The 72,089-nt window shown below is 40.1% G+C and overlaps 2 protein-coding genes across 4 annotated transcripts; both read right to left on the bottom strand.

Moving 5' to 3' along the window:
• Positions 1-4,960: 4,960 nt before the first annotated feature.
• Positions 4,961-23,028, bottom strand: COQ2 (coenzyme Q2, polyprenyltransferase). The gene is made up of 7 exons (XM_082391176.1): positions 22,692-23,028; positions 18,198-18,364; positions 13,768-13,889; positions 12,380-12,465; positions 10,605-10,738; positions 7,472-7,660; positions 4,961-5,627 (listed from the first exon to the last, which is right to left on the bottom strand). Exons 1-7 carry the CDS (start codon positions 23,011-23,013, stop codon positions 5,463-5,465), a joined length of 1,185 nt encoding a protein of 394 aa, XP_082247302.1. The 5' UTR covers positions 23,014-23,028; the 3' UTR covers positions 4,961-5,462.
• Positions 23,029-37,769: 14,741 nt separating this feature from the next.
• HPSE (heparanase) lies at positions 37,770-71,619 on the bottom strand. 3 transcript variants are annotated; one of them, XM_082391144.1, is made up of 12 exons: positions 71,254-71,619; positions 60,326-60,471; positions 58,465-58,590; positions 53,890-54,063; positions 51,237-51,405; positions 50,873-50,920; positions 50,267-50,360; positions 49,371-49,477; positions 48,125-48,239; positions 44,999-45,117; positions 43,673-43,819; positions 37,770-39,230 (listed from the first exon to the last, which is right to left on the bottom strand). In XM_082391144.1, the coding sequence occupies exons 1-12, from the start codon at positions 71,475-71,477 to the stop codon at positions 39,071-39,073; spliced, it is 1,629 nt and encodes a 542-aa protein (XP_082247270.1). In that variant the 5' UTR covers positions 71,478-71,619; the 3' UTR covers positions 37,770-39,070. The 3 variants fall into 3 exon arrangements, with proteins under 3 accessions (XP_082247270.1, XP_082247271.1, XP_082247272.1); XM_082391145.1 differs by lacking the exon at positions 53,890-54,063; XM_082391146.1 differs by lacking the exons at positions 48,125-48,239; positions 49,371-49,477.
• Positions 71,620-72,089: the final 470 nt, after the last annotated feature.

The following is a 72,089-nucleotide window of genomic DNA, read 5'->3' as shown; positions in this document are numbered from 1 at the left end:
CAGTCCCGTGGGTAAGACTCTGCGCTTCCAACGCAGGGGGTGCAGGTTCAATCTCTGGTTGGGGAACTGAGATCCCAAATGCCACGTGGTGTGGTCAAAAAATATACATATATATAATGTTGTATGTCAATTGTACCTGAATAAAAAAAAATTAAAAAAAAAAAAGAATGCAGTAAATATTATTTTAAAAAGACAGAAGAAAGCTATGGGCAACTTTTAATTTCCCGCTCCTTATCAATTAGCCCTGGGGACAAGCAAGGTGGCATTACTCTTCCCAGTCTTCTATTTCTGATAATGAGCAAGGGGTGCAGCTCACTGCCCAACATTACGAGGCCTTTGGACATCATTGGTTAAGAACTATGTTGGCTCCACAGTGACATGGGGATATGCCTGCTTTACAGTGTAGCCAAAGTGTTGTCTCCACTTTGGTGCTCTGTTGGGGTTTACTTTCTTTCTCAGAACTAGAATTCTTTTTCAGATTATTGCTTAAAAGAAGACATGGAAGTCTGAGGCTGCAGTTACAGGCCTTCCTTTAGTACTCAATCCTATGCTTTATTTTGGAAAGAACTTATTAAGATAATAATAACCTTCTTTCTTTTGTTTTTGTAGGGGCTAAATATAGGTGATCTTGAGGTCTATTTTTTAAATGCAAATATTAAAAAGTGAAAATAACATGGGAAGAACTAAAGGTTACATTCATATATTAGTTTGAAATATGAAATTTAGGACCAGCACCTGTCTAGTGCTATTATAAAGCAGTATTACAATAACCTATTACCCATGACATATTTTTTTTTTTGTTTCTTTAGTCTTCATTATATATATATATTTTTTACATATATATTAATCATGTGTACATGGAAATCTTTATTTTTATTAGGGTGCCTCACATTGTGAATTTTTTACTATGTTGTTGAGCACCATTCATGATTTCTAACGGTGACACCTAACCCTGGGTCTGGCAAGTGACTCAACTGTCAGCTCACTCACTGATGGATGATAAATGACAAATATTTATTGAATACCTACAGTGTGCTGTATTGGGGCTATTTTAGTGAATAAGACCAAGTCCCAGTTATTACGGAATCTGCTTTCTAGCAGAGGGAGACAGGTAATTTTTAAATCCACGAGAAGTGTACTATTATTAGCCCCATTTGAGAAACAGAACCACAGGGAGATCAGGTAACTGGCAGGTGTTAAAGGAGAGATTCAGACCCAGGCAAGCTGTCACCTGGACATGCATTCTTAGCCACTGCCCTACTGGTGCCAACAAAGAGCTCTGGCAGTTCAGAGGACAGCTCAATAGAGCTCAAATAGTTGTTGTCTTAGTTTACTTGCTGATGCTGCAACAAATTACCACAAATTTACTGGCTTAAAACCACACAAGTTTATGATCTTGCAATTCTGGAGGTCAGAAGTCCAAACTCAGACTCACTGGGCTGAAGTCAAGGTGTCAGCAGGGCTGGTTCCCTCTAGGGGCTCAGAGGGGAGAATCTGTGTCCTTGTCTTTTTCAGCTTCTAAAGGCCACCTGCATTTCTTGGCTTGCAAACCCTTTCTTGCCTCACTCTAACCTCTTGCTTCTGTCATCACATCTGCTACTACTGACTTTGACCTTCTTGCCTCCCTCTTGTAAAGATCCTTGTGATTACAGTGCACCCACCCAGATAAACCAGGATAATCTCCCTATCTCAAGGTCCTCCTCAGTTACATCTGCAAAGCCCCTTTATCATATAAGGAAATATATTTGCTGGCTCTGGCATTAGGACATGGACATCTTTGGAAGGTTGTATTCAGTCTACCACTGTTATGAACACTATAACAGCTAAAACTTGTGCTTTGAGACAAAAAAGCAGAGTTGGGGTGGCAAAGGGAGCACTTTCTAGTAAACCGCATTGGTAGAGTATCTTTTCTGTGCAGTTCAGTACTACAGTACAGCTTCATATTAAGTTTGCTTGGGCTGCCATAACAAAACACCACAGACAGAGTGGTTAAAAAACACATTCATTTTCTCACAGTTCTGTAGGCCAGAAGTCTGAGATCAAGGTGTTGGAAGGGTCGGTTTCTTCTGAAGCCTCTCTCCTTGGCTTGTAGATGGCAATAGTCTCCCTGTGCATTCACACAGTCATCTCTCTGTGTACACGTGTCTCTTTGTGTGTCCAAATTTCCTCTTATAAGGACACCAGTCATAATGGTTTCGGGCCCACCCTAATGACCTCATTTTAACTTAATAACCTCTTCAAAGACCTTATCACCAAATATGGTTACATTCTGAGTTACTGGGAGCTAGGACTTCACTATATGAATTTTAGGGCAGTACAATTCAGCCCATAACAGGCTTTAACATACACCAACTCTGTTTAATGCTCACAACAGCTCAGGCTTGGCAGATGAGGTGGTGGCTGAGGGAGGTTCATCACTGGTCTGAGGTCTCCCGGCTGCCAAGTATTACAGGGAGAATTCACACACAGGCCTGTTTGCCCCGAAGGCCAGGTCCTAATCATCCTACCAGCTGCTAGCTGGGATGGCAGAAGACGTGTTGACAGTGAAGAGACCAGCCCAAGGGCGAGAGTGTATCTTGATTTGGGGAAAATGGTAGGGCCTAACTGTGGAGGCCTTTACAATCTGCAAGAGGTATAAAGCAATTCAGCAAAGTTCAGGAAGCAGGAGAGGCAGCGCTTGTGATGCAATTTTCAGACAGCAAGCCAAATTTCCCATAGCTTCCACCCCACCTCCACCCTCACCATAAACTTATATTAGATAAGTGTTCAGCTTACAAAGTTCTTTCACATGTTTGCACTTTGCAACCTCACGGTGACTCTACAGCAGAAAACTAGGGCAAGGGCCCTCTCCATTGATCAAATTTCCCAAGACAAGACTGGTAGTTTCACTTATCTTAAGTTATAATACCCGTCATGGCTTGGCAGGAGATAGACAACCCTGATACCAGACAGATGACAGATGTACTTCTTCCCAACCCTGGATTGCTTAAAGTCTAGGATTTTAGAAGCAAATAATCTATTTCATTTTTTCCCCCTTAACTGCCCCTTACCCATTTATATTACTTTCTCAGCCTTTCTACCTGGGGGGAGAAATGAAAAGGAACTAAAATAATTCAATTAAGCTTAAGCAGCTTTTTGAGAGCAAGAGAATTTTTTTTAACATCTTTATTGGAGTATAATTGCTTTACAATCTTGTGTTGGTTTCTGCTGTATAAGGGAAAAACAGATTCCTTTTGGCTCTGCTCCCCTGCCACTTATCCTGGCCAACATTCTTCCAGAGCTTACACCTGCAAAAAAGGCATTTAGAGATCAACATTTTTCTGCTATGAGAAGTGGTATATTTTTAAGAGGCATAACTCTTTTCTAAGCTCAATTTTTTTTCCTGGTTCTCACTTCATTCATTGTTGAAGATATCCCCCATCTGTTTAAACTCCCTATTTTTTATTATTACTATATTTTCTAGAAAAATTGTGTAAATTTTGCTAAGTAAATCTTTTCGGGGGCGGTGGGGTTGGATGATATTTGTAAGAAAACAGAAATCAACAAAGAGTTAAATTTTATCTATCCTGGTACAGTGTCAGGATTCGATAAAATAGTAACCAACTGTATTTCCCTAAAAATAGGGTACAAAGTTTCTATTTCTTCTCCTCTTCAACTCATTGCTGCTATAGCAAGAGTACAATTACAGCTGCTATTGCTGTCTGAAGTCTGAACACTCACACTCGGTGGTTTAGTATTTGCCGAGTAAGCAGTTAAATGCATTTTCCTATGCTCATTTACCCGTGCCTGGCATGTGTAAGTGCTCTGAGTCAGCTGTATCATCATCCTATCATTACCATCATTAAGCAATTTTGCGTTTACTGCTGCCCATAACCCATCTCCACTGTGGGCAGCAGTAAACGCACTACACCCCACTTAAATCAAGTAAAACATATTTTAGGTTGAGAGTGGTTAAGTTGTGAAGAGAAAAAAAACCCAATAATATAGGTAGTGTAGGTAGTATCTGTAAATGAATTTTTTTTAATATACTTTATTTATTTTTTAAAATTTATTTATTTTTGGCTGCGTTGGGTCTTCGTTATTGCACGCAGGCTTTCTCCAGCTGCGGCGAGCGGGGGCTACTCTTTGTGACAGTGCGTGGGCTTCTCATTGCGGTGGCTTCTCTTGTTGCGGAGCACGGGCTCTAGGCACGCGGGCTTCAGTAGTTGTGGCACGTGGGCTCAGTAGTTGTGGCTCCCGGGCTCTAGAGCGCAGGCTCAGTAGTTGAGGCGCACGGGCTTAGCTGCTCTGCGGCATGTGGGATCTTCCCGGACCAGGGCTGGAACCCGTGTCCCCTGCACTGGCAGGCGGATTCTTAACCACTGCGCCACCAGGGAAGCCCCTGTAAATGTAATTTTAGAAACAACGGCTAAGAAAAGCCTCTTTGAGAAGGTGACATTTAGGAAAAGACCTGCAGTGAAGGACTAAGACATAATCCAAGGACAGCACTGTAGGCAAAGGAAATTGTACATGTAAAGGCCCTGGGTCGAGTCTGTCCAGCCTGTTGAGGAGCAGTGTGGAGGCCAGGAGGGCTGCAGAGGGGTGTGAGTGGAGGAGCCACAGACAAGGTCAGATCATGGTGGGCCTAGCAGGTGACAAGACTTTTAGTTTGTACTGAGTGACCTGGGAAGATCCTGGAGGGTTCTGAGAAGAAGAATGACATGGCCTTATAGAGGTTTTAAGAAAATCGTTGTGGCTGTTGTGTTGAGAATATTCTGAAGGGGGTAAGGAAAGAAATAGTTACTACACCTAACCAATATACCACTATCCTATCAATTACAATCACCTGAGATAGAAAATAAATAAATAGAAATTAAAGTCATCATTAGTGACTGCCAGCCCATTCTGGTCACTATGGCTGTACACAGAGACCTCTCAAATAAATGTCAGGGTTGGTAACAAACAGCAGTATGTACAGGTATAACAGGTAAAAAATTTTATTTACTGATTTAAATTCTCCTAAAATATAAAAAACAGAACAGTTTCCTGAATTACAGCTTTTGGCAGTAAGTAAAGGTCAACGCAAAGAACAATAAGCCTCAACTTTCTGTAGCAGCCTTTATTTTGCCCTAAAAAGAGAGTCCATTTTCCTACAGAGACATTCATTTAGATGAGACACACATCAAGTTTTTTTCTAAAGTGCCGAAACTCATATAATCCCTGTAACTGCAGATGAGAATTATAACTTAAATACTCCAGGTGATCGCAAATCCTGAAGAGTTCCTGGTTTTTGTGACGGGGAAGAATTTGACTAGTACATAGTTGAACTAAAATCCAGGCAAAAATGCTCTAAAACTTCATCTACTGGTTTGTAATTCATTAACATATTGTAAGATTGTTATTCAAATCTAATTATGTGGTAATAAGACCTGAGAGTATTTTGTAAAAGTTTGTTTTAAAAATCCCCAGATAAACTTAATTTGCTAATTTTCTATTCTATTATCTATATTTTTCTTTGTTTTATCTGTCTCCTTTTCTTTCCACAAATTCCCAAGGACAATTCCTAAAAAAATTATTAGTCCTGTTGTTCGGTTGGAGGTGAATTTATCCCAACAATCCTCAGGTCTGTGGATGTCCAGAGTGTAAATCTATAAGAAAAGAATACATGCCATGTTAGAACTCAGTATGGACTTTTAGGCATCACAAATAAACACATCAATATGAAGAAGATAACAGCACTTTGTTATAGAATTTTAAGCAATGGGAAGCCTTTAATGTACCCCAGATTGTTTTCCAATGTAGAAAAAATCTACCATATCTCTCAGTGGATATCATCTAAGCTAAAGACTTACACTTGACGGGTGCAGGAACACTCTGAGAGGCAACACATGCTATTTTTAATTCTATTTAGAAAATTCTTCCTTAAACTGATCGATCTAAAATCTGCTCTCTACAACTCCTACCCTCCAGTTTAGCTTTATTCTTCGGAGCAATGTTTCTCAACAGAGGAACAAGTTACATTTGGGCAGGACAACTCTCTACTGTGCAGGGCTGTCTACTGCATCAAGAGATATTTAATGTGCCTGGCCCTCGCTCACTAAATGCCTGTAGTGGTCCCTCCCCAGTTTATTTATGATACCCCAAAGTACCCCCATACATGTTAAAATCTCCCTCCCATCCCCACATAGAGAAGGGCACCTAAAATCCTAGATCTGCAGGTAGGGACCAAACATACTCTCTTTTCTCCACAGTTGTCCTGCAAATATATTGAGAAAGTCTCATGTCCCTATTTTACGCTTCCCTGGACTTAAGCATCAGAAGCCCTCAACTATTCTTTATTATGTGACCTGCAGACTTAAAATCATCATGATTTCCTTTCTCCAAATACTAGAAGACTATGTCCATCTTAAAGTATTGTGTCAAGGACTAGGCAGAGGACCACAAAGGCAATTCAGAATATAAAGTGGGTTCCAAATATTTCCTATAATATTTGTGATTATCCCCATAATTTTTGCCTTCCTCTGCTAGTATCCAGGTGCTTAAATATTGCTAAACATCCATTATCCTAATCAGACAATCAACTGATGATAACAACTCCCATGGAGCTGAGTAATGACCAAAAGGAGATGCTGAGAAATTCTGAAGAGGAAAATGCTGAAATGTGGAGAATCACTCATTCATACCTTTTAGCTTTCCTGGTGAGGAAAACAATGAAGGTGATATAGTATGTGGTTTACTTTATGCACATCAGATTTTAGTTTCCTTCATACCATGTTATGCAAGTCCTGCTTACACATGCACCAATCTGTATAAAATAGATCATCTAAATACAGGCTTACTAACATCTTTCCGATTCTGTTCAAAGAAAATAACAGTAATACTGATGCAAAAATACAGTCCATTTACAAGCAACCTATTTAATTAAATTCTACTTAGTTCATTCATTTTACAGAAGTCAGTGATGTAGACCTGCCATATAAACATGTGGGGCTGAGGTGCTGGGTGAACATCCTGGCAGTTTCCTACTGTGTAGGCAGAACTCTGACATCTTCGCATTTTGTGTCTTATCTTGCCTTGGTCCCTGTGCCAGTGTGACCCAAACAAATGAATGATTAGTTTGCTAACCATCAATAGATGCCCACATTTAAACAATACAGTTGTGTTGATCAGTTTGCTTTCAGAGTAATTCAACTCAACCCACAACCTTAAGACATTGCTCAAATTTTTCTAGACACACATCAGAAATAATTCTAGGAAAATTAGAAGGAAAAAAAAAAAATCTAGGTTTAGGTTTACATTATTTCCCTAGAATAATACAGCTAGCTTTCTTATATGACATATTGGGGCAGGGAAGGGGCAGTTCAAGGCAGTACAAGCCAAGTAGTTGTTAAAGGAAGTAACTTGCTTGGTAAACACAGAGGGCATTTTGTTTAAATAATTTTAATAATTTACACCAAAGAAAAAAGAGGGAAAGATAAGGAAAAGATCAAACCTGGTGAGCCAGATGGGCTCCGACAGCAGCCAGAGCGGTGTAGTAGGGCACAGTCTGACCGATGTTCACTCCCACCAGGCTCAGTGCCCCCAGCATTGCCACAGTGAAGCCACTGAGCCACTGCTTGGTATCTTCACGGAACAGCAGTGCCGTGGACTTAAGCCCGATCAGAGCATCATCTCTCTTGTCCTAACATTAGAAAGTAGTAAGAAATTGCCTGGATTTTACTGAGATTTAATTCACATATCATAAAGTTCACCATTTTGAAGTATGTAATTCAGTGGTTTTAGTATCTTCACAAGGTCGTGCAACCATCACTACCATCTAATTCCAGAAGAAACTGTCTTTTAAAGAACATGACAGTAACTCAGAAACAGTTGATCAAAAATGAAGGTGCAGGCCAAATCAAAGTTAAATGTTATTGCTAAAATTATCTTCCAGACCTATTTCTACATATCATCGTACTTTTATGACCCTATACTGACTTTCAACTATAATTTTACTAATAAATTAGAAGTCAAACTCAACTCTAATTCTTCACATAGCTCTTCTTTACTTCAGAGTTTTCACATCTCAATAATTTCCTACACATTTTAGTTGCAATCGTGCTAAAATCACACATGTGGAAAAATGTTCACTTGCCACCTAATCACATCCATTCAGATTTCACTTCTGGCTCAGTTTATTCCTTGCCTCTCCCAACAAATCCTTCCTGTTTAAGTAGAGCTAGGTCTTGATGATACACTCACATCTGGCTGACTGGTCTCCTCCAGCAACTTTATTTGTAAGCATTTCCATATAGTGTTGTAACCACGGTCATGTGACATCAGAGGCTTCATGCAAAGTGGGTACAGAGGGAATGTACCTCAACATAATAAAGGCCATATATGACAAACCCAAAGCAAACATACTCAATGGTGAAAAACTGAAAGCTGTCCTTCTAAGATCAGAAACAAGATGAGGATGCCCACTCTTGCCACTTTCATTCAACATAGTATTGGAATTCCCAGCTAGAGCAATTAGGCAAGAAAAAGAAATAAAAGACACCCAAATTGGAAAGGAAGAAGAAAAACAATCACTATTTGCAGGTGACATGGTTTTATATATCGAAAACCCTAAAGTTGCTACCAAAAACCTATTAGAAATTATAAACACATACAGTAAAGCTGTAGGGTACAAAATCAATATACAAAAATCTGTTGTGTTTTATATACTAACAGTGAGCTCGAAGAGAGAGAAATTAAGAAAATAATCTCATTTACAATCGCAACAACAACAACAGCAAAATACCTAGGGATAAATTTAACCATGGAGGTGAAAGACCTGTACTCTGAAAACTATGAGACATTGTTAAAAGAAATGAAGAAGACACAGAGAAATGGAAAGATATTCTGTGCTCATGGACTTGAAGAATTAAAATTATTAAAATATCCATACTGCCTAAAGCAATCTACAGATTCAATGCAATCCCTACTAAAATACCAACAACATTTTTCACAGGAATAGAACAAAAAATCCTAAAATTTGTATGGAACCACAAAAGACCCTGAAAAGCCAAAGCAATCTTGAGAAAAAACAACAAAGCTGGAGGTATCATACTTCCTGATTTCAAATTATACTACAAAGCTATCGTTATCAAAACACCATGGTATTGGCAGAAAAACAGACACACACAGATCATTGGAAACAGAACTGAGAGCCCAGAAATAAGCCCATCCATATACGAAAAATTAATTTACAACAAAGGAGCAAAGAACATAAAATGGAAAAAGGACAGTCTCTTCAACAAATGGCGCTGGGAAAACTGGACAGCCACATGGAAAAAATGAAACTAGACCATTATCTTATACCATACATAAAAATTAACTCAAAATGGATTAAAGACTTGAAACCACAAAATTCCTAGAAGAAAACATAGGCAGTACACTCCCTGACATCAGTCTTAGCAATATCTTTCTGGATATGTCTCCGCAGGTAAGGGAAACAAAAGCAGAAATAAATAAATGAGTCTACATCAAACTGAAAAGCTTCTGCACAGCAAAGGAAACCATCAACAAAATGAAAAGACAATCTACCACATGGGAGAAGATATTGGCAAATCATATATCCGGTAAGGTGTTAATATCCAAAATATATAAAGAACTCAACAACAAAAAAACAAATAACCCAATCAAAAAATGGGCAGAGGATCTGAATAGACATTGCCCTGAAGAAATTTTCTAAGGAAGACATACAGATGGCCAATAGGCATGTGAGAAGATGTTCAGCATCTCTAATTAATAGGGAAATGTGAACCAAAACCACAATGAGATATCACCTCATGCTTGTTAGCACGGCTATCAAAAAGACAGGAAGTAACTAGTGTTGACAAGGATGTGGAGAAAGAGGAGCCCTTGTGCACTGTTGGTGGGAATATAAATATGGCAAAACAGTAAGGAGGTTCCTCAAAAAGTTAAGAATAGAACTACCATATGATCCAGCTATTCCACTTCTGGATATTTACCTGAAGAAAACAAAGACACTAATTCAAAAAGATATATATGTACCCCAGTGTTCATCACAGTGTTATGTGCAAGCCAAGATATGGAAACAATGTGAGTGCCCATCAACAGATGAATGGATAAAGACGTGGTATATACATACAGTGGAATATTACTCAGCCATAAGAAGATAAAATCTTGCCAACTGCAACAACATAGATGGATCTTGAGGGTATTATGCTAAGTAAAGTAAGTCAGACAGAAAAAGACAAATACCACTATGATTTCACTCATGTGTGGAATATTAAAAGAAAGAAAGAAATGAACAAACAAAATAAAACTAAACACATAGATACACAGAATAAATTAGTGGTAACCAGAGGGGAAAGGGGAAAGGGGAAGGGGGAGGGCAAAATGGGTAAAGGGGGTCAATGGTATGGTGATGGACGGAAGCTAAACTTTTGATGCTGAGTATGCGGTAGTGTATACAGAAGTCGAAATATAACGTTGCACACGTGACACATACAATGTGATCTCAATTGTTTTAAAAAGCCTAAAGAAAAAACACTTTCCTTTTAATTTAGTTCTTATTTTAAAGTTCTTAAAAAATGATAACAGTTAAACCAAAGTTACGAAAAAGAATATTTCTTTACCTGATGAGCATAGATAGTATCGTATATTAGAGTCCACATAATTCCGGAAAAGTACAGAGGAAGGCAAACAGATGGATCACAGGAGCCCTTGACAGCAGACCATCCAAGTAATGCTCCCCAGTTAAAAGTCAACCCTATAATTAGCGAAACAGAAAGAGGAGAAAAGTCTAAACGTACTTTAGAATTCCAAACAGAAGGAGAGAGGCATCAGCATGTATTAAATGCTTCTATGTACTAGGCTCTGTGTATGCTGTTTTCTCAGATATGTTTCTTCCTTAAATTTTCTCAAGTCTCTCATGTGGTAGTAATTAGCTACATTTTACCAAAAAGGAAAACAGAACCAGAAAGGTTAATTAACGATTAAAATAACATAGCTAACACAAAGAATAATATCCCGCTGATAAATAGGAGGTTTCATGAGAACAACATTTATCCTACCTAGTATGACGACTGGCACCAATGATAAATAGTATTAGATGCTAGGGTTTGAACTTAAGACCTATCTGAGTCAAACTCCTGTGTTTTTTCCATTACTGCTCTACTTCCCCTTTAAGTTACAGAAACAAGAGTTAGACAGGAACACTTGTTCTTCAAGCCCACCCTCTCTGAGGACTGTAAACAAACATCCACATGGTGACAACTCCTAAATATCTATGTGTAAGCCTAATCACCTCCCTCAGCTTCAGACGAGATACTGAATTGCCTGCTGGACATCTCCACCTGCAAGTCCCTCAGGTACACTGACATGCATGCTCTGTGGGACCACAGACGAGAGCTACTTCATCAACTGAGGAGGAGGGATTCTAAGTGGAAATAGGCAATGTGGAGGAGAAAAAGGGTTTCTGAGAAGATGTTTGGGACCCACTGACTTTGAGGTACCTGAGGGACTTGCTCCTTCAAGATGATGAATGTGTTTCAGTCATGTTTATTTTCCTAGTACCTGGTGTGATTCCTGGCACAAAGTACAAGTCAGGGTGTCAATAAATATTTAAAGTAAAAATACTAGTTTTCTTAATACTCTAGACTATTCTAGGAATAGAACAGAAAAGTCTAGGAGTAGACATTTTTGCAATAGATTTTGACTCACCTACCTATCTTCCTCTATCTGCCAACAAATATTTATTGAATACCTGTGATGTGCCAAGCGCCATGTTAGATGCCGCACCATCCATACGTAAAGAATGCTTATCTTCTAGGTGTTTACAAGTTATTAACGGGAAGAGAGGGTAGGCTCTCAATATCTTCCTGTTGAATTAGTGCTGTTGAAATGAGTAAGTGTCACATTAGAGTGCTATGGGAGCCCAGGAGAGACTGGCTAACTTTCTTCTGCTAAGTCTAAGGAAGGCTTCCCAGAAAGGGAGCTAAGCTATCACACACTTCAACTCTTGTTCTCCTGCCTCAGAGTGCTTTCTATTCCAATCCCCAGAATCTTCAGGGCATCTAGATCAACTACCTAAAGAGAGCGGTAAAGTCAAGGCGGCTAATTTTTTTTCTTCATGACATACCTAGATTTTTAAGAGCATTTCAGAAAATAATAATGACGATAATCTTAGTAGATGTCCAAGATTTTTTAGCCAATAAAAATGGCTAATTGCCCTCCATTAAAACATGAAAATCTATTTTTGGTTTGGAAAATTTCATGACTGACTTAACATTTTATCTCTGCCACATTACACACACACACCATACACACACCACACACACGCACTGATATTAGATATAAAAGTATAGCTTGAGGGTACTGAAGGAAATACTTATAGTTATTTCAAGCTCACCCAAGGCTAATTGAGGCCAGTATGTAATTCTCTTCATTAGCGGGTAGGTGATGACAAGAAGTAGGGATGCTGCTCCAAGAGCTATACTGAAATCAAGAAAAAACATTAAAAAGATTAATATCACCATCTCTTAAAAATCGGTAAATAAGACAATAGCAACACTAATGAGGAAATGATTTATCTAATTTGTATTTTTTGTTATGTAAAATTCTCTTCCTCGACCTTGATTCCTGGACTTCAATTAACATAAAGGGTAATTAGAAAATATCTTAAGTGTTACAAACAATGAAACAAAATAAGAATAGCTAACACATATATTGCTTTGATGTATTAGGACTATTTTAACTGCTCTACATATGTTAACTCATTATAACTTTCACCACAACCTTACGAGGCAGGTAGTTTTATTCTACTTGTTTTTTTGCAGATGAAAAAACTAAAGTCAAAGAGAGAAAGTAATTTGCCAATTGTTATGCAGCTAGTCAGTAGCAGGGCCAGGAGGCAAACCTAAGGCATCTGGCCCCAGTATCCAACACAATACTCCCCATGTGCTACTGCCTAAATTTTGCTTTCAAACATTAAGATAGCTAGTAAACTGAGATGTCCTAACAGAGAATTAGAGTCAAGATATCCCTCCCTATATGCACAAGGGGTTACTTCTCTAGAAGAGGATAAGGTCACAAAGTACCTATGAAAGGATGACAGTCAGATAAGATGTTTTTAGGAAGCTCACAGCTCACTTAACACTACCCCTCCAGGAATAACCTTTCAAAGTGTTCTCACTTGACTGAAGCTATCAGAACAAGATACGCAATTAAGTCTAGTCTCTATAAAATATGCTTATTTGCTGAACTCCTCCTCTTTTTTGTCTTATTGAAGCACTATGTAAGCAGCCATCTGGTGCACAAAAGTCTAATTTTGTCTCTGTTTCAGAGGTATAAGAATGAGTTCTTTTTTCTTCTGTCATTGATTAGGAATACGACTCTGGGAAAGACCCAGTTCCTCTTTTTGCAAAGTGTGCATAATCACTTCTGCCTCTAACGCTTCAGAGATACTACCAGGATAAATAAAATTATACAAATGGGTATATACACACACTCCCACGCATGCACCTAGAAAACCTAGGAGAAGTGTCTTGAGTCCTTTAGGGAACACATAGTGCAAGTACTGGAGGTGGTGCAGAATAAACGAAACGCTGAGCTCTTCATTCCTGTGGCTGAAAGCATTCTTGACTTTACAATGTGTGGTGACTTACATTGCTAACTTTACAGATGCCTGATTAGGTAATAAACAACTTTGTAATACAGATATTTCTGTTTTATTTTATACGTACTTCTATGTCAAAGGAAAGATTTTTTACATGATTATGAAAAACACATATACTGTACCTGTAGTAATTCAGACACAGAAGAACACCCAGTGCCAAGGTCAACTGTCCCCCAAGAAAAACAAAGGATTGAAAAGTTGAAATGTCTCCAGCAGCTATTGGGCGACTTGCTGTTCTTGTAACCTTAACAACATAAAAACAGATACCTTAGCGTCCGGGAATAGCTCAATCATTTACTTAAACATTTACGCCAGAGACTGGCCCATGGTACGTACTAAGGCAGAAATATGAATAAAAGGTGAACATTGGAAGTACTACCAAGAATCAAAACTTCCTATTTAAAATAGCTTTGAAAAGAACTAAAAATTCCCACCATTCATTCCTTTCTTTCCTTCTCCCATCCCCATCTCCAAACAAACAAAACAAAGCAACTTCCCAATCTAACTATTTACCTACCCAACTTAGCAAGTATATGTTCAATTTCCATGGAGCAAAGAGGGACAAAAATAAAGAATTCTCAGGAAAGAGGAAAGTGCAGAGCATGTTAGATAAGGCTGATATCATGTAAATGCTTTGAGTATGGGAAGCATTGCAATCAGGCATCAGACATGAAGAAAGAAGACAGATTATCTGAGTCTGAAAGTGGGAGTGTTTTTGCCAGTCTGTGTAGGAATGGGGCTGTAATCTTATATTAACTGCACCCATATATAAAGGGCAAACTCACTGTAAGAATATGAACAGGTAGAGCAATTATGTGAACAAATAATATATATTATTCTTTTCCTTCCAAGAAATCATGAAATGTGATTATTCTAAATTCAACCACAAATAAAGTGCATAAACAAAATTTTCAGCATTGCTGGAAGTTAAGAACTCAGGATCTGGGATTAGAGAGCCTAGCATTCCATCACTTATTGGCTGTGTGAATTCTGGCAAGTTACTTGACCTCCCTCAGGCTTAGGTTATTTACCTATTTAAGGAAAAACAGAAAGAGAGGGAGAGGTAATAATAGCACCTACCTCACAGAGTGAATGCAATGCCTGATGCAATAAATGTTAACTATAATTAATATAACATATTTTTGTATAATTTATAGCGAGGGTTTAGCAAACTATGGCCTGTGAGCCAAATCCAGCCTTCTGTCTGTTTTTGTATGGAACCATGAGCTAACAATGGTTTTTACTTTTTTTGGTGGCTGAAAATAAACAAAGAAAGAGTAATGTATTGTACCACATGAAAATACGAAATTCAAATTTCAGTGTCCACAAATAAAATTTTATTGAAACAGAGACACACCCATTTTTTTACATATTGTATGTGGCTGCTTTCACGCTGTAACAGAGTGCAGTAGTTGCAACAAAGACTGTGTGGCCCACAAAGCCTAAAATATTTACTATCTGGTCCTTTACAGAAGAAATTTGCTGACCCAATTTATAGCATGCTTCACTGTGCAATAAAACAGTTTGTCAAAAACTGTAATGACTCATCTTGCTTAGTGCCAGAACTGGATATCTTATCCTTGATTTGGTCCCTGTAGTTTCAAGTGGGAATAATATTTATGTTCTTTTTTTTTTTTTTTTAATTATTTATTTATTTGTTTTTGGCTGTGTTGGGTCTTCGTTTCTGTGCGAGGGCTTTCTCTAGTTGCGGCGAGCAGGGGCCACTCTTCATCGCGGTGCGCGGGCCTCTCACTATCGCAGCCTCTCTTGTTGCGGAGCACAGGCTCCAGACGCGCAGGCTCAGTAGTTGTGGCTCACGGGCCTAGTTGCTCCGCGGCATGTGGGATCTTCCCAGACCAGGGCTCGAACCCGTGTCCCCTGCATTGGCAGGCGGATTCTCAACCACTGCGCCACCAGGGAAGCCCAATATTTATGTTCTTATATTTGATTTAGGATATTATGATTATTCCTGCCAGTATTTGAATGCTAATAATCTAAGAGCTATATATGCATCACATCATTGAAGCCTTGTAACAACTCTCTTTTAGCCACTCACAAGTTCTTGCCATTTCTAAGTTTTAGGAAACGGAGGCAGAGAGGCTCAGTAACTTTCCAAGGTCACAGATACTAAGGTAGCACAGTCAGTCCAGTCGCACCAACCACAGTACTAACCACAAAATTACACTGCCCCTTCAGTACAATGGTAATTGCCTGGCCAAACTCGAGAGGTGAAAATAAACAAGCACTCCATCAAAAGAATAAAAATGATGCAATATGATGATCAAAAAACATATTCTATGTGGTTTTTATGAAACTAGAATGCTCACAGCTTACTAAATCATATCATTAACACCTGTGTATTGATATTATTTCAATGTTTATTGGACCTAATGTTTATCGCATGACTAGCAGATTACATACATCATCAATAAAACACATTTAACCCAAATAACCTAATAGTAATTCACTTATCATTTAATGTATTAGCAATTTACTTAGTCATCTAACATGTTAAGCAAAACCCTCAGCCATAAACATACTGTCTTTAAGAAACTGTAAGGTAAGCGTTACAATTTGACCAAGCTTTTAAACCCATTCTGTAAAAGAGATGCTCATAACATTTTAAAATTCATGTTAGCAAAACCATAGCTACAAAATACTCATTTAAGTGCTTTGTTGTATGTCAACATAGACTCTGGAGTCCTCTAATCAGAGAAAAATGGCACGGGGGAGATGTAAGATATCTAATCAGTTCCCTTTTATCTAGTGAGAATAAAAATCACTTAAGACAAAACTAAATGGCTCTATTTCGTTAATTAAAAAAGTAGAAAATGTTGGTTGGTTTGATTATGTTATTTTTAAATTAAACTTCTTTTGAGATAATTGTAGATTCACATGCAATTTAAAAAAAAAAAATCTCTGTATTATAAGAAATATAGAGATCCTATGTATCCTTTATCTAGTTTTCCTCAAGGGTAACATCTTGCAAAACTTTACAGTACAATATCACAACCAGGATTTTGACATTAGGCTGCTCTAAATGTGTTCAATAATTATTTTGAAGTGATACTGGCCAGAAGCCTCATTCATATGGTTATGCAGATGAAAAACTGACGAGGATGTGCAAACCCCCAAAACAAGAAAGTACGCATCTCCTGGCATAGATCAAAGCATCCCAACGGTCAGCGAGACATAGAGATGCCTTTACCATGCATCAGCTGCCACTCTGCCACTATCCTACCCTCCAGCCACACACAAACCACATAGTTGCAGTTGTCAAGCATAATATACTTTGTCTCACAGCGATGCCTCTGTGTCTGCTGTTCCCTCTGCCTAGAGTGGCCTTCACCCTCCTGCCCGGGCTTTTTTTGCCATTTTAGTCTGTCATAGTTCCAAAGTCACCCTACCCCACCTCACCCCATCAAAACTTCTCTCTAACCCCTGCATTATGCTAAGGTAAGGTAGGTGGTCTGCAGTAAGCGCCCTTGTGGACACCATCTCTTGATAGCTACTAAACTGAAGTCAGCAATGTTGTCTTTCATCCACACAATCCTAGAACCTGTCACTGTGTCTCATAGACAGTAGGTATTCAATAAATGTTTTTCAATTTAAAAATTATTAATGTGACACTGTTCCATAAGCTAAAAATCATTATAGGTGTGCTTTGCTTAAGGAAAACTAAGACTTATATGAAAGGCAAACCAGGGAAGATTATTCACTTTATGTGAGTGTCACATGATTATTTACTTCACATAATTCACCCTGGATTTCTTCTAAGTTGAAATTTTACTTGATTATTTACTCAAGCATTTAATGATTTTATACTTGTTATAGTATGGCTGCTGGAATAAAAGGCAAACAAGACGGACCATTCCCTTGAGAAAATAACGGTCTATTGAAGAACAAAGAAATAATTACACACATGCATTAGAACATGCATAGAAATTAATCTAGAGAAATATAATGTATCAAACTTTAAATGAAGTTTTTTCTGGGGGCTTGGGGGAGGTGATAAGGAAGACTTGCATTTTCTATCCTTTCTATTTTTGTACTGTCTGAATTTTTCAGAATAAACATGTATTATTTTTCTAAGGAGAAAAAAATAAAATTATGTTTTTAAAAGAAATAATTATAGCAAATGCTAATAGGGCTGCCTTGATTCATTTAAATTAAGATCTGATTTACATATGAATAGTTATGGCTCCAACATATATCTCAAAGGAAGGGGTGACAGTTCTTTTAGACGCCCAAAGGTTCAGGATAGAATTTTCACCTTCACTCCCAACATCCTTTCTCTGGCCTTCCAAATTCTAATTCATTTTGTAAAAATGATGTACACACCTTGCCCCCATGGCCGCTCCTCTGTTGGGAAAGGAAGCACACTGCACTTTGCAACACCAGCTATTCAACTGATACTGGCACTTCTTACGCTGGATTTCAGTGAGGACACTAAACGATCCTGGTTGCTTTATGTGGCATTCAAAAGTGATGCCACCATCTTACTCTGCAGAATTGAGAGGAGCCTCTCTGTTCCTTTCTGGGACGAATCTACCTTTTTATCGTAGTCCTGGTCCCACATGTCATTAATAGTACAGCCTGCGCCACGCATCAGAACAGCTCCAGCGCCAAAGAGGGATAACATGTACCAATCTGGAAAACAACCTGGTTCAGCTGCCAGACCAATGCTCCAAGTACATGGCAGATACAGTAGCCAGGTTCCTAAGCAAAATAAAAAGACAAAAAAGGTACAAATTAAGTTAGCTGTCTTCATTTGTTTGAAACCCTGGATCCAAGAGAAGTAAGGAACACAAAGTCAAAAACACATGACAAAACTGGGAAAATAAGCTTGCAACTCATATAACAGAGGACTGTTCTCCCTAATATATAGGGTTCCCAGAAACTGAAGACAGATCAAAAGCCTGATCGAAAAATGGACAAAAAACATAATAGAAAATACAAATGGCTCTTATACCAATGAAAAGATACTCAACTTTGATAAATACACATGGAAATTACACTGAGATAACATTTTCCACTTATCAGACTGGCGCAACCCAAAGGCTGATAACATACTCTGGGGAGCTGGATAGTCATATATGTCTGGAGGCTGCAAATGTTCCAGTTCCTACGGAGGGCAAGCTGAAGAGTTTTCCTGTACGTGTGTGTGTGTACGTGTATATACGCACATGCATACACATATAAAACAAATACATACATTTGAATGTTTGTTCACAAACGATGTCAGGAAGGAAACATTAGAAACTGATACTGAGAGTTGCCTTTGGGGAAGAAAACTGATTGGTTGGGAAAAAGGGGTGGAAGACTTAGTTTTCACTCTGTACCCTTACACCTTTTTAAATTTTGTATCATCTGCATGTATTACCTGCTCAAAAAACTTTAATAAAACTTTCTTTATTGTTGTTAATATAATATAATGAAATGGTTTGGCGGGAAAGAAGGATTAACCTACTGGTTTTTTTAATATTTTGCTACTACATGCACAAATGGGATTAGTTCTTGGTACTCAGCCCATAAACTAGATGAAATTAAGCTAAAACCAAATAAATTGTAGGGATAGGAGCCTTCACACATGACCTGTAGTAGATATCCTATTTTCAAAAGAAAATCTTTCAACAAATGTTTGGATATTGTACCTGTTAGATAAATTCTGAGCTTTTCTTTCCTATTAGTAATATAAGGGTGTATATTAGCAATATAAGAGTGCCACCGCACAAATGTGTCCCTTTGGCATGAGGATTAATTTAGGCCGATTATTTTTAAGAAACAGAAGAATCAAGAACATTTTCAAGAATGTTACCAGAGTAGAGTTATCATCAGATATCTGCCAAAAATATGGGCTAGGTGTGGTGGGGAAACTTGATAGAGCCTAGAGACCAGAGATGCCCGTTTACCAAACGTTTACTTTTCTATCTCCAGTGAATTACCTTCCCCCCCTTTTAAGTCCCAAACCACTACCCCCAATATCCTGCTGTGTCTTTAGCTGAAGATACTTAAGGTGAGGATATTTTGGCCATTTTGGTGAGTTACTCAGTCTTCCTGGGTCTCTCTCACCCACACATGCTATTAAATTTTTGTTTGATTTTCTCCTATTAATCTGTCTCATGTCAACTTAATTCTTAGACTTAACTTAGAAGGGTAGAGGATAATTTCTTCCTCCTCAAAAAGTGGAATAAATAGGACATGTGGCTAAAGAAAAATCAGATCCTGTACAAAAATGGTCAAATGACAAAGTCCTTATGATCATGTTTAAGTTTCATTAAATTTAAGCTTTATTCATTTGCAAATATTTATAAAGCACATACTTTGTGCCAGAGCTGTTCCAGGAACTGGGAATACAATGGTGACTAAGTGAGGGCTGATTTCTGCCTACACACAGCTTATAAAGCAAAAGGAAGAAACACAGTTAAATAAATAACACTGAAATAGATCAATTCAACAACAGGGAAAGTACAGGATGCTATAAAGGCATAAAACAGTGCCACCCAAGTTAATGGGGGATGGAGTAGGAAAAACTCAGGAAGGCTTTTCCAAAAGGGGCTTAAACACACAGAAAAGGCAAGGCAAGGAGAGGCTAAGAATCAGAAATGACCAGTCTAGACCTGAATTCAGGTTGTCCTGGACAGACTCATATTCAGTGTGTCCCATCTAAAACAATAACAACAATGCCATTTTCTAAATGTTTGTGAAATGTCAAGCAGTGTTCTAAATGCTTTATATATACAAACTCATTTAATCCTCAAAGATACCCTTATAAAGTAGGCACTATTACTATTCCTATTTTACAGATGAGGAAACAGATGCATGAAGAGGTTAGAACACAATGGGTTTAACCACTTCCTTTTCCCTGGACCTATCAGTATAGCTCAGAGGGACAGAGGAGTAGCTAGCTGATCCTGCCCTGATAGAAAAAAAAGAACACTACTTCACAGGCATTTTCCCAGTACAAGTAGAAATGAAGGTTCCATTTAAAAAAGAATTCTAAAGAGAAAGATGTGTAACCACCTATAGCATTTTGTGTCAGTGTCAAAATTTCCTTGGCTGTTAAGTCTGCATTTTAGGTACCGTATTCACTGATAGGAATCTGCAGGGCACTCCTACAGATGAGGAGGGTTCCTGTAGTGACGGTTCAATGTCTGCTCCTAGTAAGTGACACTACACACTGAAGTATATTAAACTTGAAGCCTCAGTGCTCCTCATCTACAAAAGAGGGGAAAGAACATCATCTACCTCTTAGAGTTGTTATAAGACAATATTAATAATGGTGATAATGAAAACAATAACAAATTCATAGTGCTTACTCTGTGCCAGGTGCTGTCCTACAATACTTTTGATTCTCACAACAAACCTATGAGATAGGCACAACTTCTTTTATACCCATTTAACAAACACAGAAACTGAAGCATAGAGACAGTAATTTGCCCAAGGCCACACAGGCAAAAAAAATGGCAGAGCTGGAATTCAAACCCAAGCAGTTTGGCTCCAGGCTATCACTGTGGATACCTAAAGCTCTAAATACCCATGAGTTCTTATTGTTCTTTTGCCCCTCCCGATTCTCAGCAACATTTTTTGGTCTCCCCTATGACACTTTCATTCTGTTCTCTCCCATGAAGAAGGATGCAGAGGTGGGAGGATACAATAGGTTTCAGAAAGATATATTTATTACAGAAAAAGTAAAAACTCTCTGGGAGATTATAAAGTGAGTAAGCATTCTGAGAGGTGATGGGCAGACCAAAGAGCTTGTGTAAACTGAGTCTAAGATTCATTCACTAGTTACAAATTATCTTCAAGAAAACATAAATGCAGTTTCAGCCATAAACGTGGTAAAACCAGTTATACCACCAATTTAGTGGAAAGAGTGCTACCTGCTGAAACCTCCTGAAACAACGTAGTTTGTGACATGGTTGTAGGAAGTTGTAATCCTTTCTGAAAAACAATGAAACCCACTTTTTAACAAGATCAAAATTCAACAAGATAAAACAATAAACATAAAATTACCCCACAAAAGAAGAATTTAAGTAAAGAAGTATCAAACCTGGAATTCTACTACTGTCAACTTATTGTGCCTGGCATACAGTAAGGGCTCAAAAAATGTTCGCTGAATGAATTCTACTAGTATTATGCATAAGTTGTCTGAAAAATCCTACAGTCATCTTATTTAGAACCAAAGCAAGCAGACGTGTATCTTCTTAACATACATAATACTATTAACCCAATCTTCTCCAACTCACCCAATACTGTGTCTTTTTAAACTAGACTGGGAGTTCTTTGAAAGTACAAAGTTTCCATAGCTCCTTCTAGCCCTAAGGCTACCCAGTGCTGTAGGACTTAATTCATTCAATACTACTGCTAGGCTGTTCTAGACAATAGATATAAAAGTCCCATATAAGTGGAGCTTATACTGTATTGGAGAAGTATATCAACCAATAAATGCATAAGGCTAGTGGCGAATGCTATGAAGAAAAAGGAGGGGTAAAGAGAGACTGAGGAGAAAGGTGAATTTAAATAGGAAGTTCAGCAAAATCCTCCCTTAGGAGGCGACTGTGAGCTGATAAGTAGTGCATAAATGCTGCACCTGCAGCATCCAAATGAATTAAATCTTTGTGTGACGGACGGTGCAGGGCAAAGAGCTAAAAAAACTCAGCATCATCTGGTCTGGCTCTGCCAAAGAGCCTTAATTTCCTCAGCGTCTTTATCGTCTCAATTATTTGCTCTGGGATTATGGGAAGGATGAAACATAATGAACGTAGACGTGCTTCCACACTGTAAATCTGCGCAAATGCAGAGATACGGGTACGGAATTTCTGCTCGATTCACTACTTAAACACGGACTGTGCAAATGAGCGAATTTTTTGCCCGGCTCACGTGCTCAGGATTCAGAGAGGCATGACAGCCGGCCGGTTACTTCGGAGATCGCCCTGTTCGGGTGTCTTGACGGTATTCGGCGCCTGGCGGCCGAGCCCCGGCTTTCGGGCGTCACTTCCACTGCGCCCGCAGCCCCCGGACCGCCGCGTCCGTCCACACTCACCTATGGGCTTGTCCAACCGCATGAGGCGCAGGTAGGGCTGCAGAGGGCGGGGCGCCGAATTCACGATCGCCGCCGCAGGCAGGCTCGGCCGCCGCTCGAGCGGCCCCCGCCCGGCTGAGGGCCGCCGGTCTCCCGCGTGGAGCCCACGGGCCGCGTGCGGCAAGGTGAGGGAGCGGCCGCGCGAGCCCCACAGCCACACCTGCGTCCCTGCCCGCAGGCCCCGCACGAGCCCCGCGCCTGCCGCGCCCAGCATGGCGCTCCGGAGAGCGTGGACCCGCAGGGGCCTGACGTCATTCCCGAGCGTCCGGTCACAGGCAGGCATGCGCAGTGACGTCAGCAGGATGACCAGATGCTCGGAGCTTTTCGAGTAACGTGAAACAGGAAGGATCGCGGTCAAAGTGACCTGTAAGGGAGTTCTTCAGGTAAAGGAGTTCCTATTATCAAAATACGTAGCAGTTGTTAACAGGAAAACAAACAAACAAAAAACACCGAGAAAAACTTATTGAACCCAAAATACTGATTTGCGGTGTTTCCTTTTTAAAGCTAAAAGGGCACCAAGCGGCCAAATCCGAGAATGTACATTAAAATCGTACTCAGAGTTAACAGACATGCATTACGCAAGGGAAAACCTTAAACTTGATTATCAATTCAAAGCAGTTCGTATAATCCAGAACAGCGAGTGTGTGGGATGCTATGGGCCTGCAGCTAGAATATCTGCTCGAAGGGGTTAATCATAGCCAACTTCTGGATAGCGCTCTGTGCCAGGCACGGTTACAGGTACTTTACATGTATTATCCCATTTAATCACTTACTGAGTGACTATGGGCAAGTCTCTCATTTGAATTTTAGTATTCTAGGGAATTGGGTTAGTCTTTCAGCGCCTTTCTTTAAAACCTCAACAGTGATTCTGTGATATCTTGTCTCCAGTGGTGGTGGCAACGGGGTGGTCCTTAATAAATTTACAAAACTAGCTCACAGCCTGTTCAGTTGTAGACAGAAGCATCAAGGCCCTGGGAAATTTCGTTTTATATTTGTAAAGGAAAAGACACACTTCCTCCCGTCCGCGTTTGCTCTCAGTATTCTACTACAACACTACTTGGCTTGTGACACCAGACGTGTGGATTTTCCACACATCAAGCAACTCTGCGACCCCTGAGTGTCCTATAACTTTACTCAGTTCTGTCACTATCTATCTGGAGTTGGCATCAGAGCCCACAGGTTGCAGGCTCAGTTCTGTAAGCTCGCTGACCCCCACTTCAGAAGCCCATCACAGGTCCGGGTTGTCAGGTCTTCCCTGGTGGTGCAGTGGTTAAGAATCCGCCTACCAATGTAGGGGACACAGGTTCGAGCCCTGGTCCGGGAAGATCCCACGTGCTGTGGAGTAACTAAGCCCGTGCGCCACAACTACTGAGCCTGTGCTCTAGAGCCCGTGAGCCACAACTACTGAGCCTGTGTGCTGCAACTACTGAAGCCCACGTGCCTAGAGCCTGTGCTCCGCAACAAGAGAGGCCACCGTAATGAGAAGCCCACGTACCTCAACGAAGAATAGCCCCTGCTCGCCCCAACTAGAGAAAGCCCGCGCTCAGCAGAGAAGACCCAACGCAGCCAAAAATAAATAAGTAAAATAAATAAATTAAAAAAAAAAAAGTCCAGGTTGTTACCTGTGCTTCTGACCTACCATTGTTGGGGAGGAAAAAAAGTTTTCCTCTACCTTTCTAGGTTCTTCCAGCTGGTCTCAGAATTAATTGACATGAGACAGATTAACAGGAGAAAGTCAAATTTAATTACATATATATGGGGAATCCTAACAGGAGAGCCTCCAAAGACAGTCAGGTAAAATGAGGTATATATGGTCTCCTGGACTAAGGAGAAGGGGTAGGGGCCTGGGGCTTCAAAGGAAAAGAAAGAAATGAAAGAATGAAAAGAACAAATGTTTGGTAAACAAATGTTTGCTGGACCATACAGAAATAATAGGACTCAGAGAGAATTTTAATGAACAGATTTTGCTAGGTTCCTCCCTGTCTACCACACCTAGCTCACATTATACTGTAGTTATCTATGGTGATAGCTTCCTTCCCGGAACAGATCCTCTTTCTAAAGTCTTTTAGGCAGTTGGAGAGGGGAGAAGGTAAAAGCTCTTCCTGAGCCATTTGTTTCTTAAAAACAACCAGCTTAAAAATATCTCCATGTCAAAGAGACACATTTTGGGGTGACAAATTTTTGCTTCCCTACATTGGCTATAGATCAGAGGTTCCCAAGACCCTTTCCTTGAGTTTGATTAATTTGCCAGTGTGACTCACAGAACTTAGGAAACATTTCACTTACCTAATTATCAGTTTTTTATAAAAGGACATAACTCAGGAACAGCCAGATTGAGCAGATAAATAGGGCAAGGTATGTGGGAAAGAACACAGAGCTTCCACGCCTTTTCTGTACATGCACCACTCTCCCCTCACCTCCACTTACTTCCCAACCCTGAAGCTCTCTGAACCCTGTCCTTTTGGGGTTTTATGGAGGCCTCATTACATAGGCATGATGGATGAAATCACTGGCCATTGGTGATTGAACTCAGTCTCTAGTCCTTCTCCCTCCCCTGGAGATCTGAGTGGGGCTAAAAGTTCCAACCCACTAGTCAGGTGGTTGGTTTCTCTGGCAACCAGCCCCCATTCTTTGGGACTTTACAAAAGTCCCCTCATTAGTATAAACTCTGGTGCGCTCAAAGGGGGCTCCTTATGAATGATAAAAGACGCCACTCAGGAAATTCCAAGGACTTTAGGAACTTTGTGCCAGGAACTAGAGACAAAAACTAAATATTTTTCTTATCTGGCAATATTATATAAATATACAAATATTCATAAATATATATTCCATATATAAATTTTATATATACATACATATGTATATGTATATAGGAGTCAGAAGGGGACTTAAAGGTATACCAATTCTAGTCCTAATAGAAACTTTACCTGCATAAACTTCTTCCTTTCTTAAAGTAACAGACAGACTAACAGGCAGATGTTTGCAATCAGGTCCCTAGACTCAACTTAGGATATTTTATGTGAAAATAAAAGACATGCTCCAAGGACGAGACAAAGCAGTAGCATCCTGAAGCTTACTTGTTCAGCTGACTTTGCAACTTACTCTTTCAGAAGTTGGAAACAGATGAGCTCACTTTTAAGGACACCTAACTGGAGGGCAGTGATAAACAGTAACCCAGAGACACCACTCTTCTGCAGCCAAAACAAATAGACTCACATCAGATAAGCACTTCAGTTAAAGATTTGGATGCCTGCCTCTGGGGATGAGGAAAGTTCTAAAGTGGCAGCCCTTGCTGATCCAGCCTTCTGGCGTGGACTTTTCCTACCTATCCTCCCCCAGTTATAAACATGACAGTATTTTTCTGGTTGGGGTCTGCTACAGAGAGGCAGGAGTTCTTGCAACCCTGATTCAAGGGAGGGCTATAAGGAGCTTCTGAGGCTGCATTGGCCCTAGGATAAGAGTACTCTTTGGGGATATGGGTCTCCATAGGGTGTCTTGTGTGGCTGGGGGACAGGTAAGAGGTTTAGGCCAAGGGTCAGCATTGTTGGAGGGGGCCTCCTGATCACACAGCCAACTTCCTCCATATGTTTCTTAAATTAATTAAATGAGGAGGGCGTTAGACTGATGTGATTCTATGCTGTGGCAGCCTAAATAAGCAAACCCAAATCTAAGTTTGTAACTGCCTCAAGGTTAGGAAATCAGAATGCTAAGGATAACTAGTCACAAATAGCCAACTAGGCTTTAAGCTATAGCCAATCAAATAATTTCTTTTTCTTTGCTTCACACTTTCTTCACATGTCTTTTCCCTGGCTCCTGTCCGAGGCGTGTTCCTAACCACTTCCAGTTTGGTTCTGGACCATTTGAATAGATAAATGTTCAAATAAACTCTTAAAAATTTTAACATGCCTCAGTTTACCTTTTAACAGTTTCGATGTCTTTTCATCTGGTTTCTCAAACTCAACAAAGACATCTCAGACTCAAATTCAGTAGACATTGCCTCGGCCTTTGGAACAATGTGTTTCTGCAGGCATATCAAGCACTTAAATTGTCCCCAAAGTAGAAATTATCTATGTGATGTGATTCTTAGTTATACTTCTTAGAAGCCTGTCAGTGTGTATTTCTATAGATTTGAGGGAACTATCCCGCCTTAGCTTTTCATCATTTTAAGGAGATTTAAATGAGGAATAAGAATACTGTATGTGGTCCTATCTCTGATGAATGGAGCTCAGGGGAGACACAGAGAAAATGTGAACTTCCAGAGTAGCCAGACCTTGCTCTGCAGCTTGATGCAGAAGTACTAGTCCTAGACTTTGTCCTGCCATTGTCACCCTCAATGGGAGTGCCTCTTCTAGCTGGGAGCTGGGCCTCTGGAGCTGGGCCTCTTCTAGCTCCCCTGGTGGGCTCATTACTGTAGAGCAATCATCAGACTTGCCATCAGAGTGTTTTTTGTGTTTGGTGGGGAAAAGAGCCTTGGAGCTGGGTTTTGTGGGAGATGCAGATGAAGGCTGAGTTTCTGAGTCTGTTATTTTGTTTGGGCGTAATCTCTAGCCTGAAACTTAAATGAAAACAGCATCTGCCCGTAACCACTGCCATGAATTCTGGAATTGTAGACAGTCCTCCTGAAACTGATAGGTGTGGTTTCAGGGGGCTCTGAAGAGCCCAGTCCTTGATGTCTTGGTGCAGAAAGAATCCAGCAAGAGGCAAAGTGAGAAATAAGAAGTGATTTTTTAGAATAGGATGCTTGTGAAGCTTACAAGCAGGTGGGCGAGAGGGTGCCGCACCCCGAGAACTTAGTGGGCTACAGTTTTATAAGCAAAGGAAAAGTGGGGAGGGAGAAAAGACCACTTTCCTCTTCATTTTTGAGTAGACGTCATGCTTCCATCATCAGCTTCTTCTCCAGGTTGGGCAGGGGAGCTTTTTGTCTCTACATGGTCAAGCCAGGACGGTACAAAATTATTTCAGGTCTCTGTACGATGAGCACCTTTCTATAAATTATTGTTTTTTATGTGTGCAGAGAGCATGTCCTAGGGATCATTAACTTACTGAGCTCACTGGGCAGGATGTGGGTCTCATTCCACCATTGTTTTATTGTTTGGGGGCATGTCTCATGCTTCTGTTGCCTGGTTTTGTTGCTAAGCGAGCCTGCTTGGTTTTGTGGTTAAGCAAACCTGCTTTCTTGAGTAATCATTAACTTACAGGGGTCTCCCATATTTTTTCTACTTACAATCCCCTAGTGGGATTGATTAACTATTTAATCACCTGCTTTGTCCCTTTACTCTGTCCCTATCATTCCCCCCTCCAGGTGTTTACCATTTTATGCTTAAAAGGGAGTAAGGGGTGACAACTGATCATTAACTGCTTCCTGCTGAGATGGGAAGTAGGCCTGCCTGGGGAAGGAGTAAAACACCTGGCTGACTGTCCCTTCTCTGTTGGGAGAACTGTAAACCAATGTCATTTTGTTTAACATCATCCTTTAAGCCCTCTTGGATGTTAAGCATCAGAGGATGAGTCTACGAAAAGATATAAATTAAAAGAAATTAAGCATTAAAGGAGTCATTAAAAGAGATTATAACCATGATTTTGAAGATCCAAACCATTTTTTCCCAAACAGTTTCTAAATCTGGAAGAGGGTCACTTAAGGCCTCAATCTGTTTGTTTTTGGCTAGGCCTAGAACGTCAGTGTTTCATATTTTAGGGTCTATGGAGTCTGTTATCTCAGTTATAGATTTAATCTGTTCTTCTTTATTTTTTGTTAATATCATTTGGTGATAAGGGTGCCTTCCTTGTCCCTTGAGAAACAGAGTGGACCCTAACTTAGTTAATATGTCTCTTCCATTAAAAAAATAGGATAGTCAGGCATGAACAGAAAGGAATATAGAAACGACCAGCCATTGATGTTGCACAAAAGGGGTCCCAGGAAAGTGTGTCCCTGTCTCTTTCCTGATACTCCCTTCTTTATTTCTTATGGTTGTTAAGGCTTCCAATCTTTTATGTTAAGACTGAGAAGGTTGCACCAGTGTTTGTAAGAAATTTTATCAAGTGGCCCACCACTTCAATGACCACCTGAGGTTCAGCATTAGTTATGTAGATGGTAATTTTAGGCAGGGCTACCTTGGGCCTTGGACCCCCTCAGTCCTTTGATTGTGAAACCATCAAAGGACGAGGGGCCCCCCTCGCTCTCTGGCATCTGGGGCATTCCCTCTTCCAATTTCCTGGCTGTTTGCAAAGGGCACATCAATCACAATCTTTCCTATAGTGTCCCTTCTGTCCACACAGGGCACACTGATTTTGTCTGGGTACCCATGGGCCTTGTGGTCTGCTATGGCCAAATTGGCCTAGAAAGCCTGGCCTCCCCTTTGGTGGTCTCTAAGTGGACAAAGCCATTGCCATCATTTGGGCTTTTCGTTTATCTCTCTGGGTGCGTTCAGTCTTTTTGGCCACATCCCTATTATTGAAAACCGAATAAGCCAACTGGAGCAAATCACTCATAGGGATCTGAGGACCGGCAGTTGTTTTTTGAATTTTGTCCCTGATGTCTGGGGCAGACTGGGCTATGAAATGCAGAGCCAAAAGGGCCTCTCCCTCAGGGGAGGAGGGATCCACATTTGTATACTTTTTAAAAGCGTCCACTAATCTCCCTTGAAAAGCTGTAGGATTTTCATCTGGTCCCTGTTGGTCTTCTTTCACTTTTTCATAATTGACGGGTTTCACTGTAAGCTTTCTCATACCCTCTTAAACAATGAATCATATGGTCCCATCCATCCCTACCAATAAAATGTATCTGGCCATTCCATTGTGGATCTGCTTCGGGCACAGCGTTGTTTCCCACCTGCGGTACCGTGTGGCCCTCTTGGGCTTGGGCTGCCACTTGGTCAGCATGGGCTCTGGCTGCCAGTAGTATATGCTGTTCTTTCTCAGGGGTGTAGCAGTGGGATAAGATCCGTAAATCCCCCCAGGTGAGATCAAAAGATCTCATTAACCCAGTAAACTCCTTTGTGAAAAGTTCAGGATCCTCAGAAAAACTTCCCAACTTATCCTCTGCCAGACTTAGATCGGACATTGAAAAAAGCACATGAACTCTTATTGTTCCTTGATTTTTATCAGAAATTTCTCTTGGAGTCAGAACCGTAGGGGCAGTTGGTTGGTAACTTACGCTGCTGCGTGTGCTAACTAGGCTGACAATGGGCCCGTTGGGTAGCTTGGGATAAAAGGAGGTCTCTCCTCACCCTTGGGTGGGTTTTCCCCTGGGATAATAGCTTCGGCTGGAGCAACGGCTCCCACCTGTGAGATAGCCCTTGTTGGAGCAGCCATTTCCATGGCTATAGCAGCTTTAACCAGAGCAATAGTTAGCCATCCAAAGGTTTTCTTCCCGTGTCAAAATCCACCATGCAGTTTAATTAAGATTTGTACTTACAACTTTAGATGTTATCCCTTCCAAAGTAGTCTCCCAACCAGGTGTTAATGCCCGAGAGATTGTCGCAAAGGAAGAGTACAGAAGGTGTCCCCAGTGCTGTTGACAGTGAGCAAGAACTGGTCTGGCTGCAAATTGGAATAAAGGGTCGGCACTTGTAAGGGCTGAAGGGAGGGGAAGACTGACATCAGGGCTCAGGAAGTCCTCCGTTGGGCACTTCTAGTAATTAGGGGAAAAGTACCTTAAGTCTTGGAAGTTGATCCCCTTCAGTTGTCTTGGGCATGATGTACTTAAGAATACCTGATAAGAGGCCTTTATCTAGGTTGGACACAGTCCTTTACATTTTTTTTTTTTTTTTTTAGTATGTATAATTCCCTGGTTATAGATTATGGGCATCTAGTCTTCATCCAAAAATAGATTACAATGATCAGCTTTAGAAACAAGCTTAAAATACCTTCTTAATAACTCAATTAAGCTTTACAATAATATAACATAGCAACAAAGAGCTATTTGAAAAGTGAGTTTTAGACAGTAGATACGGACCTTAAGTAGCAAAACTAAAATTTTATATCTATTAAAACGTAATTTTTTTTCTTTAAAATTACCCTTATTTTTACCAAATATAGCCAAATTAAAGTTAATTTGTTTGTAAAATAAGTCTGGATAATTGATCACATAGGTTTGTATAATTTGTTCAATAAAATGGTTACCCTGATTACTAAAAATTGCAAAAAGTATGCCCCAAGTGAAAAACACATTTTTAATCTTTTTTTTTTTTTTTTAAATTGTGAGGGCATCAGCCTTGTAGCCAAGAAGGGCTTTAACCCATTAAATAAAAAATGGAGTTTGCCAGGGAGCCGGGAAGAGCCAAGTGGCCATCATGGATTTCCCATAGCCCTGACTGTTTAATTTACAGCTTTTTTTCATCTATCTTAAGTTTTCTCATTTAGGAGTAACACTGTGTAACTCAGATTGCAACTTGAATCCAGGCAGCAAGGACTCGAACCTGGCTAAAACCCAGATTGGGACTTGAACCCACGGTCTTGTAACTGAGATCACACACCTGGCTTTAGGACCTAATGAAGCTCAGGTTCTTGATGTCTCATCACAGGAAGAATTCAGTGAGAGACAAAGTGATAGGTGAGAAGTGGAATTATTTAGAGAGAAACATATTCCACAGACAGAGTGTGGGCCAGCTCAAAAGGCGAGAGGCCTTGGGAGAAACACATAGACTTGAGTTTTAATCAGGGATAGACATAGAATGTAGAAGAAAAGTCTCAGAATTAAGAAGAAAAGTCTAGATTGCCAAATCCTGTCAGAAGCATCCCAAACAGTAAAGTTTCTTCCTTTTTATATACCATTTCCCTTGTCACCTGATCCCTTCCACATCTCTAAACATCCATGCCACCTTTCTATGGCAATCCATGTTGATTGCCACAGTTCCTCCAGTTCCCTGTCCCCTGGCCTGTACCTAGGTGCCTGATCAGAGCCCCAAAGTATTTAGGGTTGATCAGCCCATCTAAAATGGGCAGTCATCGGCGGAGTGTCCTCCCCAATATTCCTGGCTCGTGGCGTCCCATGACTCTTCTAGGACCTGACCCCAGACCTTCTTATCTTACCACTGTCCTGCCTCGGTTGCCATCTGAAACCAATAGGTATTGTTTCCGGAGGGGCTCTGAAGTGCCCAGTCCTTTATGTCTTGGTGCAGAAAGAATCCAGCAAGAGGCAAAGTGATAGATAAGAAGTGATTTATTAGAATAGGACGCTTGTGAGGCTTACAAGCGGGCAGGTGAGAGGGTGCAACACCCCAAGAACTTAGTGGGCTACAGTTTTATAATCAAAGGAGAAGTGGGGAGGGGGAAAAGACCACTTTCCTCTTCATTTTTGAGTAGACGTCATGCTTCCATCATCAGCTCCTCCTCCAGGTTGGGCAGGGGAGTTTTTTTGTCCCTACATGGTCAAGCCAGGACGGTACAAAAGTATTTCAGGTCTCTGTACAATGAGCACCTTTCTGTAAGTTATTGTTTTTTATGTGTGCAGAGAGCATGTCCTAGGGATCATTAACTTACTGAGCTCACTGGGCAGGATGTGGGTCTCATTCCACCATTGTTTTATTGTTTTGGGGCATGTCTCATGTTTCTGTTGCCTGGTTTTGTTGCTAAGCAAGCCTGCTTGGTTTTGTGGTTAAGCAAACCTGCTTTCTTTTTTTTGTTTGTTTTTAAATAAATTTATTTATGGCTGCGTTGGGTCTTTGTTGCTACGTGTGGGTAAGTGGGGGCTACTCTTTGTTGCGGTGCATGGGCTTCTCATTGCAGTAGCTTCTCTAGTTGTGGAGCCCGGGCTCTAGGTGTGCAGGCTTCAGTAGCTGGGGCATGCGGGCTCAGTAGTTGTGCCTCATGGGCTCTAGAGACCAGGCTCACTAGTTGTGGCACACGGGCTTAGTTGCTCTGGGGCATGTGGGATCTTCCTGGACCAGGGCTCAAACCCATGTCCCCTGTTTTGGCAGGCGGATTCTTTTTTAAAATTTTATTATTTTTATTTCTTCTTTTTTATTTTTCAATTTTTTTGTGTTTATTTTTTATACAGCAGGTTCTTATTAGCTATCCATTTTATACATATTAGTGTATATATGTCAACCCCAATCTCCCAATTCATCCCACCACCACCACCCCCCACCACTTTCCCCCCTTGGTGTCCATACGTTTGTTCTCTATGTCTTTGTCTCTATTTCTGCCCTGCAAACTGGTTCATCTGTACCGTTTTTCTAGGTTCCACATATATGCATTAATATACGATATTTGTTTTTCTCTTTCTGACTTACTTCACTCTGTATGACAGTCTCTAGATCCATCCACGTCTCTACAAATGACTCAGTTTCATTCCTTTTTATGGCTGAGTAATATTCCATTGTATATATGTACCACATCTTTATCCATTCATCTGTTGATGGACATTTAGGTTGTTTCTGTGTCCTGGCTATTGTAAATAGTGCTGCAATGAACATTGGGGTACACGTGTCCTTTTGAATTATGGTTTTCTCAGGGTATATGTCCAGTAGTGGAATTGCTGGGTCATATGGTAGTTCTATTGTTAGTTTTTTAAGGAGCCTCCATACTGTTCTCCCTAGTGGCTGTATCAATTTACGTTCCCACCAACAGTGCCAGAGGATTCTCTTTTCTCCACACCCTCTCCAGCATTTGTTGTTTGTAAATTTTGTGATGATGGCCATTCTGACCGGTGTGAGGTGATACCTCATTATAGTTTTGATTTGCATTTCTCTAATAATTAGTGATATTGAGCAGCAGTGGAATCTAGAAAAATGGTACAGATGAACCTATTTGCAGGGCAGGAATAGAGATGCAGATGTAGAGAGCGGACATGTGGACATGGTGGGGAAGGAGGGGTGGGACGAATTGGGACGTTAGGATTGACATATATACACTACCATGTGTAAAATAGATAGCTAGTGGGAACCTGCTATAAAGCACAGGAAGCTCAGCACAGTGCTCTGTGAAGACCTAGATGGGTGGAATGGGAGGGGTGGGAGGGAGGTCCAAGAGGGAGGGGATATATGTATACATATAGCTGATTCACTTCATTGTACAGCAGAAACTAACACAACATTGTAGATCAATTATACTCCAGTAAAAAATTTTTTTAAATAAAATAAAAAATAATAAAAATCAAAATAAATTTGAAAAAGTACCTTTGGAGCTTAAATAGTAGAATCAATAACTGTAATGCTTCAGGCCTTAAAACTATTTTATGTGAAGTTGGTGTTCCTTATGAAAATTATTATAAAATGATAGCTGCTAAGAAATATGAGAATAATAAGAGAAAAATTATGAAAGGCATCCATGTTTCTCAGTGGTACTGGTGGAACTGAGTTCTCATTGCCTACTGCAGCAAATTCAACAACAAACCTCAGTATTGGCTTTTCCTTCTCCTCCGTCTCACTCTCCCTGATCTCTCACACCTGCTTCCTGAGATCACCTCCCAAATAAACTACTGGACCCCAAGTCCTTGTCTCAGCCTTTGCTGTAGATGACCCCCAACATCTGATACTTAAGCATAGGAAGGGTTTGAACCCAACACACTAGTGGTTCTATATCCTGTCTCTAGACTCTCTAATCAAAAGCTAATTGTTACCGTACTTGGTGTAGAGGACCTGAATTGGTAATTATATTAACTCTGGCTAGAGGAGAAAATTTGTAACTTTGGCATGAGAAAATGACATTTTTGTACAAATTGTGTTTTTTTTTAAAATAAATTTATTTTTTTTGTCTGTGTTTGGTCTTCGTTGCTGCACGCCAGCTTGCTCTAGTTGCAGCGAGTGGGGGCTACTCTTCGTTGTGGTGCGCGGTCTTCTCATTGCGGTGGCTTCTCGTTGCGGAGCACGGGGTTTAGGGCGTGCGGACTTCAGTAGTTGTGGCGCATGGACTCAGTAGTTGTGGCTCGCGGGCTCTAGAGTGCAGGCTCAGTGGTTGTGGTGCACGGGCTTAGTTGCTCCGCGGCATGTGGGATCTTCCCGGACCAGGGCTCGAACCTGTGTCCCCTGCATGGGTAGGCGGATTCTTAACCACTGCACCACCAGGAAAGCCCTACAAATTGTATTTATATAGGTTTGCTATCACTGTTGTTTGTTTTTTAAGATGTTGAAATGCTTAGGGAACTTGATCTACTAAATTTGTGCGTGATTTATTTGATATATAAGAATTTTTTAAAAATGTGTTTAGGAAGAATATGTTAAATATGCAAATTTGCCTTATTAATTTTGGAGTGCTGCAGAATCAGATAAACTAGCCTTATTATTGTCCTTTGAAAGGTCTATGGGAATTGAAATAAATATGTAAGTTGCATTTAATAAAGTAACCTAAGAACCAATTTAAAAACTAGTGACTATCATCAAATATATAAAAGTAAGGAACGAATTTAACTTAAATCAAAGGTGTTATAAAAACTTACAGTGTTTGGACTTCCCTGGTGGCGCAGTGGTTAAGAATCTGCCTGCCAATGCAGGGGACACGGGTTTGAGCCCAGGTCCGGGAAGATCCCACATGCTGCAGAGCAACTAAGCCTGTGTGCCACAACTACTGAGCTCATGCACCACAACTACTGAAGCCCGCACGCCTAGAGCCCGTGCTCTGCAACAAGAGAAGCCACTGCTATGAGAAGCCTGCACACCGCAACGAAGAGCAGCCCCTGCTGACTGCAACTAGAGAAAGCCCATGCGCAATGAAGACCCAAGTAAGCCAAAAATAAATAATAAATAAATAAATTTATATAAAAAAAGAAACTTACAGCGTTTAATGACAATGATAGGGAAGATTTAAAAAAAATACTGTTAAATATTTAAGTATCTAACTTGCTGTAGGGCTTTCTAATCCATAAGTCTGTAGAATTGAGAATGGTATAAAATTGGAAAAGGAGAAGACAGGAGTACCTTATCCTTGAAGAAAACCACAAATCTCTGACCCAGGGATGGAGTGAGTACGGGAATGTTCACACTATATTTTTCTAAGGCACACAGTATGTAAGTTGGTCTGCACATCATCGGTAATATTTTCTTCTACAGTTGAAACTAATTATTTATTCTACTACCATTTAATTTTGAATACTACTGCTTTGATTTTGTATTGCATTATCAGATAAAATAGATGGGTATTTATGTTAGTTTGGTTGGTCATCAAAATTCCGGTTAGAAGGATAATTAAAAGACTTATCAACCATGAGGTGTTTCAATAGGTTGATGAGACACGTCAGAAGTTTTAAAAAAGAAAATGGGTGCAATTACAGAACTGACAAGCCCTGAACATACAAGTTTCACAGCAGGACTTGGTAATTCCCGTTATCATGTAGATGAGGTGAATCACAAGGGCCAAACTAAAAGACAGATGTAATTCTGAGCCAATATAATAAGTTGCAGAAAATAAAGATATTTGATTGATTAAATAAATTAATGAAATCATATGGACTCAAAAAGTCTCGCTAATGTGACAGGCAAGAAGCTTCCTCTAAAAAAGTTAAAAAAAACCTATTTATTAATAATGCCTTTAATATTCATTAATATACAACTGAGAGCACTCCTTTCTTCACATAACTATGCCCCTGTTCTTCATATAACCACCCACCACAGTAAAAGCTTTCTAGTGATAATTTTTAAAAAATTTTTTGAAGTTATCAGGCAATACTTTTTGAGGTTTGAAACATCACTCAGTTTTTCTGTATATTCAAAATCAAACTACCTAAGCTAGTTTCAAATTTGAACGTTCTTCTCTGTCATTAAGGAAACATGTGAATGGCTACTGTGTGCCAGACAACATGCTAAGCATAGGGAATACAAAGATGGTTAAGATATTGAACTTCTTTCTTAAAAGCTTAGAGTCAAGTTAGAAAGATATATGGACACAATTTAGACGTATCATAAGTGCCACAGTAAATGTCCAAACTGCTATAGGAGCAAAGAATAGGACTAAAGCTACTTGGATGATAGGGGAGGCGTTGAAACTGCTGTTTGAGCTAGGTCTTAATAAACATAAAAGTTTGCCACATAGAGAGGAGAGGTAGCAGAGTCCAGGTGGAGAGCGGAAGGAGCAGTACCAAAGTTACAGGGGCAAAAGGTATAAAAGGCTGTATGTCCGGACTGCTCAACCAATGTGTGCGTGGGAGAACAGAACTCATGGGGAAAGGAACAGGAATTGAGGCTGAAGAAAACAGCAGGTGCCAGGTTATGGAGGACCTTATATGCTATAGGAAATGGAGAGCCATTTTAATTTTTAAGCAAACTTTAAGCAAAATTTAAGAATTTTAAGCAAAGTCAGGAAGAACACTTAGGAAATTATTACAATAATACAAGTGAAAAAATGGGCCTTGAATTTATTAAGTGGCAGAGGGGTTAGGGAAAAGAAAAATAGACAGGACCGAACCCTGATCATGATTGAATCTACATGATGAGGGAGGAAATCGTGTTTGTGCCTGATGATCTCTTTTCTTCAAGGTCAAGTTGGTATGGGGGAGGCTGAAAGGACAAATAAAGGTAGGAGGTGTAAACAAAGTGGTGAAGGAAACAAGGGATCTGTAGGCTTAAGCTTTATTGAAAGAATAATCAAGGACTTCCCTGGTGGTGCAGTGGTTAAGAATCCGCCTACCAATGCAGGGGACACGGGCTCGATCCCTGGTCCGGGAAGATCCCACATGCCACGGAGCAACTAAGCCCGAGCGCTACAACTGAGCCTGCGCTCTAGAGCCCGCGAGCCACAACTACTGAGCCCATGTGCCACAACTACTGAAGCCTGCGCCCCTAGAGCCCGTGCTCCACAACAAGAGAAGCCGCCGCAGTGAGAGGCCCGCGTGCTGCATCGAAGAGTGGCCCCTGCTAGTCACAACTAGAGAAAGCCAACGCGCAGCAATGAAGACCCAACACAGCCAAAAATAAGTAAATAAATTAAAAAAAAAGAAAGAATAATCATGCAATATTGAGGTTATAAAAGTTACATTATTTCAAATGTGAAAATATAAAAATCACTTACATATAAAATTTAAGGGTATTAAAGCATCCAAACTTTAAATTTCAGCTTTAGTTCCTTATAAATGTACTTAATTGAGACAATATTCATAGCAGGCATAAATATAAGGAGAATTATATTTCTAAGAATTAAGACACAGGAGAAAATAATACATTCTGTTACTGATAAAAGCACAGAACAGTAGTGGTCAGTGTTATAGACTTCCCAACACCCTCTCCATTCCGAAAGATTATTAGGAGACAATTGGAGGAATCTCATTGATGGTGGCCATGATTGGGGAGAATGGCCATGCGACCGTGACACGAGGAGACATGAGGAGAGTTTTGCTGAGAGAACCTCTGAGAAAGGGTCCTTTAAAAGTCTATGAAGGAGACAGAAAAAATTGCTCATCTTCTTTCTCTGGCTGCTGCCAGGTCTGAATGGGCCCATGGGATAGCTACAGCCATCGTGAAACCAGCTTGAGAATGAAGCCAATACTAAAGGTGACAGAGCAGAGAGACGGAATGAAACCGATTCCTTGATGACATACTGAGCAGTGGAGCCCACCCTACTTGAACTTCTTGTTATGTGGGATTATAAATGTGTGGTGGTTTAAGCCATTGGAATCAGGGTTTTCTGTTACTTGCAGCCAACTAAAACAAGAATTTAAGGTAGATTAAAGGTAAACATTAACAGATGGTTACAATGTATTGAATTAAATTTTCTCCTCTTGGTAAATCAATTTCACTTACAGTCATTTTTTATTTCATTTGAAGTTTACATAATCCCTTCCCTCCAAATTGCCATTAATCGTTTTTTTGTTTGTTTGTTTGTTTTTTGTGCTATCACATCTAACCATCTGTCCTCTCACACAGTATTGCTGACAGAGACAAACAGAACAGAGGGAAGTGAAGCTGCAGCTGAATTTAGCTCTCTGTTAAGCTGCAAAGAGATTGTCTCTCTTTTATAGATGATTTGAAGGCTGTGGTAGTAAACTTTTTCTGACAGCAGCCCTATGGGAGGAAAGCATATGGAGGAAAGAATCTGACAATCTTCTAATAACTGGTTTTTTTTTTTTTTAAATAAAAACAACTAAACACTTTCTTAAAACTAATAATATATCCTTCACTTACTTGCCCCCTGGCTGTATTGGGAGTATTTATATACATTTTTAATAATTTTAAATAAAAATAGTACATGCAGAATACAAACATAGTGTTTGGAACTAGGTATTACTATTAACAGTGGTCTACTTAGAACAAAATACTGTGCTAATCTAGCACTGAGAGTGTCCCAGTGGCCCTAAAGCAGTCACCAGTTGATCTGTAATGCATCTGCTCGCCTTCCTACAGCCTGAGTTTTGCTTTCCTCTTATCAATGCACTTGAAAAATTCAGTCTCTGGGCTAGTATATGTCTTTCATTTTCAGGTGCAAGCAGCAACTTTGGCATTTCTTATCACAAAAAATCCATATGAGAGAGCTGGCAGGCCCAGTGAACTTCCTGGACGGAGAGGTTTTTCTGTCAAAGCTGGCAAGGTTTGGTCATCCACCATCTTCAGAGTTTGACCATTGAGCTGGACAGATCTGCAAAGGGGAAAGATACGTCCAAGTTAGCCAAGTTGTGTGTCTTCCACCTACTCTATAAAAGTCGTGAGATCTTTTTAAGACCAAAAAATTTTTCTGTGGCAGTTTATATTATATAATTTGTATTTGAACACTATGTCAGTTAGGTATTTGACCTAGATGGTCTTGAAGCTGCACTGGTAGAGTCGAGCAGTTGTGACAGAAACCATATGGCCTGCGAAGCCCCAAATATTTACTATCTGGCCCTTTACAGAAAATGGAACACATGTAATCCATACCAGGCAAGATGATGGAGTTATAAAAAGAACGAAGATGACATACTTCTGGATCTGCAACATTTTTTTGGATGGTAAGAAATTGAAAACATTTTTATATAAAGCAAATATATAGAATGGAATGTGAATTTCATGAATTTAACATACAAAATGACAGTCAATTTCCCACTTGTAACTATGTCCATAAACCCTCTTACTCCCCTTTTCCCAGGAGGTATGCATTCATTTTCTTAAATTGTTAAGCTATTTTGGTAGAATGTATATTGCTGTGGTGAAGCAAAAATGATTTTGTTTAGCTAAACCACAGATTCCAAAAAAAATATGTTTTCTTTGCATCTCACTGTTGGAATTTAAAATCAAAACTGAGTCAAAAAGTGGAAAAAAATTAAGGACAAGTGTTATTTCTTATGCATATTTATTATTATTTAAATCAAATTAATACATGCTTACAGCAATAAATCTCATATAAACAAGAGCTTATGAAGAAAAGCTTTAGTCTGCTTTTAGTTCTGCTGATAGTTACTTCCATAATTCCAAATGATGCTTTTATCTCTATTATCTTTTTCTTAATTGCTTTTTATATTATGAAATTTTTATATATGAAAAAAAGTTTTTTATTGTTGAAAATTTAGATTACTGTCAGAGTTTATCTATGTCATGTATATAATACATGTAACAGTACCTTGTATATAGTAAGCACTGTAAAAGTATTATCTATCATCATCATTATTATTCAGATAAATAAATACAACAAAAGCAACCTGTTAACTCATCATAACCATTTTTAAGATTTTGATGTATATTTCTTCATCTCTTTTCTATGTATGTATGTACATAGATGTTTTCATTGAGACAAAAATGAGCATACAGTATATAGTCTCTTAAAACTTGATTCTTTTTCCTGTAACACATCCTAACATTTGTTCACACCATTAAACATTCATCCACTACATCATTTTAATGGCTGCACAAGATTCAGTTGTATGAGCATATTAGTTTATTTACTTAATTGTCTAATGTTAGACATTTGATTGTTTCCAATTTAACATTATTATAAAGTTTTCATTTTTAAAGATCTCTCACACTCTATCCTAAGTATCAGTCGGCAGAAAAACTGATTTCCATTTAACCTTGGTTAAATGCCCAGCTCTGGGCTCTCTGCCTAAAGATGTAATAAGATAACCATGACTGCTGGAGGCTAATAAGCCTGCATAGCTGTTACACTCAGCCCACATGCACCCAAGCTTTGTCTTAGCACCTATATCACAGCAGTTCCTGGATGGGGTGTGGGAGGAAACGCCATGACCATCATCAGGAAACCACAGACAAAAACAGGCCTTGAAAACATCTCTAAATGGTGGTAGTAAGACCTCTCCTGTATGAAATTGAAGACCATTACAAGGGTACACAAAAAAGTTTCAGAAATGCTTTAGGGGAGGCCACAGAGTTTAAAGGTAAGTCTGATCATTGTAAGTTAATACTGCTCTGGGTTAAGATGATGAAACATGGGCAAGATAAACCATCTGGCTATACTGTTTAATCACCTATAAATATAGCTAAAGGATGCTATCAATATACTGAGTGTAAGCTTAAAGCATGCAGAATATTTCCTCATCAGGCTGGCAGATGAGGGTAGGGTTTTTTTTGAGGGTAGTACCTTGTTTTATATTTTTAAGTCAGTAACACGATGACAAGAAATAGAAGACATCCTTGTCACGTTTCAGATAAATTGAGCTAGAAGGAATTAGCAAGCAACAGATTTGGCAAAATTGGCGATGCTGGGTAAAATTTATGTGAGATAACTATAAAATACTGTTTTTATGTTAACATATATTCACTTCAAATATTTATTAAAATCTTACTATGCAGGACCTTCTATTGGCACTATACAAGTTATTCAAGTAAAAAATAATTTTTTAAAGGTGATTATTATTTAACCCTCTGAGGTCATTAGCGTGAGCAAGTGTGCAGACTGTGCACTCATCAAACTTACCTGCGATGCTTTTGCAACATTTTAAAGAGAGAAAAATATAAGTAAGATATACTCATCGAAGAGAACTTAGGGTAATAAAACATTATGCACAATTTCACCAATTTTCCAAGTATAAAGCACGAAACGTGTGATCAGAATGCAACAGGGTCTGATAAATATAGCAAAGAGAAGAATCATTGAAGAAACTGGGCATTTTAGCCTGGAGAGAAGACAGTCCAATTGTCCTTCAAATATTTGAGAGTTATTCTGGAGAAAAGGAGGCATTCAGCATTGTTCCAGATTAACAGTAGCAAACTCAAATGTCCTCAAGGGCCAAGGAAGTTACGTGTGCCAGTGCAGTAGGACAGGCCTGAGACAGCAGGGTCACGTAGGGACTAAGGAGAACAGAAAGCTGAATGACCTGTCTAAAGGAAACAACCCCGGTTCAACTCCATCGAATTGGGAAAACATCCCAGAGCTGCCAGAGCGCCCATTTTCAAAGAAAAGCTAGAAATCCAGATACTTTAGTAGTTGTTAATTTTTACAACATTGACAACTAATTAAAAATAAAAATTAACACAGAACGTATGCCAACCTCCCCTACCAGAAAAAGAGAAAAAAAAAATCCTTTAAACCCACTTGTCCACAGGCATGAGGTATAGTTTCCATCCTCTGTTCTAGAGAATAGAACTAAGAGCAGCAGGTGAAAGGCTTAGAGGTTCACTTTATCCTTGCCACAGAGAGCAGTCGCCAGCAGAGGCTGCGAGATCCAACAGAGGAGGAATCAAACAGAGCTGAATGGCCTTAGATACCCATCTAAAATGATCTCTTAAGACACTTCTAATTCTACAACTATTATTCAACTACTTCAGACAAGCTTTTCTCTTATCAGCCTCAGACAGAAATATGCTAAAACTAGCCACTTCAAAAAGGGTCAAAACCCAAATAGAGAAAAGTGTCTGTTATCCAAATATGCATTATTTACAACAGGGAAAAAAAAAAGGTTTAAACAGTAGGAAAATAAGTAAACCATAGCATTTTATAAAACATGCAGCCCATTTAGAAGTCTACAAAGGCTATATATGGAAAGATACTTTGGGAAACTTGTGGGTTCCCCTTCACTTTTTCCTATTAGAGGTTGTATGATTACAGTTATAGTAAAATAAAGGATAGGGAAAAAATAAAGTAATGGTGCCCAGTGTTAATAATGCTTGTCTATGGGGGTTAGGACTTTGGAGAAAGCATGTTTATGGTACTTTTTCAGGTTCTGATGCTGTCACTGAAAACATCACTCATAGAGCATTTGCAAAGATGGGAGGAGGTAGTAAGAATTTTGTAATCTCAATTTTTTATGCTTTAATGTGAGAATAGTCATGATGGAAAGAGCCCCTTCCAACACACAATGAATTTTTATTTTAATTAATTAATTTTTTGGCTGCACCGCACAGCTTGTGGGATTTTCAGTTCCCTGACTAGGGATTGAACCCGTACCCCCTGATTTGGGAGCACAGAGTCTTAACCACTGGACCACTTGGGAAGTCTCCTTCCCATACATATTAGACAGAAATCTTACAACGTTTGTGTGCCTAACTCTTCAAGCCTTACGGTCATTCTTGGGTATTCTGTTGGATTACAGGCTTTTGTAAGACATATTCAATGACAGGCTTTTATAACTAAAATGTATTAGAACCAACTTTAAATAATTCACCTAAAAGGCACATTTCTGACCACTTTTTTCTTACTCTAACCAATAAAAAAACTATTCTGATACCATAAGAGACTCACACCCAGCTCGTGCCATGTAATATTTTACACCAACTCCTATGCCTTTATATAGCAATTACATATAGGTATTTTTGTTTTAGTGACAGTGTTACCAAGAATTATGTCTTTTTGGAGCAAATAATCTAAATGCATTGAGTGGATCTTGATACATCAAGTTGCTCTGAAATGAAAACATTTCCCTAAGATAACTGCTAGTTTGTGGTCCCATCCTTCCGCTTTGGACTCTCTGAATGAATCACACTTGTATTAGTATGTATTCATATATAACTTCCTGAATATTAAGAATTGTTAGAACTTGAAATAGTTGACGTTTTTTTTTTTTTGCTCCCTATCAACACATGGTATTCTGACAAACACCAATAAAATTCACTTTTGGTGAAAGTTTGAAATGAACCAAGAAAATTACTCACTTGGAAAATAAGCCATTGGGTCCTGAAGGTTTTATGAGGTATTTGTCCACTTGCTTGTCAAATAAGTGATGTGGTAACTGCAAGCGCTTGGTGACATTATGGAGGTTTAAGGCATACAGAGTTAAATCTCCTTCTTTATACCTTGGGCTAAAAGCAAATAGATTAACTCAATAAAAATATTTATCTAATTTAAGCAATTGAATAGTTGATTAAAAATATAGTCATGGATAATACTAAGTATTAGTATCTATAGTGATGATGGGCCCTCTTTGTATCCTTCCATTTATGATAATATTAGACTACTGATGTGGTCCTATTTTGAAAACATGATAAAAATATTGCTCTTCACACTGCCATTTTCTGGGCTTTAGCACTTTGAGATCTTTGCTGCTTTGCTAGGCTGCGTTGTGAGGAAGCCAGTCAGCCCATATATGTTCAAACATAGGAAAGTTAAATGGTAAAATGGAAATTTTCAGGGTTCATGTGAATTCCTAATATAAAGCATATAAACCCAGGCTTTTCCTAACCTTATGAAAAGACTGAAACAAATAAGAAAATTAAATCTACTGACACTTTTCAGAATTTTTCCACCTAAACCATTCCCCCACTTATTCCTAATGGGGCCCACTCACCAGAAACAGAGTTCCCACTCACTGAAACTGGAAACAGTGTGTAGCTTTTGTAGCTAGAATTAGCATTTTAATATTATTCTATTAGGAAAGACAGACTGAAACTAAAAAGAGAAAAATCTCAGATTTAGGAACATTTTTCCTACCTAAGGCCAGAGTACTGGACTACAAAAATCTCTATGGCCTCTCAACTCCAGAAACTGGGTTGAAACTTTTGAAAACATGAGTGTTATTGTTGTTATTGGTCTCATTTTAATTCTTCTTCTTTATTAATCAGATATGACGCAAAGGGGTAAGTATATTCATGTAATTATTCATTCATATGAGTTCATATTCATATTTTATTCATTCATAGTCATTCAATTGATTAATCATTCATACAAAATTAGTTTTATGTGTTTCATTTGTATCATTATTTATTTAAATTCAGGATATATTTTCATTATGGATTGTGATAATTAAATCATTGTACAAATCTTTGCTGGACTGCAAATGCCTATGTTTAACGTATTTTTTTTTTTTTTTTTTTTTTAGCTAGACTCTGGCACCATATCACTATGAGAATGAAAAGAAATAAAGAACAATGACACACCTTAGACCCACTGTATAGATAGAAGACAACAGGGTGTTAGAGTAGGAAGTTGTGTGCTTACTAATTAAAACTCGTTGATTGGTAAAGGGTGTCTTACACACTTACTGGTTGATGTTTGTGCAATGAAGGTATACTCGAAGTTTGTTTCTGTCTGGACCTTTCACACTTGCCATTAACACGTTGGTGCCCACCAGTTTCTTGAACAGAAGAGAGAGCCAATAATCCTAGTTGTAGTGATTGGGGAGGGGAGGGACAAAAACAGATCTTTACTTACTCTTTAACAAAAACAGTGTCAAGCAAATAGTTATCCTACAAAGAGTGTGACTGTTATCCTAGAGCTATTTTAAAAGGATTCATCTTTTGGTCTGCATTACCACCACGAATCTGAGGGCAATATCTTGTTTGCTGCTTTTTATCACTGGAGGACTACACTTCCACAATTCAGAGGGCTATGCGTGCTAGGAGATAAATCTCAAGGATGCAACTCATTGCTCAGAGACAGTTTAAATATTCTTTGTTGTCAATCATCCAAGAATTCAAAGCTCAAAGCAAAACTTTTAGATATAGACACATACACACACTCACATACACACACACACACACACACACACACACACACACACATACACACACAAAGCCAAGTTTTAAAAATAAAACTTCTGTTTAAGAGACTAAAACAATTTCCTCTGAAACCTTGTAAACCCCCAACCCCTGCCCAATAAAGCAGTGCATTAGGCAATGACCATCACTAGCTATCAAGGTCAAAAAAAGAGACAATCAGACATGATGTGTCTCTTGATGGAAGCACACAATATCACCTATGAAGAATTCTTGCAAAACAAAAAACCCCACAAAAATCAAGCCTCTGGGTCTAACTACCAGTTTACAGGAAATACAGGGGACAGAGGAACATGCTAAATGATACCACAGAAATAAATTTAGCAAAATCCAGAATGTGGGAAACACTATATAACATTACCTGGTTTCTCTAATAAATTCCAAGGGACAAAAAAAAGAGAGGGAGAGAGAACTTAAAGATTAACAGACCTAAGAGATATAATAAATACAATATATGGACCTTGTTTGGATTCTGATGTGAATAAACCAACAATTAAAAACATTTGTGACTGGAGGGTGAGGTGGTGGTGTGATGAATTGAGAGACTGGGATTGACATGTATACATTGCTGTGTATAAAATGGATGACTACGGCGATGAAGAGTGGCCCCCGCTTGCCACAACTAGAGAAAGCCCTCGCACGGAAACGAAGACCCAACACAGCCAAAATAAATTAAAAAAAAAAAAAAAAATTGGATGACTAATAAGAAACAAAAAAGAAAACATTTGTGACAATAAGGAAAATGTGAAACACTGACTAAATATTTAATGATATTGAGAAATTATTGTTCATATTTTAAAGTATGATAATTATATTTTGTTACGTTTTTACAAAGGAGATACATACTGAAATACTTATGGATAAAGTGGTATACCTGAGATTTGCTTAGAAGTAATCCAGTAGGTGGGAGGTAAAGAGTGGGTACGATTATAGATTAAACAACATTAGGGCTTCGTATACTTTTCTCTCTACTTTGAAATTTTTCATAACAAAAAGTTTTTTTTTTTAAAATCCACTCAATATATATATACCCCAACCCTTCCTTCTTGAGCTTGGGTAAGGTAGACTCAACAGGCAAACAGCTTTTGTTTCTCTGCTTAACTTCAAAATTTTCACTGGAGACAAGAAGAGAATCAATTAAATGTTTTCAAAGGAGACGTAGCATGGTTCCATGACTTGGGGGTAGAAAGCAAGCAGGCTCAGAGCCAGGATTTGTACAGGATTCTTTAGAGTAACAATGAGACAGCTGTGTGACCTCCAGCAAATCACACAAGCTCATCTCAATTTGAACTTCCTCATTTGAAAAATGGATCCAAGATACCTTCCTTGCCACCTTCCAGGACTGTCTTGCGAATTCCCTGGTATTCTGCAGATGTCAAAGGTAACATTTACTCTTGCAAGTTTTTCTAGCTGACTTGTGAACCTTGAGGAAGAAGTATATTTAGCACATATACAAAGAATTCTTAAGCCAAAAGTTTATGTTTGGCTGAGAAGCTTTAGATAACAACATAAATAGCTGGTACTATTTACAAAGAGTGACAGGATAAGCTGGCTAATTTCTAGGCATTGGACTTGAAGCAAATTGTGAAGAAACTATTTATTTCTCTTCCTTGTTCAAGGTCCATTTAAGAAGGGGCCAGTAGTAGATTTTGGATATTTGTCTAATGAAATGATCACATTTGGTTTAACTCATTTTATAAATGACTCATAATATACTTGGGGAAGATAGATTCCATTTTGTGCAAAGACATTTGGCTAAATTTTTTTTTTAAGTTATGTACAGTGTACTCCATGAGTTTGGACCACTATAGACTAAAGGCAATTTTGGGGGGAAATCTATCTACAAACCATAAAAGCCTAGCTTATATTTTGGCATGTGCTTTTTGCAGACTTTCTTAGCTTTCCTACAATGTTCAAGCAATTCCCTTAGGAATTATTCTTAGAAAATAGATATTCTCATATGCTATTTTAGACTCTAAAAATCAAGGTCATACTTCTCAGGCTATATCTATGCTATGCCAATTTTTAGATATATATATATATATCTTCCAGGTGGTTTTTTAAATAGAAAGGCTATATTTCCTGATTTAGTACCAGATGTAGTTGGAGGTAGGGTGGAAATGAGATTTTACTCATAAATATCTTGAAGATTATTAACAAAATAGCCAATCGTATGGTGATATTTTTGAACAAATACATGGTACTAGCTTATCTTAAAGTTAAATAAATTATGATTTCATGACAAAAAATTTTGAAACTTTGGATACTACAGGCAATTTTAAATTTGATTTACTTGGCAAAACATTTGATTCAAGTTTATCTTATAAAATTGAAGTCATAAAATTTCAAATTACTCCTTTTTTTAAAAATCCCACACCATGCCCTAAATAACCCACATTAAAAACGTTATTTCTGGGTCTCAATTTCTTGAGACACAAAAAAGTTAGAATGAGTGATCTCTAAGGTTTCTTCTAATTCATCTTTCCATGGTTTGGCTACTTATTGAGAGCATTGAATTTATTGAGAGAATTGACTATTTATAAGAGGTTAATACAGGGAGCCCTTAGTATACTCTCACCTACTCACGATAATAGGAAAATAATGGTCACTTACAGGCAAAGGTTCAAAATTTTCATCCACTAAGTGGTAGTTTCCAGCTCCGAAGAACACTTGCCTCATCACCACTTCTATGCCCATTCTGGCCGACAGGCCCAATTTATCCAGCCACCTGGAACAGAGTGAGGCCAAGCTTCCTTCAAGTTTGGCAAACAAAATAACACAGTTTTAACTATACACTATTCTGATTTATTCCTCCGTGTGGGAGGAACTGACAGGAAGCCAGAAAAGTAGTATTAATTATCAATAAGTCATTCAGATGAAATAGAGACTATCCTTCACTTCACGTGTTCTCACACTTCTGCATGATAACAAATCCTAGAAGACTATTAATATGCTATAAGAGTCCCTATCAGCGTAGGACAACATCTACAAAGCGGAGTAGACAAACGCCCACCCTTATAGACAATTATTCTCCGTCCTGCGTGGGATCCACACCCGCCCTTCCCACCTCCACCCGCCGCCTCCCCACCCGCATTTCCATGTGAGGTCTGAAGAAAGGATTGCTGGTGGTCAGCAGTACTAAAATGCGAAATAAGTAGAATCGCCCCTAAGCTTTTATGGACAATTCCTCCCCCCGTGTTCAGTCAGTGGCAAAACACACATCTCCTTTCTTTCCTCTACTCCTCATGCCTCCACAAGCATAAGGGATGTGTGCTCTAGTCGGGGATTATAAGAATGAGGGTAGGAGAGGAAAGAGAATAAAGCTCAATATGAGCATGCAGAACTATAGACTAAGAGTGTTAACCGAGTTATGAAATGTAAGTAAACCAGCTGGTTTTAAAGCAATCAAGTTTGTGGTGCTTGGATAAGAGGGTGATTTAGTACATCTTTAAATTCATTGGTAGCCCCTCGGGTGTGACCTCATACTTCCAGGCTCTAAACTTCTTGGGAATCTATGAGTAGAGCTATATGTACTCAGAATCCTTCTCAGAGTCGAGGCTCTTGATGCACTCTTTTACAATGTATTTCTTTAGAGAAAGGAATGCTTGACATATTTATGGGCCATAATTAAGGAACAAAACTTCTAAAGCAGCTCATTCATACAATGATTAATTTGGGCACATGTTAAAGATGTCCAACCAACTTTAGTAAATCATTTTCTTGCAAAATCTGGCACAAACTTTGGAGCTCAGCCACAGAAACTGTCTTTGACCAGATTTTTGTCTGACGAGTTATTTCAACTGAATAGAAGAACAGGAGAATGCTATCTGGTCCCTGAGACAAGTGCAAGTTCACTCACATAAAGCCAGCAGCAAAGGTGTTGGACAGCAAGGGCGCTCCACCCCCATACGCAGAGCTGGTCTCTCCTAACCAAACCTTCTTGTGGGGTCTGGTCTCCTCAACAGCCTATGTATGGAACAGGAAAGTCTCCACGGTAATTGCAAACAAGCTGACCAAATATGTTGCTGAAGATTATTCAATATTCAAAACCTTGCATTCCCAGATCCATCCGTTCAATATAGTTACAAAATATTTTCACGGTCATTTAGGTCTTGGGCAATTAACTTTTTTTTTTTTTTTTATAGCTACTTTATTTATTTATTTATTTTATTTTTGGCTGTGTTGGGTCTTCGGTTCGTGCGAGGGCTTTCTCTAGTTACGGCAAGTGGGGGCCACTCTTCATCGCGGTGCGGGGACCGCTCTTCATCGCGGTGCATGGGCCTTTCACTATCGCGGCCCCTCCCGTTGCGGGGCACAGGCTCCAGACGCGCAGGCTCAGTAGTTGTGGCTCACGGGCCCAGCTGCTCCGTGGCATGTGGGATCTTCCCAGACCAGGGCTCGAACCCGTGTCCCCTGCATTAGCAGGCAGATTCTCAACCACTGCGCCACCAGGGAAGCCGGGCAATTAACTTTTATTGGAATACTAGGTGTGGAAGGAATGTAAATAATCCCATTCTTTTCTTATGGACTATGAGAGTTCATTCTACTGAAAGGCTATTGGAAGTATTTTTAATTTCTAATCAACATACATGGGTAAGACCCAATACTAAGGGGAACTGAAGGTGAATAAGATCTAGTGCCTGCTCTCTAAAATTGGAAAAACATATAAATTTATATACCTGTAGAATTTAGGACTAGCTAGACTACAAAATAAGGACTCTGGTTTTACATTAAAAAGAAAAAAAAGGCTATTACCTGGAAAATTTCTTGCACAGATGAAATAAAAGTGTCCAATACATCAGGGTTTAGAAAATCTTCTTTGGTAGCAATTCGCCCATTCAAGTAGTAGCTAAATTATTCACAAAATATTTAGGAAAAAGTAACAAACTTTACTTTCTGCTTTTAAGTTAATTGGCCACCCTTGCCCTCCTTCCTACTTCTTCCCACCCCTGTGCTATTTAAAAAAAAAAAAAAAAAAAAAAAGCAGAAGTTCTACTAAGGAGAGAACAAGATGAAAGGGGACCACTTATTCTGTCTTGAGAAAACATAGTCACAAATGCAGGTATTTGTGGGTTACCCATTCTTTGGCAAGCATATTAGTTTTAGCTACTATTAGCTACATCTATTCCATGACTTAAACGATAGTGTGCCTTGATCTTGTAGAAACTACCACGTTACTTAAAACAAGTTTAAATTTTTGTTTTATTAATATTAAGATCCTAGTACAATGCTGCTGGAGACGGTTTCTTATCGGGAACTATAAAGTCAATTAGTAATTAAATGAAAACAATTTTTTGAAAACTAGGTAATAAGTAAAGCTAGCTTTACTTTCTCAGTATTAACAGTAGGAGACATACTTACTGATGCCATGTAACTGAATCAATCACTTCTCCCCCAGCCTTCAGGAAACTAGAAAAAAAAATCTATTATGTTATCACTTAATCCTTATATGAACAATAAATGCACAAGAGTTGTTTTCCCTAGAAATGAGCTGGTTACTACTTTAGGATAAAGCAACACAAACTTCCTAATTCTGATACAAATTTTATCACAGATGCCATTTGCCCCAAAATCTTTGGTATTCTGAGCCAGTCAATGTTTCCTCTTTTGGTAAACCTTCTAGTCAGGCAACAAATTGTTTAATAACAGGTGGTTTATTGAAGAGTCTCCACCAAAGAAAAATATTATATTTAAGAAAAGTGGTTCTGCTTCCTCTAGCTCTTACCTCTTCAGCATCTTAACAGTCTTTCCTCGAGGCTGGCCAACATCAGGACCATAGAGTTTTGCATTTTTGAAAGCAGATTTTCGTATAAGTTTATGCAACTCCACAAAATCTTCTCCTAACTGCAACCCATCGATGAAAATACCAGCCTTCTTCCGGAAACTGTTAGGTTCTGAAAGACAGCAATTCGCAAAATAATTGCTTACCTAGAAAATTTTTTATTTAAAAGCAAACATAAAAGCAGCATATAAAAGCAACAAAGCATTTTTCATATTACAAAAACTTAGAATCCAAAGTCAAGGAAAGTAAAATCTCTAGTTATAAAGAAGATATTCCAGGAAAATAAAAATATAAGTTATATAACTGAAGTATTGGGGGTAATACAACAGTTGGAAATTAATAATTGGGATATTAAACTAATGGATATTCAGGAAATAGTCTGTATTCAGTATTTAATAACCTAATTTACTTTTAAAAAAAGATTGTGTGGGAGAAGACATTTAAAAACCTATTTCTACAATGTAATTAAAAGTCTTCCTGAGGGGCTTCCCTAGTGGCGCAGTAGTTAAGAATCCACCTGCCAATGCAGTGACATGGGTTTGAGCCCTGGTCCAGGAAGATCCTACATGCCGCGGAGCAACTAAGCCCGTGCGCCACAACTACTGAGCCTGTGCTCTAGAGCCCGTGAGCCACAACTACTGAAGCCTGCACGCCTAGAGCCTGCGCTCCGCAACAAAAGAAGCCACCACAATGAGAAGCCCGCGCACCGCAAAGAAGAGTAGCCCCTGCTCGCCGCAACTAGAGAAAGCCCGCGCAGAGCAACGAAGACCTAACACAGCCAAAAGTAAATAAATAAAATAAATAAATTTATTTTTTTAAAAAGTCTTACTGAGAATTATAAGTGCAAATTATATGTGCATGTGAGTCTGGAAGTAGCAAAGCTGAAGGGAGGGGAGGGAGGCATGGAAAGTGTCCAATCTACTTCCCAAATTACCTTACTCTTCTCCTTCACCCCGGAAACCAGACCTTCCCTTTGCAAAATGCGGCCCGAGGAAGAGGGGCACATGATGACACTCTTTTATCTTACTCTGAAGAGCAGAAGGAGATGGGGATGGGTAGGGCAGAAAAGTAGGGAAGGTGAGATGTACAGAGATGGGTAAGGATGGGTTCAGACGACCTATTATTCACATAGTTGCTGCAGTAAAGTTGTTCAGCATCTAACTAAGATATGGTTGCCTTGACCCTTCCTTTTTTTTTTTTTAATTTATTTTATTTATTTATGTATTATCTTTTGGCTACATTGGGTCTTAGTTGCGGCACGTGGGATCTTTTTTTTTTTAATAGCTACTTAATTAATTAATTAATTAATTAATTAATTAATTATTTTTGGCTGTGCTGGGTCTTTGTTTCTGTGCGAGGGCTTTCTCTAGTTGTGGTGAGTGGGGGCCAGTCTTCAACGCGGTGTGCAGGCCTTTCACTATCGCAGCCTCTCTTGTTGCGGAGCACAGGCTCCAGACGCGCAGGCTCAGTAGTTGTGGCTCACGGGCCTAGTAGCTCCGCGGCATGTGGGATCTTCCCAGACCAGGGCTCGAACCCGTGTCCCCTGCATTGGCAGGCAGATTCTCAACCACTGCGCCACCAGGGAAGCCCCGACCCTTCCTTTTATTCTGTTTTCAGTGCTTCAACTTGCCAGTTATCCTCAGCAACCCAATCCCAAAATCTGCTGCTAGACTTTATCATAATACATACCACTATAGACATGCATCACTTCTTTGCTTGCTTTCTGGTCGGTCTGCCTCCCTACCTCTAGAACAGAAGTCTCAAGAGAGCAGGGACCTCCTACTAGAGCCAGACTGCCTGGGTTTAAATCCTAACTCCTGTAAGATTCCTCTCACTGATAATTGCCCGGCGTCACACAGCTATTTAGCTAACCTTTTTGTGCCTCTTTTGTCATCTATGAAATGAATGCCATAATTGTGTTCACCTCGGGGCAATTATAAAGATAAAATAAGCTAATACTTATTAAATGCTCAGAACAGTGCCTGGAATATAATATGTGCTCATGATATTACTACATCTCACTTCCCATTTTATCTTCAGTTCCATCGGCTGATGTGTGAACAAAGCATTGTAAATATGTTTGAATGAATGCGGCTAATCACTAGCACTTTAGTTACAATTTATAAGTTCCTTACAATAAAAGAGTGACAAAGGAGACAATCAAGAGCTTGACCCAGGTAAGACTCTGTACCGGAACTTCTAGCTTGAACCCATTATGAGTGTTGGCATGGGGTTGCTGAGATTGACAAGTTGAGAACAGAGGAAGGAATGGAAAGGTAAAAGCAAACTGCTTGAGTCCAACCTGCCAAGCATAAGAGGTCTAAGTGACCCTGAAGATCTCAAGGGAACCAGGGAACTGTGGAAGTGCTCAAATGTAGTGTAAACTGGGATTAACGATAGGTTCTGGGATACATAAGGAGTTTTCTGCCACAAGTAATTCCAAACTCACACCATTGAGCACTTACACAAATATTCCAAGGCAAAAAACATATTTGCTATTATTAAAAAGAAGGTCATAAATAGGAACAAATAATGGCAAAGGGGAATCTCCTTATTATTGAAATGTTCCCCGGGCGGGGGGCAGGGGAGCACTTACCATTGCCTAGTTCCCAAGAAATGTTATAACTCTTGGAAGAGCAGTAGTCCAGGAGTAACTGAGCATTGGAACTGTTCCAGTGCAAATGTGCAGTTCGTAGTAATGCATTTAGACCAAAGATCAGGTCCAGTCCTGAGCAACTGGCAAAAGTATACAGCATATCCACTGAGCTTCCTAAAAGAAAAATGTTGCCATTTCGTGGTTAGGTCAGCACCAGAGTGCCGAAGTGATGAAGGCCTCCAGATTTGCTCCTCATAATGAATTGCTATTTCTGTTGTTAAATGGAAGGAATCCCAATGAGTGCTTATAATTATGAATGCGTCAACAAAATTGGACTGGCAAATTAAAAAAATATATATATTGCTTTATTTGCTTCAGCTGTTGAATCAAGTCCTATGGAAGGTACCAGAGGCTTTGGTCTGGCACTTGGGTTTTGTTCAAGTGACCTCAGGTGAACTGGGGAAACTGCATTGTACGGCTCAGGGCTCAACACGCACAGGCCAGATTTTCATTAGTCAACACAAACCCCACTCTTCATAATCTAAATATCTCCACTCATAAACTCAGTCACAAAATAACTTGGTAACTTCGATTACATTTTTTTAAAGTTTTTGAAAAATTCATGTATATAATTTATTAATTCAAAATAAATGGAATTTTACATTAAAAAATTGGCCTAGGGCTCTAGGGCTGTGGTTTCCAAACTCTGCGCCAAGGCACTCTGGGGAGTGAATTCACTGGTACGGTTTAGCAAATAAAAATACAGGACATCTAGCTAAATTTGAACTTCAGATAAATAATGAGTCATTTTTAGTATATGTCATATGCATTATTTGAGAAATACAGCAAAGAAATTATTGTTTATTTGAAATGAAAATTTAACCAGGCAACCCTACTCACAGGGGCACTGCAGGATCTTTTAAATTTGCAAGGGAAGGCATCAGCATCTGTTGGACATCATGAGAACTGTTACTATTAGGTTGTTCGGACCTAACAGCTTAATTGAAACTCTCAGGTATTTCTTTTGGGCTAGATGTGCTGTGAAAAAAATTACTGAGTCACTAAGGAGTTATTAAAGCTTTGGAGATTTTGAACTCAGCTTTTTAACCATTAACTAGCCTATAATCTCTTTTTGAGAGTGGCGGCAATGTATTTTTGAGTGTTTAAATCAGTTATTATCTGAATAGATCTGGTGATCTTAATGTATATTTAGAGTTATCAAACAGAAATTCACTTCCCTAGTTTAAAAAAAAAAAATCTCTATCTATCTGGCAAACTTACACCCTTTCTCCTTCAAAGTGGCTTTGTTTCTAAGTCTTCAGCCTGAACTACTTGGATTACCATAGCAGTGAAACCCTAGGTTTAATACTGCCCATAACGGCTGAGGGGCGGTAACAACACTAGCAAGCTATTTTAGGTGTTTTTGATATTTGCTGTGTCACCCACTTCCACAAAACTGCTGCCTATCATTAAGGAGTTACAGACATTGGGGTCTGAAAAGCTCTCTGAGTCCTAGCCTGTTCCTGGGATCTTAGGGCCACAGTGGAGGACAGCGTAGGACTTTGGGATTAGGGAGTCCTCCCCAAACCTCCACCCTCATTTTTCTATGAGGAAACTGACACCCAAAGAAATAAAGTGCTTTGCCCAATATCACATAGCTATTTGGTGACAGTGCCACAGTAATAGAGCCTGTAATAAAGGCCCTGTGACTGTCTTAGACACAGTTATCTTTTAGACATATACTGCTAATCATGTTGTAGCAAGTGTCCTAAATCAGGAATCATTGATCTGAGTTCCCAGCCCCACTATCCCACTTATAGACTGAATGATCAGGAGTGACCCCTTTACCTGCATGAGTCCTGGCTACGGATCTACAATCCTGGAACTAGTACCATCATCCATCTACCTCACAAAACCAAGTTGAAATAGCACATGTGAAAACCCTTTGTAAGCCATAAAAAACTCTTACAGATATAAAGCACTATTATTGCCTAGACCTTCTACAAGGATTATGGCATTTTCAAAAAACATAGAATGTTTGCATTTTTGAGTATTTATTCAGCTCATTCCTTACTCTTCCTCTATTTCCTCATTTTTCCAAAAACACTTTGAATTTAAGTAGCTTGAAATTCTATTATATGCCCTCTGTAAGAGTAACATCTCCTAGAATAAGGGCTGTGTATTACTGAGTTGAAATCCACTCTTAAAAATAAAACCCACCCAGCCTATTCCTTCCTCAAAATAAGAAAACTCACAGATAATTATCCAATTCCCAGTCATTACCCAATCTCTTATCTCTTACTGTATGAAAGGGTGGAAAGATCCCTGGAATGAAGACAATCTAAATGACACACTATACATTGGCACTGACTATTATACCATTTTTGTTTACATAAATGTGTCCAGCATCCAGTGTGGGAGTGGGATGATGAGGAAGAAAGGTGGAGAAGAAGGAGAAAAAAGAATTAGCTCATTAAATACTATTATTTTAATAAGGGAGTCCTCCTTTTTGTAGTCACACTCAAAATTATACCCATAACATTGCTTCCTTTTCCTGCCCAGACAGGTATACAGTGTGAATCTATATTCTCATGACAAATGTTTTTGTCATTTTCTACTTAAGTAAAACACACCATCCAATGGGCCCTGTAATTAGAAAACTCACCTATATCTTCTAGGAAACCTGTTTTAAAAGTGCAGGCCATTAAGCAATTAACACAATAGACTTCTGCTATCTCTTCCATCGTAGGATGCCACATCATACGATGTTACTCAGGCATTACCAACCTTAGCCACGGATGCAGAACCATGTGTAGAGGCACCTACTGGCTTCCTAGATACTTATCCCTATAATGAGCTGGTGCCCAGACCAAACGCAGTAGATTTCTTTTTTTTAAGATTTTTTTGATGTGGACCACTTTTAAAGTCTTTATTGAATTTGTTACAATATTGCTTCTGTTTTACGTTTTGGTTTTTTGGCCATGAGGCATGTGGGAATCTTAGCTCCTCAACCAGGGATCAAACCCATACCCGCTGCATTGGAAGGCGAAGTCTTAACCACTGGACCGCCAGGGAAGTCCCATAGATTTCTATCTCTATGTTTCTAATACATGCAGATTAAAATAGAAAATTTCAAATCAGAAGTCAAATATTTCCAAATACAAATTAACTATCTGTATTTGTTATACATTTTAGCATTGCCAATAGGGTGGCTGGAATTATACTGACCCAGCTACATAGTTAGTAAAAGAAGGGCTTTCCCCTGGTGCAGAAACTATGAAGGCCCCAGTCCCAAAGGCAGGAAAAAGATGTTGAAAACCTACCATCTTGGTTCCAAAAAGATCATGTGAGGTAGCAAACATTTTTAAAGAAAAATTTAAGGTAAATTGGCATATGTTTAAGATGACCAAGAAAAAAAGTAAAAACCTATAGATTACCTAATACCATAGGGTCTTCTCCTAGCAGGCCTATATCAGATGATTAATTACAAATAAGGCCTTCCTGCTGTGGGTCTCTGGGACTTCTGTCATCCCTTTAATGGGATCTGAGAAGGCCCTGTCCTGCCAAATTCTGTTCAACCATAGATCATGTTATTAAACCGTCAGCGTAGCTCCCCCCTGCCCTCTGCTTTAAAATGCAAAAAATAATTTAGAGGACCACATTTTCTATTAGCATATAACCTATTTTCTGATTTCTTATGTGTTACTTTTTCCCTTACCTTATAAATAAAAAATATGAAAATAAAAAAGTCCATTGTACACATTGGAATCTAGGTAGCGTATAGTAAAATCTCACAAAGAAATAATTTACTGTCAATAATGTACTCTTAGAAATGTTGACTAACCCAAACTAACTTCAAGATCATTTATTTTTCAAAAGTCAAAAGAAGACCATTGTAGCGTATCTAAGCAGGTTATTTTCTTAGCTGAGATCTGGGGCAATATCATCCCTTAGTTGGGTATAAAACATCAACTTTCGGATAAAAATATATTTCATAGATAAGGATTGCTTGTTTCAGTTGTTTTAAAGCCCTGTGTGACATCATCCCATTTAAACACCAGAAAAGTGTTTCCATGAATGGAAATAAATTCCTGGTTAGTTGAGCTAGTCCTGTGTTTTCAAACCCACAGAGGAAAGAAAATGAGAAAGCTGCCCTGCCAGTGATACACAACACATCACTGGCAGGGCAGTGGCTGCTTCTTGGAGGGGAAACAGAATGGACAATGAGGTGTGAATGGTTTCACATTTTACTCTTCACACTTTTATATTTTACTTTTACACAAGGAGTATATCCATGTCTTCCTTGACTTCCTAGTTCTTCAGAGCAGTAGAGGTCATTATTAGCTTGTGAATGAATGATTCTATATTTCACTCAGTGTCTAGTAGGCAAAGTTGGGCGAAGAAAGGTAAAAAACAGAAGTTTGGGGTTGAAGATTGCCCATTAACTCTTGCTAACATTTGAGGATTATGCAGCTTTACACAACTGCTATAGGGCTTATTAGATTCAAGCCCAAGTTCAAGCCATCCAAATATTTTGGGGGCTGGGACACTTGCAGGGTACCTTTCATTTCTTACTTGAGTAGGTACTGTTCTTGAACTTTTTCTGATACTGTTCTCTGAGTAGCAATTGCTCCTGGAAGGGCCATTCCAACTTCAACCTCCTCTCCACATCAGAAGGGACGGATCCAGATTCGCAAATATCTGCAAATGGAGTAAATAATTTAGAGAATCTATTTTCACAATGATACGGTTGAAATCCCATGCACTTATTTAGTTAGCTATTTATGTGACTAAAGCAGGATAATTGAGTTTCTGGTTGTTAAGTGTAACATCAGAGAAGGATATATTCAGCTATACATGTCAAATTTGCTGGCTAATCAATTACCACAAAAAAACAGCCAAAGGGCAGGTTTCTGAAGAAACACTGGACATATACTGGACATAGATACATTGGACATAACTTCAAGTTATTTAACAATTCAGAAGGCTCCTCAGAAACCTGAAATTACTAGAGAACCCACCAGAAAAAAACATAGTTCAGTTCTCTTAAGGTTCACTTTCAACATACATAGAAATTTGTTTTACATGGACTATACCTGCTTTGTGGTGATTTCCTCTTGCCAAATGGTAGGACAGGGAATGTTGACTTTTATTCCTTCAAATTTGGTATCATCAAAGTTCCTGAGACCACAACATGTGTACTTGGAAAATCCACCACTATCCTATCAGGCAGACTGTGCTTCTTTATCTCAAGGCAGCAGGGCTGCCGGGGGCGGCTGCCAGGGCTGGCTGACCCCCCAGTGACTTCCTTTCTGGGAAGCTGCACATTCTGGCTCTCTGACAGCGGGTGCCTCATCCACCCCTGTGCTCACAAAGAATGTTTCTGAAGCACTTGGATAACCCCAGTGATTCCCCCCTCCCCACAGGATGAAGAAAATTCATGAGCAAAGGACAGTTTCCTATCTAAATTTATGAGACCTTTTGAACGCATATGACTGGTGAGAAAGGGCCAGGTCTAAACATATTCCAACGTGTTATACTAAGAAAACTCTCCTGCTTTTTTCAGTTTTTCTAATTACTCTTCTATCAATTGGCGCAGTTACTGATTAACGGTTCTAAACACTTCCTAACTGCAGAAAATAAACAGAAGGAAATATGTAATATATAAAATATTGTTCATTTATATATATCATAATTCATTATTGTAATTCAATGATGTATATGGTTTTTTTAATAACTGTTAAGATAATGATTTAGCTTCCATTTGATGTCTGTATAGCACTTATGAAAGACACAGGGCAAATCCTCGTGGCGCCCCAGGGTGTTTCTCAGATGAAGCCCACAGACTCCCAATATCAGAATCACCTGAGGATCTTGCTAAACTTGTGACCTAAGGTTGGAGCCCAAGAATCCAAATATTCAAACTCACCCCAGGTGATTATGCCTAGTCAATAAAGTTTGAGAACAACTGCCCAACAAATCAAGTCTTGAAATCCATCCTTAGAAGCAGAGCATATCTCCATGTCCCCTTATTACACCTTTCATCCACATTTTTTGGAATAAATGGGTTTCGATCAGTGCTGTGTCTTGAGCGGGAAATACTCTGTTTTGGTACATTTCTACCCACAGACCCCTCTAGGCAGCTCTGTCCTTTTAGCTACAATCATTATTCTGTTTACACCACAATTAACTCTCCCCTGCCCCAGTGTTGTGTCCAGCACACCATCCCCCCTGCCCTAATATCTCACATTCATGAAAACATCAGGAGGAGGAAACCTGCCCACCGCTTCCTCCTTTTGTATAGGTGCCTACATGGGTCCGCTGGGAGCCCTTCATCTCTTATTAATTGTTAGATATGAAGCAATAGCTCTTCTCTGAGAATGCCCACGACTGACTCAAGTTAACTCAGATATATGGTTAATCTTTAAAGTTTCACCCTGGTTGACTTGAGATTGCCAGTAACTTCTCTCTTCAAAGGTTGGTTCCTTCTTGGGATCAAAAATGAGAAAGTCCGTCTTCGTGCCACCAAATCTCAGGTATGCGGGAGACAAACCTCTGGCCAAAGTGCGAAGCTTTGAAGAACTGTTATGAAGACAAGCAAGAAATTGAAATTATTTTTTTCCAAGACAATGCAGTCAAACACATTTACTCCCTTCTCTCTTGGTGGACCCATTTCTTAATAGCTCTACAGGCCCTGGAGGGAGAAATATTGCTCTAACAGGGACATCGGCTCAATCGGAATCTTCCTAATTGCAAGGCTGCTCTTCTAGGCACCTGAGAACACTTGGAGCTCTGACTCGGGCAAGAGCTTATACTTCAACTTGACAAGCAGGGTAATGTTCAGTACTTTCAAAAAATTCATGACCTTTTGTGATTCATGGAGGTAAAGAGGTGAGAGAGTGGAAAGATGACTCTGTTTCTTTGAAAAATAGATTGTCTCCAAAAATTTATGTTCCCAGAGAAGTTCGTAAATGATTGGGAGTCCTCCTCCCCTCCCTAACCAAGCCCCACCTCTACCCCAAGGAAAACCTGCCTTTTAAATTTAAGTCAAATGACTTAGAACGATGTAAGATTCTAATTCCTCCCCACCTAGGACACTTCCAATTCCAGCAATTCTAAATGCATATGTCATCAAGCCCAAAACGCTCTTGATAGGTGCCTATTATGCACTCAGAATGGTACAGAATGCTATAGAATGGAATTAGAATGATTTATAATTCCTTCTTTCAGAGAGATGAAGATGTCATGAATATTTAAGTGAACAAAACTAAAAAAACAGAAGACCCAGGTAACAGGGACACTTGCCATGTATTTCTGAAGCCTCACATATGTGATCCTGGCTTCCGTGCTCTCTGGAAAGCTCTTAAAACACATGGAACCAATGCTGTGTGTTCTCAAAATGGCCCAGTTAATTAGTTTACATTTGGGTTTATTTCAAATTGGAAAATCATGCCAGGAGGACTATCTAATTGCCAGTATTTCTTGACATCCTAGGAACTGAAGACAGGACCTAAAATTTAAAATTTCAATGCGTGCTCCTGCTTTAACTATATATAGTGCTATGTAAAATTTCTGTAAGATTTCTTTATTTTTGCTTAGGAAAGAGAAATTAAAAGGTGGAAATTGACCAAAGGATAAGTGTCTTGCGTTAAAAACTTCAGCGATTCCTCCTCACCATTTTTTTTTTGTTTGTAACATGAAAGCATTTACAGTACTACCTAGGCACTTTTGCCTTCATGAACCTCTTCCACCATAAAAAATTTTTTTAACTTATATTTTGTGATGATATTCATGTAAAGACAAATATGTTAACATTATATATTAAAACACTTTCTTTGACCTAAAAGTTCATTTTCTTTGGATCTTAAAAGAACTTGAAATATTTTCCAGGGCCCCTGAACCTATTGTGGGTCCTGGCATGAGGAGATGTAGCACAAAGTGAGACTTCAGGGATGTTATCAACATGGAATTGACTGAAATACCTGACAGCACCAAAGAACTCTGGGAAGGATGGCATCTGCCAGGAAATCCTCAGAACCTTTTGAAGATAAATGGGAATGTTCGCTTGAACTGAGTAAGGATTCAGAAGAAAGCCATTTCCACTATGCTATGAACCCAAATAAAACTAAACTGTAGGGACTTCCCTGGTGATTCAGTGGTTAAGATTCCAATGCAGGGGGCACGGGTTCAATCCCTGGTCGGGGAACTAAGATCCCATATGCCTCGAGGCATGGCCAAAAAATAAAAAAAATAAACTGTAGGAAGGGGGAATAGCACATTATTGTTTAATGGGTACAGAGTTTCAGTTTGGGAAGATGGAAAAGTTCTAAGATGGCTGGTGGTGATGGCTGCACAACAATGTGAATACACTTAATGCCAGGGAACTCTGCACTTTAAATAACCACAACTTTTACTATTAAAGGAACAACCTGTAGACATAGTGTGATTTCAACAATGAAAATTATATATATATAGAAGGAGATAACAGGAGTCATAATTATGTGGTGAGATGGATGGTAGACTCTTTCCTATTGCTTTTATGTATTTTTCACATTTTCTATAATAAGCACATAATATTTTAATTCATACAAGGTGACTCTGTGTGTGTGTGTGTGTTTCTGTCTTTTTAAGAATAGGTGAAAAAAACAAGATTTACTTAAAGGAGACATAGTCATCCATTAATTTATTCAATAAATATTCATTGTAGGTGCACTCTGTGTCAGGCATTATGTTAGTTGCTGGGGATACAATGGCAAACAAGACAGAGGTAGCTGCTGTTCTCATATAATTTATAGTCCAGTGATATATATATATATATATATATATATATATATATATATATATATATACAAGTAAATAGGCAATTCCAAAACAATGTTATCAGAACATACAAAGGGGATCTTAACCCAGACCTTGCCCTAGAGGTAGGAGGTGGTTAGAGGTTTTCCAGGGGCAAGTGTCTGCACTGTTAGATGTTCAAAAGGAAAAAATCTTATCCAGATCAAAGATAGTGAGGTGGGATTGAAGAAAGTGTTCCAGGTGTAGGGAAAAGCCTCTGCAAACACCAGAGGTAGAAGAAGGGAATATGGCACCACCGAAGAGCTGACAGGTGTGGCGAGAGCCTAGAGATTGGGGACAGCGAGGTGCTGGGAGAAGATAGACTGGAGAGGCAAGCAGGACCATATCATGGAGGGCTTGTACGCCACCATGTCCAGGAGTTCCAATTTTATATCAAGGCAGTGGGGAGCCATGGAAGGATTTAAAGCAGTGGAGTGCCCACACCAGACTTTTATTTTAGAAAAGAATCTCAGGCTGCAGTGTAAATAACTGAATAGAAGGACCAAGACTGTGGTCACATTAATGTAGACAGAAAGTGATGGGCTGCGGTAAGGTAAAAACAGTGGGGATGAAGAGAGGGATAAATGGAAGATACACGTGGAGACAGAAATACCAGATGTGGTGTTTAACTGGATGTTGGAGGAGAGTCCAAGAGGTGAAGAATAGGTGATAGACTGAGATGAAGAATAGGTGATGATAGACTGGAGATGGGGATGAAGGTGAGGGCAGGGCACAGTGCTGTAGAATTTGAGATGCCAGAGAAAACCAAAAACCATTTCCATTAGGCCCTTGGCCATGTGTGCCTGGAGCTCAGAAGGCACATAAAGGCGAGGTGTAGAACGGAGAGTCCTCAGTCTAGAAGTCAGTGACTAGTGAATCCCTAGCCCACAGGTGCAGAGATGCGGCCGTAAAACTGATATAAGGAACTTCCTCAGAGTCACTCTGGGCTGGCCCTGTTCCACTGCTTTTGTCCAGGCACCGATTCTGGTCCTCGATTTTGATTTTGGTTGTGTTTGATGATAGAGGAAGCTCATTTAGATTTGTGTAACTGGTATCTGTAAGTAATTGAGACGGGAGAGACTGGTGCTGTCTGGGAAAGGAAGGGAAAGTGAGAAGCAGGAAGGAGCTGTGGTATCACGAGATGTGCGTCTGTGCACGGCCCTGCTCAGATGCCGGAGGATCAGAGCCTGATTCCCAGAAGTGGTGACTGTACCACCTCGGGTCGCTCTCGACCACATTACCCTGCCTTTATGTTCTTCACAGCGTTCACCACTCTCTGAAATCAGCTTCCTTTTTGGTTTATGTGGTTTCCTATCTATCCCCACCCCTGAGCTAAGCTCTGCGAAAGCAGGGACTCTGTATGGCTCCTCAGAATCTCCTCAGCACCTAGATAAGTACCTGGCCCACAGCTGATGCTTAATAAATATCCGTCAAGTGAATGAACAGTTAAGTCCAGCCTGATGAAAGGGCAAGCGGGTCCAGACAAAGACTGTTTTCTGAACAAAATTAAAACCCATTGCTATGGCTCCTGCCAAGTAAAGGAAATCACATGTTTCGAAGTATTGGTACGAAGGACCTTTTTGTTCGTCTCCTTTGTAATGGAATATTTTCTTGTTTTGAGATACAATTTTGATGCCCTCTGACAAAAACCAGATTTAAAACAGCTGCAAACTTGTCATTAAAACAAAACTGATCAAAGGTACAGTATTTCTATCATACACAGTAAAAAGAAAGGGGGGAAAATCCACCGGCATTGGCACTGCCACCACAGCGACGTGGAAATAACAAAAGAACACGTAAAAGCAGCTGCAGATTTTCCATTTCTGGAACAGTTTGTTAGGGGAAAGAAACGTCTGCAGGTGCTTTTATTTTACCTTATGTGTAAAAATAAGTTGCTTATCTCTGACACAAAAGCAGAGATGAGCTGGAGCCACCCTGCACTGACTCGTACCAGCTTGTGAGAGCCAACTGTTTCCTTTTGAGAACCAGCTGTTAAACTGTTGGCAGTTTGAAATCAGCCATGGTGGGGGATATTTATACTACAGAAATCAGAAAAAAACATAAATCAGTCTCCTCTCCTCCCAGAGAGCCAGTCGTGAAACATTTTCTGGCACACCACTGCATGAACAGTAATTCAAGCCATGGAAGTAGGTGAAACCACTCAGGAGATTATGTGAAGTAAAAAAGAAGGCCTAGGTCAGAAATCTGAGGAACATCAACAATGAAGATAAGCTAGAAGAAGAGATGGAGAAGAACTGTTAGAGAGATGGGAGAAATCCCCAGAAATGGAAGTGACACAGGGATGAGTGTTTCCATTGTCAACCTCGTCAAATGCTTCTGGGAGGCTGTATTGGTTTGCTAGGGCTGTAGTAACAAAGTACCACAAACTGAGTGGCTTAAACAGTGGAAATTTATTGTCTTATAGTTCTGGAGGCTAGAAGTCTGAAATCAAGGTGTTGGCAAGGCCATAATCCCTCTGCAGGTGCTGGGGGAAGATCTGCTCCAGGCCTTTTTCCCAACTTCGGGTAGTTCCTTTTAGCAGTGTAACTCCAATCTGCACAGGGTGTTCTCTGTGTGTGTATGTCTGTCTCCAAATTTCCCCTTTTTATAAGCTCATCAGTCATATTGGATTGGGGCCCACTCCATTCCATTATGACCAATTCTTAACTAGTTATGTCTGCAATGACACTATTTCCAAATAAGGTCACAGACTGAGGTCCCAGGGGTTAGGACTTCAGCATATGAATTTGGAGGGGACACCCAGACATTCAACCCATAATAGAGACAAATAAGATAAGGATTGGAAGGTAGTCATTGGATTTCGCAATAAAAGGTCACTGATGATGTGGGAGAGATTGATTTTATGACACGATGATGGGAACATCATGAGGGTGGACCGAGGAAGGCATGGTTAGTAAGAAAGGCTGCAAAGGGGAGGAGAAAGAGGGTGGTGACTGCAGAGGCACACGTGCTGGGAGGTGTTTGAGATGGGAAAGACTTGAGGATGTTTCTATGCCGAGAAGAAGGATCCAACGAAAAGAGAGAGGTTAAAGATACAGGAGAGAGAAGGGATGACTGCTAGAGCGAAGTCCTTGGGGAGGGGAGAGGATCCACAACAGAGCTAGAAGAACTGGGCTGAGAAGAGAGAAAGGAAGAAAGCTAGAGGTGGCCGTGCTGTCTGCAGGTTCGACTGCAGGAAGAAGAGGAAGTGCCTGTCTAGTGACTTCATTATCTTTGGGAAAGAGAAATGCGGTCATAGACTAAGAGTGATGAAGCGGAAGTGGGATCAGAGTTATGAAGGAAGTGGAGAATGAGAGAGGCCAGAAAAGGAGTGTTAAGGAGTAGCATTAAAGGCCAAGTAAGTCTGGAGGCCAGGAATTTACAGCATGACATCAATCCATGTCACTGAGAGATTCCCCTCTGCCCCCAAGAGCGTAATAGCCCTGCTATGCGGGGTGGCCACTAAGACTGGAAGCAGAGGCAAATACCTATAAGTGGCTTATTAATATGCATGACAGTACATGATTAGATAATATTTTCCATTTCCAGACTTTATGGCCACCTTATAGATTCCAAAGAGGGAAAATATAGTTAGACTAAGCTAGGTTTGGGTTTTAGCAAGAAGAAAAATGGGGTAGGAGTTTGGGGAATATTATCATAAAAACGATTCATGTGATAAATCAAGAAGCCCAAATCAGATATGGAAGAAGTAAAAGGAAGAGGCTATTCAGTGGAGGTACTTAAAAAATAGTTGTGGTGGGATCCACAAAGTAAAAAAATGCTAAGAGGGTAAGGAGTACAGTCCAAGAATGGGAGATTTTAATTTAATATTTCAGATGTTGAAAGGTTCTTAATGATGGAAAGAGTCAAGGCATGGCCATGGCATCAGGTTGTTGAAATGGAGTGAAATGGTGTGTTCTAGGAAGCTGCCCCCCCCCCACAGAAAAGTGCCCTGTTTTTTGCATTTGCCAATTTCCATGGTGTAAATATTCCCATCAAGGCTGATTTCAAGGTAATGGTGTTGATGTCACTGAATGTGGAGTTGGAAAGAAATGCACACATTTCACGAGCTGGTAGAAACTGGCTCCAGTAAAACACTGAGTGAAGATTATTAGAAAATGTGGGTGTGAAGAAACTGAGAGACAGTATTCAAGTGGACTTGAAGTCCTCTAGGATGATGGTGGGACGTGGGAGTGCAGAGGAAGCTGTGAGATCAGTGTGGATCTTCAGTCAGTAATGAGGAGTGAGTAAGAGGGGAGCAGAGTTCGGCTGCAAGGAGCATGGGAGGAGAGCCAGATGTGGAGCTAGCAAACCTCACACTGGATCGGGACAGTCATCTCTAGCAGGCATCAAGTTATCCAAACTGAGTGTTTTAGACACTTTGCATAGATTATTTCACTTAATGCCCAAACATCCCAAAGAGGTAGGTGTCATTATTACCCTCATTTTACAGACAAGGAACCCGAACAAAAGCAAGCTAGGTAATTTGCCCAAGGTAACAAGCCAATGGGGATTTGAACCACAGCAATCTGGAGTTCAAACCAGTGGGCAATTATCTAGAAGCCACACTGGGGAATGGGGGAGGGCTGCAGTGTGGGAGAATGTACAGCTTCTGCTCCAAAGGGCTACTTCAGAGAAGTAGCTGCGTCTACTTCTCCACTTGCGTCTTCAAAAGAAGAGCCAAGTTTTAGCTAGGGCAAAGAGGAGGCCGGAATATTCTCCAGGGAAAATGGAGCAGGGTTACCATGCAAAGGGCTCTAGGCTGCACAATGAAAGACTTTGTGGAGGAAGGGAACAGTGAGCGCTGCTCAGCCAGGGGGAAGCGCAGAGTCTCAGGGGTCAGAAACTATGAGCCTACGGCTTGTTGATTGTTCTCAGTTTTCTGTTTCTCTGGCTGTGGTTCTTTCTCTCAGCAACAGGCACAAAGAGGGCCTGAGGTTATTTCCAACATTGGTTATCAAAACATGCATTTGACATTGATAATAAGTGCTTTTCTAATGTGGAAAGCACCTTTGTCCATGAAGATGCAGGAATCTGATTATTGAAAGTTATTAATAATAAATATTTATCAAATTGGCAAAAAGGGATGAACTTTGCTGAAATAAAATAAGCAAATCCTTATGAAACGCAAGCACAGCTGCATTTTCACTGCAATCGCTGTGCAGCACCAACGTTTTTGCTCTGTGATTTCTACCACTGACTCGGCGCTCTAATTTTTACCTTGAATTAGTGAACTGTGCTTGTACTGAAATGTGGCTAGTCTGAACTGAGATGTGCTGGGAGTATAACACATACACCAGACTTTGAAGACTTGGTTTGAAAAAGAATGTAAAATATCTCATTAATATTCTGTATTGATTACATGTTGAATGATAATAATTTGGATATCTTGTGTTTAGTAAAATATATTATTAAAATTAATTTTACCTGTTTCTTTTTTCCCTTTTTTAATATGGCTACTAGAAAACTTTAAATTACATCATGTGGCTTACTCATGAGGCCCACATTCTATTTCTATTTAGCCCTACTGGTCTCTGTCCTCCCATCTTTGAGGGCCAGGGCCTCTTGGGAGCTCTGCATGTAGTCGGGCTTAGGAAGTTTTTGACTGGGTTGTGGATGAGTTACCTCTAGGAAGAGGGCAAACTGAAAAGATGCTCCTTTCTGATTCTAGATCGTTCTACCATTGGCATTTAAGTTCTGTGTACTCCATGTTCTTTAACTGCAAATGTGGGGAAAAAAACAAACAAACCCAAAACACATCTGTTTGCCATCGTGGGAAACCAGAACTGTGCCATCTGACTGAATTTGCTTAGGCCTCTTTTGAAGTACCATAGAGATATGGGCCCTGATTCTCCTGTTCTCAAGACAGTGCTTCTTTTCATTACATCAATGTTCTCAATTTGTTTCCAGACAATCTTTTTCTACCATCCCTCCTCTGCTGCCTTTAAAAAATATGAACTGCTTTATTTTCTTTTTGTGTACTCGTGTGTCTACAATTAGCATCTGGCTTCAAATTCTGCCCCTTCATGTCATAGCTGGCTGACCATGGGCAAGTTGTTGAATCTCCCTAGGCCTCAATCTCTTCATTTTAAAAATGGGGATGATAATAGTACTGACCTCACAGTTTTGTAGCAAGGACTAAATGAATTAATGCCTGGGAGGTGCTTAGAACAGGGCCTGGCCTATGACGACGGTTCAATTAGTGCCAGCTATTTTTATCATCCTCTCCTTCTTAGTACTTCAGCTTTCATCTGCTCAGCTCTTGCCGTCTTCACCCAAGCAGTTTCACTCTTGAGGAACTGAAACACAGCAATGCCCCTCTGACTCTCTGCTCCTGTGATAGATGATAAGCCTTGTGATGTCTTTAGAGATGGAAGCGAAATATTTTGTCTTCTGAGATGGCCAGGTCACTTTGGGCACTGTGTCAGCCATCCTGGGGAGATGGACCCTCAGACCCTAATTCAGAAGCTCCGTCTCAGGTGACAAGGGGAGGGAGCTCTTTGTGCTGCAGTCTTTAAGGTCTCAGACGAGAATTGTGTGGGTGCCTCTGGGGAGAAGGCATGGAAAACAGCTTCTGCCCAGGGAAGGGACCTGGAGGGGTCAGGAGCCAGCCCTGGAGAGAAGCCCGTATGAACAGGAATACACTGTGTTTTGTAAACAAACAGCCTTATTTATTGCATGCTATGCTTTTTTGGTTTCATTATCCTCCAGCCTTTAACAAAAAGGTAGAGACCAGGGGTGGGGGAAGAAAGAGTGCTATGGGAAATTAAGAGATGTGTTTAAGAAGAATGGAAGTTCTGTGCGTGTTTGGGGGTGGGGAGCATTGCTAGTGAGTTGGTTAGCTTGACTGCAGGGTGATCAGGCCTGGACCCCAAAAGTCATACTGTAGGTTTTTTCTTTTGGACTTGTGTCTCCAGGAAGGGATACCCAAATGCTCCTCCTTGGGGAGGGGTAGGGTGTATGCTGGCTGCAGCAGCAGAAAAGGGCTTAAGGTCTCACATTTCAATAAATGGTCATTTACTTAATCTTTCTGTTTGCAGTAAGGCACGTCACACTCTCTCTTCCCCTATCACCACCCCCCCAACCCAAGCTAGGCCTGGGGTCCTCAGATATGGAGCCCTCTAGTTCAGTGTTTCACCAGAATAATCTTTCTGTCTCTCAGCCAGCTGCTGCCTGATATCAGCTCACTTTCCATAAGGGAAAGGGGAAAAAGTGGGAACTCCTTCCCATCAGGAAATTCTTCCTTTCTTGCCACATGGGGAAAGATAGAGGTTAACTACAATGGAAAGAAATGCACAGAGAATTGATGAATGGTTAGCAAACACTCACCAATTTCCAGGAAGAAGCAATTAACAAATTTTGAGCACTGTCAAACACTAAGTACTTATTTATTATCTCATCAAATGCTCATAGCAATCCTACAGGAAGGTTTTAGAAGTTCCATTCTACAGTTGAAGAAATCGAGGCTTGGAGTTGCCAAGCAACCTGTAAAAACCAAGCCACCGGTTTGGGCAGAGTTGGGAATCAAGGCTGGTCTCGCTGCCCATCCCGCAACCTTAGGCTATCTGCTTTTATTTGCAAAGTAAGTGACTGAAATTAGCAATAGCAGCTGAAGCTATGGGCACAGAAAGGCCAGCCTGTAGGTGTTTGGCAATGGCAGGATTTGAATTGTTTGAGTTGGTTGAGGTGTGGTCATCTCTGGAGGCTCTCATGGCCTAGATGAATGGCCTAGATGACCTGGGTCTGTCCCTGCAGCGCCCTATCTTGGAATCAGCCTGCACTCACAGGCAGGGGCCAGTGAACCTGCACTAGGCTCAGTCTTTCTCAAGTGAGAAAAAAAATTACAGCTAGTAAAGCAGTGCCACACTTTGCAGTCTCATCTTGGAGAGAGAGGTTTTTATTAAGGCTCTGTAAGTCACTGAAATAGTCTTCCAGGTCTCATTGATGTGATATTAAAATTTTTTTTAGAGAGTGTAGTATGGGAAATCTGTGTACCTTGTACTCAATTTTGCTGTGAACGTAAAACTGCTCTTTAAAAGTCTTTTTATAGAATAAGTAAGCTTATTCTCCTTTGTGGCCTTTTCCTCCCCCCCGCCCGCCACCCCAAGGAAAAAGTTGTTTTTTTTCTTTAACCTTACTAACAGAGTTTAAGAGACTGAAGCCTGGCGCACAGCGTTACTTGTCCTACAAGGTGCAGCAGATTCAAGTGCTCAAAGCCCTCCAGGTGCACTTGCCGGGCCCCCTCCTTCCGGCGAGTTTCTGGGGCAGATGGGAAGTTTCTTTCCGCAATTTCCCCTAATGCCTGGCCTTTAGTTGGCGCTCAGGCAACACTTGCTGAATGAATGAAGGCGGGAAAGAAGGGTTTGGGGGACCTGCAGGGGGTGGGCTGGGGAGCAAAAGAGAGAGAGAGAGGGAGAGGGAGAGGTGTGAGAAGGTTCCGGAGTAGAGAGAAGAGAGCGGCCGGCAGGGCGGGCGTGATGCCAGCAGGGCAGGAGAGAGGACAAGGACCCGAAGGCCCGCACTTACCCCAGGAAGGTGAGGAACCGCGGGTCCGTGGCCAGATTGGCGTCGATGGTGAAGGACAGGAACGCGGGACTCACCAGATGCACTGGCCGCTCGGTGGAGAAAAGCAGCTCCACGACGTCGTCAGCTGGCGCGGGTTCCGCCAGGGCGCCCGGGGAGCGGGGACCCAGCGGCCCCAGGAACAGCAGCAGCGGCAGCGGCAGCCCGGGCTTCCAGCGCGGCAGCATCTCGGCCTCACCTGGCGGCCCCACCCGCCAGGGGTGCGCAGCGACCGTCGAGACCGAGCGCACTTCCTCCTGCCCGGCCCCGGCGTCCTTTTCTCCTTTCCGCCACCCTCTCACTCCTCCTCAGCCCTCCCACTGCATTCGGCATCCCTCCCCCTGCTCCCTCCCCACCCCGCTCCGCCTCCCCGCTCACTCCCACTTCCTTGCACGCTTTCCCCTCGGCGGTGGTCACGTTCACTTAATCACCCACACCCATTTGAAGGGTGAGGACGTGGCTAGGATCCAAGCGCCCGGGAGGCCTGGGGAGGGAGCTCCCGGGGAGGAGCGCTGGGAATCCCGGACCGGCTTCCTGAAGCATAATGTCCAGCGAGCGCTGGTGAGAACGCCAGCGGTTCCCTCTTCCAGGTCCTCGCCTGTGGCGCCTGCTCTTCTGACCTCAACTAAAGCCTCCAGTGAGCATTTATCGCTTCCCTCCTCATCTGGCTTCTGAACACTTGCCTGTCACTTGAGCTTGCCAAAATCTGATTAACTATGTGTCCTCTGGCGGGAGTGCTGTTTCCCAGGCATCTTACTTTTGCCAGAAAAAAATCTGACCTGGGCATTGGCTAACCTACA

This window comes from Balaenoptera borealis (assembly GCF_965194805.1).
Source record: "Balaenoptera borealis genome assembly, chromosome: 4".
In the NCBI taxonomy this organism is placed as follows: Eukaryota; Metazoa; Chordata; class Mammalia; order Artiodactyla; family Balaenopteridae; genus Balaenoptera; species Balaenoptera borealis.
This window is presented reverse-complemented; position numbering and strand designations above follow the sequence as displayed.

Bases quoted from the DNA above. Each gene is read 5' to 3' on its own strand.
- COQ2 (XM_082391176.1), bottom strand. From the start codon at position 23,013: ATGCCTGCCTGTGACCGGACGCTCGGGAATGACGTCAGGCCCCTGCGG. The intron at 13,890-18,197 runs GTAGATTCGTCC...TATGTTGTTAAG, and splicing joins ACCAGGACTACGATAAAAAG to GTTACAAGAACAGCAAGTCG. The intron at 7,661-10,604 runs GTAAAGAAATAT...TTCTAATGTTAG, and splicing joins ATACTATCTATGCTCATCAG to GACAAGAGAGATGATGCTCT.
- HPSE (XM_082391144.1), bottom strand. From the start codon at position 71,477: ATGCTGCCGCGCTGGAAGCCCGGGCTGCCGCTGCCGCTGCTGCTGTTC. The intron at 58,591-60,325 runs GTGAAACTTTAA...CTCCATTTGCAG, and splicing joins GCAATCTCAAGTCAACCAGG to ATATTTGCGAATCTGGATCC. The intron at 45,118-48,124 runs GTAAGTGACCAT...CACTACAACTAG, and splicing joins AAAATTTTGAACCTTTGCCT to GATTATTGGCTCTCTCTTCT.